The sequence below is a fragment of the Labeo rohita genome, unplaced genomic scaffold, assembly GCF_022985175.1.
Source record: "Labeo rohita strain BAU-BD-2019 unplaced genomic scaffold, IGBB_LRoh.1.0 scaffold_57, whole genome shotgun sequence".
NCBI classification, from domain to species: Eukaryota; Metazoa; Chordata; class Actinopteri; order Cypriniformes; family Cyprinidae; genus Labeo; species Labeo rohita.
The window spans coordinates 741,034-811,248 of NW_026129493.1; the positions used below are offsets into that span (position 1 = coordinate 741,034).

General features: G+C 40.6%; 2 protein-coding genes and 4 long non-coding RNA genes across 7 annotated transcripts in view; 1 reads left to right on the top strand and 5 right to left on the bottom strand.

The window, feature by feature from the left end:
• LOC127161171 (NACHT, LRR and PYD domains-containing protein 12) overlaps window positions 1-10,624 on the top strand; it is a 68,172-nt gene extending 57,548 nt beyond the window's left edge. For both annotated transcript variants that reach the window (XM_051103819.1, XM_051103818.1), the window contains 2 exons: window positions 6,733-6,779; window positions 6,858-10,624. In XM_051103819.1, coding sequence (XP_050959776.1) covers window positions 6,733-6,779; window positions 6,858-7,414 — 604 coding nt within the window. In that variant the 3' untranslated portion in view covers window positions 7,415-10,624. The remainder of the gene's footprint in view (window positions 1-6,732; window positions 6,780-6,857) is intronic.
• A 7,572-nt stretch (window positions 10,625-18,196) lies between these two features.
• LOC127161177 (uncharacterized) lies at window positions 18,197-18,728 on the bottom strand. Its single transcript, XR_007826978.1, has 3 exons — window positions 18,570-18,728; window positions 18,431-18,464; window positions 18,197-18,284 (listed from the first exon to the last, which is right to left on the bottom strand). It is a non-coding gene; the product is annotated as an uncharacterized LOC127161177 (long non-coding RNA).
• A 17,792-nt stretch (window positions 18,729-36,520) lies between these two features.
• Window positions 36,521-40,112, bottom strand: LOC127161179 (uncharacterized). The gene is made up of 3 exons (XR_007826979.1): window positions 39,798-40,112; window positions 38,785-38,911; window positions 36,521-37,583 (listed from the first exon to the last, which is right to left on the bottom strand). It is a non-coding gene; the product is annotated as an uncharacterized LOC127161179 (long non-coding RNA).
• Window positions 40,113-43,008: 2,896 nt separating this feature from the next.
• LOC127161175 (uncharacterized) lies at window positions 43,009-44,283 on the bottom strand. Its single transcript, XR_007826976.1, has 4 exons — window positions 44,181-44,283; window positions 44,051-44,113; window positions 43,867-43,969; window positions 43,009-43,786 (listed from the first exon to the last, which is right to left on the bottom strand). It is a non-coding gene; the product is annotated as an uncharacterized LOC127161175 (long non-coding RNA).
• Window positions 44,284-46,256: 1,973 nt separating this feature from the next.
• Window positions 46,257-48,302, bottom strand: LOC127161167 (retrovirus-related Pol polyprotein from transposon opus). Its single transcript, XM_051103813.1, has one exon. It carries the CDS (start codon window positions 48,273-48,275, stop codon window positions 46,257-46,259), a length of 2,019 nt encoding a protein of 672 aa, XP_050959770.1. The 5' UTR covers window positions 48,276-48,302.
• Window positions 48,303-49,836: 1,534 nt separating this feature from the next.
• LOC127161174 (uncharacterized) lies at window positions 49,837-51,114 on the bottom strand. Its single transcript, XR_007826975.1, has 4 exons — window positions 51,012-51,114; window positions 50,882-50,944; window positions 50,698-50,800; window positions 49,837-50,618 (listed from the first exon to the last, which is right to left on the bottom strand). It is a non-coding gene; the product is annotated as an uncharacterized LOC127161174 (long non-coding RNA).
• Window positions 51,115-70,215: the final 19,101 nt, after the last annotated feature.

Consider the following 70,215-nt stretch of genomic DNA (forward strand, 5'->3'; position numbering starts at 1 on the left):
TTGCAACTACATTTCACCTTTTTTTCATCAAACAAACAGACTAATGAGTAGCTCGACACAACCTGTACCGTGGCAGAGTCTAGAAACAGTTGTAGTTGCAACAAAGTGGTTGAAGAGCAACGCACAGATCTAAACAAAGGTGTATGTTCGTAATTTATGTAAGTGAAACAGATCAATTTAGCTCAAAGGGAATTTTTAAGATTTTATTGGGAATTTGAACAGAATCGGCCAGCAATTTATTAAACAAGCCAGATCGACAGTTTAAGACATTAACTTGTAACACAAAACACAAGATACTTTTCTTTTCAATACAAATAACTCATTGGCAGTGTTGGGCAAGTTACTTCCAAAATGTAACATATTATATATTACTAGTTACTGTCTTTTAAAAGTAATTAGTTACATTACAATATTGCTGAATTGAAATGCATTACACTACTTTTAAGTAACTTTTTAATTACTTTAAACAAAATATCCACAGAAGTATGACTAGGCATTATAAAATACCAAAATGTAGTTTATTGCTGCTCATCATACATCCAGTGGAGGGTAATGAGGTAGGCCAATATAACATAAAATTATAAAATCATATTTAGATAGGTTTTCTGAACAAAACAAGAATGAAATATATAAACAAGCCAAAATGAATTAGGCTAATTTAAAGCGTATCTGAAAGCAAACACAACCTACCTCTCTCATTTGGCATGAATCCAATTAAATGTGTCCATAATCACGATGTATTTGAATGTTAAACTATTACTTATTAGTAAACCAGGCTTTGTACTTAACGCATGTAAAAACATCCTCACATGAGCAAATAAGTATTTGGCCCAACCTTAGGCTGAACAGCACGGATTGTACTACGCAGTACACACTACTTTAATTAATCAGTGTATATGTTTGGTTGACTGTATTTTATTCTGATAATGAACAGACTGCAATGCTTGCAATGCTGTATGTGTGTGCGTGAGGCGCCGACGCGATCGAACAGTGGAAACAAACAACAAAAAATTTATGGTCATACAGATCATTTGAAACGTATTCAGTATTTTTACTTTTATTTTATGTCATCTAATTTTTCTTTTCGTGAACTTTCAAAGAGCGCCGCACCACACAAACATGAACCAAACTCAGCAGCATATCACCCTTTATTTTCTTTTCACTTGGTTAACCTGTTAATTAGGCTATTTAGGTTAAATATATTTTGCATATTCACTTGATATATGTAGACTATGATTTGATAAAAAAAGATTTTATTATTTTTAGTTTAACTTAATTTTTGTTGCTTGTCTATGCTTGTCCTCCACATTCTTTCTCTTCTCCGACCCGCAGCTCTTTCTCTCCGTTAGCTTAGTATTAGTGGCACCAGTTCAGGTGATTCCAGGATTTATTTGTGCTTTTTCCTTTTTGAGAGTTTGGTTTCACACATAGATTACACCTGATTATGCATTCTTATTCTTCTCTCTGATGAAATGAATAAAACAGGAGTGTGTCCATCTCACACATGTAGAATCCGTCTCGGCAGTCATCTTAACCATCCAATTCCAGCATTTTTTTCTCTGGTTCTGTTTTGCGGTGTTGGTAAATTCACTACTTAATTTTGAGTTAAAATATGTTGTTGTAACTTGCGTTACTCAGATTGTAACAAGTAATAATGTTACCCAAATTTGATTAGTAATGTGTAATATTACTGCGTTACAGCAAAAAGTAATATACTACTGTAATATTATTACTTTTTAATGCGTTACTCCCAACACTGTTTATTGGATAAAACTAAGACATATAAACTAATCTAACACAAACACACACACTCACACATTCACACAGGTTGAAGAAGAGAGTGAGGAAATAAGGAGTTTAGAAGAGTGAAAATATGAAATCCCAACTTTATAGCAATATATGCAATTGCTTCATCATCATCTATTTAACCCTTGCACCAAGTTTCTTAATGAGGCTATTAAACTTTATATTAAATGCACCAGTTCAGTTAGAATCTGGAGGTTTTACTTGTGTTGCCTTGTGTCCAAGGGATTCCCTTTGTTGTCATCGTAGCAGAAAGGGGGGGTTCCCAAGGTTGTTGATTGGTTGGAAGTTCTGTAATCTTTAATGTGCAGTCTTGGGCAGAGAGCGCTCAAAGAATGCAAAAAGCAGCAACAAAAATGATGCAAAAAGCATGGCAAGAAGTCTTCTCCAGATACATAAATCAACATGTTATCTTATTAGTAACATGGTCTGAATATTCCTGCTCTTGCAGAGTATAATTTGGACATGATTTCTATAACACATTTTACATAGAATTGATTGATAGAAACGTTTAAAGCACAAACTCATACATACCAAACACAAATATAAACCCTTAAGCTATTCAATAGTTATTAAAAAGACATACAGAATGATTAGAACATGATAGACAAATGTGTGGGTTACATACATAATACAGAGTTGTGCATAGAAATGATTAGATGCTCATAAGTCCTTTTAGCATAATTTAGGTGCATATATACATGAAAAGGCAGTTTTTGTGCCATTCTGTGAGCCCAAAGATCAAAAGATCTAGAAGGAGCCTGGTCTTTGTCCTGGGTGGGGAAAACCACCCTACAAAATCTCTACTAATTATTTTCTCAGGTGGCCATGATGTGTTACTTGCCCCAAAATTGACAATCTCCTTCCTGAGTTGGAATTATCAATATTGATAAGTGTCCTTTTGTTTTAATGCTGCAAGCTGTTCAAAGCTCCTAGTTAGTTAGTTAGTCTTGCTTCAGACTCATGGCACCAGGGTATCATGGACAGATTTATGACGTTGTCTGGTTATCCTGGGCCTCTTACTGGAATTTGGCTCTTTGGGTTGTTTCAACACTTCTAATCGAATCTTCAATTGTCTGATTCGCTCTGATATGCTACATTTACAGCAGTTTCGAACGCAGCTCAACCAATCAGAATCAAGGGCCAGATCTATCCGTTTTATAAAAGGATTTATATAGTCCACTAAATGTCAATATATGGTCTGTGTATTATCTGATCATTCATTTTTTTTTTAACACTAAATGTAAATCAGTTCTTCCTCAGTTTCGTGCAGCACAATAATAGTCCCCCCTCTGCTGCTGCAGTTGTACGGATTATAAATGCATTTATTGCAACTAGATTTCATCTTTTTTTCATCAAACAACAGACTAATGAATAGCTCAACACAACACGTACCATGGCAGTGTCTAGGCAGGGCTTTCTTCTGTGTAGATATAAATTCTATTCTTTGCATTAGCTGAGTATGGCAGGGTATGATCTGACAGCTGTCATAGCCTACCCTACTCACCCAGTAAGTCTGTTTGTTTGTTAAACTAATTAATTAATTTGTTTCAAAATAAATATTTTAAACACTAACACAAAAGGACAAGAATAATGCATTGACTTGGGTATGTATTAGGCCTATAACATTTACACAAAAACTGTCATTCTGACTGATAACCAGAGAACAACAGAGATATTAAATACTCTTTAGTTCTCACACAGGACTGCAACGCAAGATTTTCAAAAATGTAACAATAACTTGCCACTTTGTTTTGTTTCTCACCAAACTCTACTATAGTATACCTTCATACACTTAGGACATGTCACAAGTTGCATATTTTAGGACATATTTGCATGATTGTGTGAGCAGGGTATCTGTGTGTGGGTGTACCTGGTCTTTATCACATTATAGGGACCAAATATCCCCACAAGGTCAAAATTTACTGGTATTACTGTCCTTGTGGGGACATTTAGTCCCCATAACGTGATAAATTTGTGAGGTCCCCATGAGGAAACAGGCTTATAAATCATGCAGAATCATTTCAGAAAGTACAGGTGTGCAGTCTTCTGTGAGGGCTAGGTTTAGTTGTAGGGTAGGTGTAGGGTGATAGAAAATACAGTGTGTACAGTATGCTACCCTGTTGCACGAGGTTGAACAGGAGCTCAAATGTATGCAGTCCTTAGGGATAATTTCTGAAGTCACAGAACCAACTGAATGGTGTGCCCCAATGGTGCTTGTAGTGAAAAAGAATGGTTCGGTCAGGATTTGCGTAGAGCTGAAATGTTTGAATCAGGATGTAAAGCAAGAGCGTTATATTCTCCCAATATTGGAGGACATTGCCCCCAAACTCTTGCGTCTTTTCTACACTAGACGTGTCCTCAGGGTTTTGGGAAATTCCTTTGGACCCAAGCTGTGTGATGTTGACTACATTCATAACCCCATTAGGATGGTTCTGTTTTATTAGATTACCATTTGGGGCCACTTCAGCACCCAAAATTTTTCAAAAAGAAATGAGTAAACTTCTATTTGGGGACAAAGGCACTGTAGTTGTCATGGATGACATACTTGTGTATAGCAAGGACCAAAATGAGCATGACAAGAATCTCAAGGCTGTTCTAAAAAAATTAAAAGAGAGTCAGGTCTGAAATTGAACAGACTTGATAAACGATAAATACCACTTCAAAAAAATCTGAGCTGCAGTATTTCAGGCACACCATCAGTCAGGGTGGCATCAAGCCTGATGCAACCAAGGTAATGGCAACTGATATGCCTAGTCCCACTAATGTGACCGAGCTTAGGCAAGTTCTAGAAATTATCAATTATTTAGGCAAAGTGTGGGCCTGCGAGCGTTTTACCCGTTACCTTCAAGGGTTGGAGGAATTTTGCATGGAGACAGATAAAAAAAAATTAGTGCCACTCATCAGCTCATATGATTTTGATCGTGCTCCGTTAAGGTGTCAGCCTTTACTAATGGGCCTTACACAGGCGGTGATAAGCTTTCTCAGCAAGGTGGGGTATTCACAGGGAGCTTGTGTCTGACAATAGCCCTCAGTTTGCCTCAGCTGAAATTAGGCAGTTCTGTACAGACTATGATTTCCACCACACAACCTCAAGTCCTCATTTCCCCCAAGCCAATGGAGCTATGGAGAGAGCAGTTCAAACTGCAAAACGATTTCTCCATCAACCCGATCCTGCATCTAGCATTGATGTGCTATTGTGCAAAACCTGTCACTGCAACTGGACTGAGCAATGCACAACTAATGATTGGTTGGCAGATTAAAACCAATCTGCCTATGCTTGAGGAAAAATACCAACCTTGACCCAATGATCGCAGAGCAGTGGAGAGGAAGGATAAAGCTGCGAAGAAGTCTTACAAGTTCTTCTATGACTGGAGACACACTGCTTGTGCATTGCCTGAGTTACTTTCAGGCGAAAAGGTCCTTCTGAAGCTAGACAGTGAGAGACACTAGAAAACACCAGCGGTTGTGCTGAACAAAATATCAGAACCAAGACTGTACATATTGCTAACTCAAATAGAGCTGTTTTGCGCAGGAACAGGAAAAATTAGCAAGCAATGCCATTGCAACCAGATGGACAGTAACATTACATTATGTTGCACTTTAATTTGCTTATTCTGTTTTGAAGGAAACAAATGGAATGTTGTGTTATAACATTGTTAATTTGTTGTGTGTTAAAAGGGGAAACAAAATGTTCTTTTCAAAAGAAGGGAGATGTGGGGAACCAGCTTTATTATGGTGACCAATCAATAGGGGACTCCACCCCTATTGAGATGGAGAACCCGGTAATTGATTTATGTAGTTCACGTAAGCGTGCAGTTCATGCCGTCTGTTAAATAAATGCAACCTGTTGAACGATTATATCGTTTTCTCTCATGACAGTAATTACAATAAGTGTTAAATTTAAAAAGTAAGAACACTAGTAACAACATGCCACTAAGCTGCTCCTGTGCCAATTCTGGTGGCTCATCTCACCCCAGGGGTCTAATTGTAATTAAAACTTCTTTTATATTTTTTACACTGATGTGTTCACAGATCCCTCTTTAACACTCACAAAAACCTTTTCTCACTCACATAACCTTAATATTCTGCATAATAAAATATCATAGATTACTTATTTCCAGAGACACAAAATTGCATTATTTAATCTCAAAACTTTTTCCTTAATCTCACAAATTTTGATATTTAGATTAAATGCATATCCATTCATCAAAAGAGCTGAGCTGAGATTTTGTTGAACATATTAAACATTTACCTGCAATCGATGCAGGTACTTATTTCGTGGTCTGGTTTAAGACTCGAACACTTGTCTCACTGCTGGAATTTCTTTAAGCTCTTATGAAAAGTCCAGTAAGAAATTTTATTGTGCAGAATCTCTGAACTCTAGAACAGTTCAGACTCGGTGAAACAACTGAAAATAAAGTAAAAAGTAAAAAAGTAAAATGAACATGATTCATGAAGACATGTAATTCTTATATTTTATAATTTATTTAATGTGTGCAGAAATGAGCACCCCCTGCTGGCCTCACTAGCACCTCTTCCAGCAGCAACCTAGTTTTCTCAGGAGGTCTTCCATCCAAGTACTAACCAGGCTCAACCCTACTTAGCTTCAGTGGGTGACCAATCTTGAGCTACAGGGTGATATGGCTGCCAACTACAACAAATGCATGACAACAGCCTAGCAACCACTCCATGTACCATAGAAACACCCTAGAAACCACCCTGAATACACCAGCCACTGCTTTTAAATCTTTTAATATTACTAAAAGCGTAAAACATAAAGTTAAATTTGTTAAAACTACTACAGTTTTTTTGGTCTAGCTTCCTTCAACCAACATCAAAGTTTGATTTTATTCATTTAGTTTAAAAAAAAATTATTTAATTTGTGTCTGTTTGCTGATTGAATGTGACTGTGTGTGTGTTTTCTAGTGTGGATCATGGAGGAGAATCCAGAAAAACAGCAGGACTAAAGAAATGTACGTCTACACACACACACACACACACAGCTGTAGTGATTGTTGTTGTCTAATAAATGTGTCTGTTCTTGTGTTCAGATGCCTGTTTTCTCACACTGGACCCAAACACAACAAACACTCAGCTCATTCTGTCTGGGGAGAACAGAATAGTGACAAATATGGACAATAAACAGGAGTATCCTGATCATCCAGACAGATTTAATGTGCGTCCTCAGGTGTTGTGTAGAGAGAGTGTGTGTGGACGCTGTTACTGGGAGATTGACTGGAGTGGACAAGATGGTGTGTTTATATCAGTGTCATATAAGAGCATCCGGAGGAAGGGATGGGGTAATAAGTGTTTGTTTGGTTATAATGATCAGTCCTGGAGTTTGTACTGCTCTCCTGACAAATACTCATTCTGGCACAATAACATGGAGACTGATCTCCCTGTTCTGTCCAGTTGTAGAATAGGAGTGTATGTGGATGATAATAATATCTATAGAATAGGAGTGTATGTGGATCTGAGTGCAGGAACTCTGTCCTTCTACAGCATTTCTGATACAATAAGCCTCATCCACACAGTCCAGACCACATTCACTCAGCCGCTCTATCCTGGGTTTACTGTTTATCCCAGATCATTAGTGATACTGTGTTGATGAATTAGATTAAATTGTAAAGAGATTCTACCCACAATGCTTTGAGCTGCATGATGAATCAGTAACATCCTCATTTGTAAAACTGGTATAAAAATAACTTCCTGAGACCCTCCTGAGAATATTATATTTTAGAGTTTCTTTAAGACTGTACATGCCACAGTTTGTCCTGTACAGAGCACATTCAGAGCTTTTCAGAGATACAAAATTTTTGGATGTTTCACCCTGAGCACTCCCCTTCCTTTGGTCTTCAGAAATGTCTAATATTAATTCAGTGACACTCTTATGGAAATATGATAATATTTTGTAATTATCATTTAAATCTAACACATTTTTTAAACTGTGTGTCATAAATCAACATCTCAGGAAAATGTTATGGGGTTTAAAATCAAAATATGACTTTCTGTTACGAAACAGCACGTTGATTTCATACATGTCCTCATATAAAGACACCAGGTGTAACGGGGACTCAACAGACAGCATGGATAGATCCCATTGCAAGCTTTATTAGAACACAGCGTGGTAAACATGCAGGGTCGATCTCCAAACAAACAGCGATAACCAGGGCAAGACAGAAGCATAAATCCAAAAGCAGGCAAAAGGGTCAAAATACCAGTGGGCAGTCTAAAGTAACAAATGAAACAAAACAATGAAAATAACAAAGAAACAAGACAATGGCTATGGCAATGGCATGAAACAATGAAACAAGGCAATGAAAACAGGAAAAAACTCTTGGTAGAGTCCACATCGGCAAAACAATACTTCGCATAGGCCGTTGGCATGGCTGCCAAACAGGAAGTAACTATTGAAGCAGCAGAGGGAGCGGTAACAGAGAGTGCATTGGTGAGGGCTCCCTCTGCTGGCGTGGCATTACACCAGGACTAAAAGCTTGTTTATTACGCAGTTTGGGAGACACAACAAATGAATAGTGAAAGAAATTATATTTTAATATTCCTATAAAATATTATATATTATTATGAAAATCGTGTTATTATTTCTATTATTACACTTCTTCTTTAATTGCATGCTGCTCCAAAAACATTAATATGCAAATTAGATTTAGTTTATATATACATTGTATATAATGAGTAAAACCGTTTATGGCCATTTTATGCACATTATGCATAAAGAAAAATGGTATATAAAATCATTCTGTTATAACATACAAACAGGAAATTAGTTTGTTGACTAATCTTTATACAAAGTCCCAACGTCATCTTTTTTTTAAATTTTATTAATGCTCTAAACAATGTAATGACATGAAAATATACTAATTTTTAACTAAATGCTTTTCCCAGGTCTTAGGAGGATAAAGTAAACAAAGTTATTTTGGAAATTGTAAAAATGCAGAAAGTTTTCTGCGAGGGGTGGGATAGGGTTGGGGTAGATAAATTTATAACTATATGTATATAAAAACAATAAGTCTATGTAATGTCCCCATTTAGAAAGCTAAGTAAACGTGTGTATGTGTGTGTGTGTTTTTCCGCACCTCTCTTCTCTCTTTGGCTCTTTTCCCCATCTCACTCTTCACAGATCTCTTGGCCCTAATTGGACATGCAGGCTGCCTGCATGGTGATTGGAGCTGAGGAGACCAGGCATCTTTAACACTAGAACCGCCAGAGGTCGCTGTATACCTAAAACCGCCATGCGGGTAAATTTTACCCACGTGCAGACAAGTGTTTTGATATGGCTAAAGAAGATTTTATTTCACTGTATTATGCCACTGTCTTGATAAAGAAGTGTCTAGTGTCATAAAAAAATGATTGTCTAGTCATCAACTTATATTTTTGCCCTGTTGTTTTATGTTTATAGATTTTTATGCAGGCTACAGTCCGTTTTCATAACAGTCAATTTAACATAAACAAGACTGCGCTGACAAAGGGAATTAAAAAGAAGTAACTACATAATTGTGTGGTGTAATATTAGAATTCGTTGTCATTATTCAATAAATTAAGACAATTCATGTTATTTAAATTACGAAAATAGCCCATAGACAACAATGTGTAATAATAACTCGCGCACACTCCAATCAAATGATGATGCATCAAAATGATGATGCGATGTCAAATTCAAGTGCACAGCTTCACCTAATGAATGATCAATTTGTTTACTTATATCATTTATAATTTGAATAAAAGAACAACACAAATAAACTTAGGGTTATTAAAAAAAAAAAGGAAAAAAAAAAGGTTGTATTCATTACATAGATCTGATTTTTTTTCAGTAAACGGACAGACTAGAATAAATAGCAACACAGTAGCGAACAATAAACAATAGAAATTACAAAACAAAAAAATAATCCAAAGTTTTAACAATATGTGTAACGTTAGGCTAACACATCTAAATATGAGATCGCTGTCAGATGAGTCGTCAGATGCTGAGCCGACCCAGGACTCATAACAGACTCTCCAATAATCATGGTATTTAGTGCTTCAAATACCTCTTTGTCAAAAATCAACTGCCTTCTTTCACTCATATTGACTTTATTTATGAAACTGATAACCACTAATTTAGTGAGTAAAAGGCGCTGCCTAGCAATGTACAATGTAAAAACATAACCGGCAAGATAATGACAGTGCGAAAATACACGCATCATAGAGTGGGTAAATTTGACCTGCGATGGCGCTTTTAGGTATAAATGCTCAGTTTTTCGATCTAGTATTATCTAAACACTTTTTAACACCAGGGGATTTTAAATTTCACAATTTTAGTAAAAGTCAATGACTGGGAGAGTTGAGTGTTTTATTGAAAATCTGTTATGTACATTTGAATAACAGGTACGGGTAAAATTGACCCCGTGGCGGTTCTAGTGTTAAAAAAGAACTGAATTGATTTGTTGGAAGTGATTGAAAGAATGAATGCTTAGCGACTGTAAGCGGTTTTCGTTTCCTTGCTTTTTCATTTGCTTCAGCATGTGTTTGGCCCGTCTTGTGCTATCTGTTTTCTAAATGAAATTTTCCCTTGAGTTTGTTGAAGTTCAAGAGAAGTATCTGTTTTATTTCCATTATTTTTTGTTAGGTCATTTAGTTATTGTGGGCTGCATGGTCTACCCCTGAAATTAATTTAAAATGTTTATTTTAAGCCTATATTGTGATTACCTGTCCTCATATTAAAATGTAAAAACTCAAATAAAAAATTTACTGAACTGTATTGTTATTCATCATTAACTTTATCTTATGTTAACTCCTAAACTGGGGGTTGTAACGAACAGTATTAAAGATGGAAACCAATGAGTAATTGTGTATGACCATATATTTGGGTAGAAAATAAAGGCTTTTGAGACACTTTTAACAGTTTTAACTCAACTGTTGGGTTTGTCCATATTTTATACTATTTTGGGTTAAAACACACTTAGCATTTTTAGAGTGTAGCATTGAGCTCACAGCTGATTGATATTTTAAGATATGCACAATGGTGTCAGGGTGGGCGTAACCTGTTGCCACTTTTATAGTATTGTCAATATTCCAATAACCTTCACCTGTAATACACACAACTGACTCACCTGCTACAAATCTTATCAAAATTAGGTCATGGTTATAAAGGTGCCACAACTAGTGATTCAGTTTTATTGAGAACGTAAACTACTAAACAGTGGAATTTCTATAATCATGGCAAAAACAAAAAGGGGAAAGGGGGCTGCCCTAAGTTTTTTAAGACCGCTGTCACGCTGTAGGCAGGAACAGACAGACGAAGACGTATATAAACAAAGATATAAACAAAATACATTTAATAATCCACAACGGAGCCCAAGGCTCTGGCGACCAAGGTGGAAACGGAGATCCGGAGGTCCACAGCGGAGCCAGAGCGACAGAGGACCGAGGCTGTGCCCGCGGGAGGGAGGAGTTCCACAGAGCCGGTGGGACGGAGCGACGAGGTGCAGCCGGGGGAGTATAGTCCAGAGGTGAAGGTGGGGCGACGACTGACCAGGGCGGAGCCGGAGGGACGATGGAGCCCGGTGGAGCTGGTGGACCGATGGGCAACGGTGGAGACTAGGGAGCTGAGAGCCGGAGTGGAGCCGGAGGGTCGGAGGGCCGAGGCGGAGTCCAGGACTCTGAGGCTGGAGGCGACGATGAGGGATCCTCCAGCCATGACACCAATGGAGACTGGCAGACCTGCGGTGAACCCACCGCACAGATGGTGAGCTGAGGGTGAGCAACGGTGCTGACAGGAAGCAGAGGTGACTGAGGGAGGGAGGGTGGGTGGGTGGGAAAATCCAAACATGCTGACAGTTCAATATTCAAGTCCATAACATTATGACCCAGGTCCATATTAAGCTCACCCTCAGCGGCGGTGCAGTGGGTTGTGCTGTCCTCAGCATCCTCGTGCCCCACTGATACTCCTACCGTCGCAGGCATTGTGGCCAGCTCTCGCACCTGGTCAGACGTACATTCCTCTCGTTCAGCGGCGATCGCTTGCTCTGTCGCTCCAGTTGGCGATGGCTCCTTGGTCGCGCTGATAGCGTGAGATCCGTCTGCGGTGGGCTCGGGCTCGTGCTCCGCGTGTCGGGGTGGTGGCTGGCTGGGTTCTGGGTCCGGAGTGGCACTAGCGAGATTCTCCAGGGAGCAGGCGGAGAACGAGGGTTTGTTTCTCGCCAGTGTCCACTCCACAAACGCGGCGAAATTATCTCTGAAATACTGAAAATGTTTATAACACAGGACAATGACCAATTCTAACCACATTAGAACACATCTCACCCAAAAAACGCCAATTTTGCCAATTTCTTACTTACTCTCATGTCACTCCAAACCTATAAAAAACTTTTGTGCAGAATTCAAATAAAGATATTTTTAACAGATGTCTTGTGTGTGCAAAAAACAGCAACAACAACAAAATTACATCCTTATGCAATGTTTTTTGTGCATATAAACCATTCACATCACATCATAAAATTAAGGTTAAACAACTGGAGTCACATGGATTACTTTAATGCTGTCTTTACTATCTTTCTGAGATCTACATTTATGTTTCAAAGATAACCAAAAGTTTTACAGGTTTGGAAAGACATGAAGGTGAGGGCTGAAAAATTTTGGTTTAACCTAACACATTAGTTAAACGGTTTCCTCAGGGGCATCAGTAGATCTCTGCCTGATCTCTGGTCTTCTGGTCCTTCCACCATCCCAATCCTGGATTTTTGAGCCACAACAAAAGTTTCCACTTTAAATGCTTTAGCCTGGCAGCTTTTTCTCCAGCATCTAAAATGAGAAAGAAAACAAGAACCAAAATGTAAATGTAAAAAACAAACAAATAAACAAAAGAGTGGGAACTGACTTACAGCATGAGAACAATTTTCTAGAATTTTCAACACAGTTTAATGTCACTTCCTATATATGCATCACAAATATGGTACAAATAAAATTACTATGCAAGTACTAAAAGAATTCAGCTGCTGAAATGTTAAATGGATAGTACATAAGAACCGTACTGAAACAGTGATCCCTACAATGGTTATAAAAGCTGAAACATACATAAATACTGAGAATGTGTTTGACATTTAAAAACCTTACACAGCAAAAGATGCAGTGACCTGTGGCTGAATGGACTTTGGTTTTATTTAGCTGTGATTGACACAAAAGGGAATAGAAAATAATAAAATCACTGAATATAAGTCAAATATTACATATTTCTGTTCAAATGAAAGTGTACTCATTCTTCATGAGTGATTATTAACTAATTAGTGTGTCAGGGGTTCTTCTCAACTCTGGTCCTCAAGGTCCACTGCCATACAGAGATTGCGTCTCAATCACCTTAATAGTTTGCTAGGTTGTGAATTGATAAATTGTGTTTACAAATTCAGACATTGATAAGGACAGTGGCTCACTACACATTGATGACTATTTCCATCCTCACTGTACAGCATCACTACTGATATTTACACACAGCATTAAAATGAATATCTCTTGTAATGCTATTTACAGTACATTATGATAAATACTTTGTTACATGAATGTGCAAGATTTCAGCCATAAATAAATTGTAAATGTTTGCTAGATTAGACATTACCTGTCTAGTGATGTATGTTTATGCTCAAATATGATATTGGTTTGTGTTTTAAAATCGGTCACGTCATTTTGTAATGAATTATCTCTTAAGTTTTGAGCTTCAGAACTTCCTATAAGGGAATATAGTGAGCATCGGCGCTTCCTGGTTTTCACAGCACACATTTCAGTGCACAGTAAAAATTTTGTGATCAAGACATCCCTTAAAGGAGAAGTCCACTTCCAAAACAAAGATTCACAGATAATGTACTCACCCCCTTGTCATCCAAGATGTTCATATCTTTCTTTCTTCAGTCGTTATGTTTTTGAGGAAAACATTTCTGCATTTTTCTCCATATAATGGACTGATATTGTGCCCCGATTTTTAAATTCCATAATGCAGTTTAAATGCGGCTTCAAACGATCACAAATGTGGTTGTAAACGACCCCAGCCGAGGAAGAAGGGTCTTATCTAGCGAACCTATCAGTTTTTTTCATTAAAAGAATACAATTTAAAATACTTTTTAATCTTAAATGCTCGTCTTGTCTTTCTCTCCCTGAACTCTGTGTATTCTGACTCAAGACAGTTAGTGTATGTCGAAAAACTCCAATCGTATTTTCTCCCTCAACTTGAAAAATAATTTCGAAATCATCCTACATCACTGCAGAAGTACCGACACAGCAGTGGCGATTTCTTTAAGACTGCAAGGGAAGCTCAGCTTCCCCTATAATGTCACAAAATTAATGGTCAAATTATGTACTATTGTATTAACATTTTATTGACTAAAAATGCGTTAGAAAACGTTCATCTCAAAGACGAGTTCGTTCAGAATCAGTTAGATATAGCAGGTCGGCTGACTTGATTTTCTTCTCATACATTCCCGTAGCGTCACAGTGCATTTCCCCATTGAAGACCAGCGTCCATTGACTTCAATGCGGCTGCTTTGAACGTTTTTTTTTCAGTGCTTTGAAACTAGACGGTCATTGGATAAACGCTGCGATTATGTCCCGCCCACGGACGCTCAGCTTCTCTGGGGGTGAATGAGGAGCAAATGAGGAGTGGGCTGGCCTGGACTCCGAGCTTCTGCGTGATGATTGGAGGGTCTGTCGAAAGATTGCATCTCCTTTTGACTGACAGCGATTTTGTACTATAAGGAATCGCTGAAGCTATTCGCGCTCAGTCCCATCGCGGATTTCTCAAGTTCAGTCGAAATAAAAACTGCTGCAACCTATTTCTTTATATTTGCTTGGCGAAATTGCTTGATTTTCATCATACATTTCACACAATTATACACCACATTCCTTGTTTCACCTTTACAGAGTTTAATATTTTTTTTAGATCGTTCATTCATTCATTCATATAGTAGGCTAGGCTAGCGTCGTGGGTGAAACTGCACAGCAGAAACGCTCCTACTCGATGGAGTTTCACATCACGGATAGTGAGCACTGTGGCAAACAATTATGATGGCCTCCTGCAGACATTTGAGAACATCATTGCAGATACAACAATGGATGATGATACACTGGATTGTGCCAAAGGCTTTCTGAGGAAACTGGAGGATTTTGAGTTTGTGTTCATGTTGTACACATATGAACAAATCTTCTCTGAGACTGATGTGGTCTTTGATATTGTCCAGCAGAGGGCGATGGATGTTCTTTACTGCAAGAAAAGAATTGAATCTCTTCTTGCATTTGTCAAAGAGAAGAGGTCAGAGGGGGCTTTCCAAGCCGTTTATGCCAAAACAGCAGATCTCACATCAGACCCACGAGATGAGCCCATGAGAAAGCGCCGTCTGACCCAATTACAGGATCCCCAAGAGCGATACAGAAATCTGTACATGGCCATCCTTGATAACATCTTGGAGCAGATTCCTCAACGTTTTTCAAATTTGGAAAGCATGCTCTTCTTAGAATTAGCCAATCCAGAGAAATTTGATGACATTAGACAAGTATTTCCAGAGGAGGCCTTCCAAAGTGTCCTGAAAAGTTATGGCCATCACTTTGATTCAGGGAGACTGAGGTCAGAACTTCAAGTCCTGTATTCAGATCAGGACTTGCAGGGTAACAGGGGAAAGCTGTGTGATTACTTGGTGTTCCTTAAAGACATGGAGTTGGACAGTGCAATGCCTCAGCTTTACAAACTGTTCTCATTAGTGGTAACAATTGGAGCTACATCTGCAGGTGTAGAAAGGAGCTTCTCCTGTTTAAAGTGGCTCAAGTCCTACACCCGAAACACAATGGGCCAAGGCCGTTTAAGCAGCCTAGCTCTGCTGGCCATTGAGAGGACACTGGTCAAGTCACTGGAAAAGACGCCTAGTTGGTACGACAGGGTCACAGACCATTTTCTTGAAAAGGAACGTAGGGCAGAATTTACTTTTAAATAAATAGACAATTTTATGATGTAGGCCGAAAATGAGCTTCCCCTATTTGACAGACCAGTAGCCGCCACTGCGACACAGTCTTTGCAAAGTGAACATGTAAAGAATATGATACACCCTTAACAAAAAAGGTAAAACAGCGATATAGGATGATTTTGAAGTTGAGGGAGAACATGAGATGGGGAGTTTTTCCACATACACTAACTGACATGAACCAGAACAGAACAGAGGTCGGGATGAGCAAGATAAGATGAGCATTTGACATTAAAAAGTATTTAAATTGTATTATTTTTATTAAAATAACCAATTGTTACACTAGATAAGACCCTTCTTCCTCTGCTGGGATCGTTTACAACTGCATTTGTGATCGTTTGAAGCTGCATTTAAACTACATTTTGGAAGTTCAAAATCGGGGCACCATATCAGTCCATTACATGGAGAAAAATGCTGAAATGTTTTCCTCAAAAAACAATTTCTTTACAACTGAAGAAAGAAAGACATGGACATCTCTGATGACAAGGGGGTGAGTACATTATTTGTAAATTGTTGTTCTGGAAGTGTAGTTCTCCTTTAACCACTGACTAATGATCAAGGGACCTGACAGATACACACCCATAGTTTGGGTAAATTTATAGTTAAACTGAAGACCTTGATTAGTTTGTTTAGGTGCACTGGACTAGGTTGGAGCAAAACGCATGTAAGTGGACCTCGAGACAATGTTGAGATCTCCTGAAATATGCTCTAAACATGACAATTCAGAGAGGCAGGATGACTGCTAGATTGATACAACTCTGGTTTCCAGTCCTGGGTATTGAGGACTTATTGAGCACTGGGTACTGAAGTTCTGCAGAGTTTCTGGTGATCCTTGATCAGCTGCTCAGGTCTGCTTAATTGGTGTTGGAGCTATCACTCCACTGAAAAATAAGAAGCAATATGAAGTCACAGATGCATTTTTATTTATTCTTGTTAGTCTTACTATATTCTTAAAATAAGTTATCATTATCTTGTGTTTTATTGATGATTTTCAGTCTCTGAAATAGAAAAGTTCTATTAGTTAGGAATGGCATCATACCAGTTTTAACACCGTGAGCAAAATGCATACAACATACGACACAATACGATAGAACCTATTATAATCAGTGCTGCTGTCTACACTGGATGAGGCAAAGTGCAACACTACAAATCCCCGACAGCAAACTGATGCTGCGTTCTATTTACCATGTACTGACACAAAGTTCAAATGACTTTCAATGGTCACTCTGGTTTGCATCCAGCATAGACAGACAATCTATGCACTGTGCATTGCATTCTTGGTATACAATACAAAGGTAAAAAAAAAAAAAAAAAAAAAAAAAAAAAAAAAAAAAAAAAAAATCTGTTTACGTTAATATTTTTAAGAGCTTCTTGCACTTTATTAGAGTAAATGGACTAATATTTGTATCCCTTGTGTTATTAATATTTGTGGTCAGTTTTGTTTGTTTTTGAAATAAGTTTCTTATGTTCACCAAGAAAGCTGCATTTATTTGATCATAAACAAAAACAGTAATGTTTATTATTACAATTTAAAATTACAGTTTTCTATGCGAATACATTGTAAAATGTAATTCGTCATAAATAGAATGCAGTAGCAGTTTACTGTCGGGGATTTGTTGTGTCGCCCCTCGCCGCATCCAGTATAGACAGCATCAATGATTATAATGGGTTCTACTGTATTCTGTCGTGCCACTTGCGTCCAGTGTACACACGGTGTAAGCATAATGATGCTGCAAAATCAGGTTAGATCACTTTTTAAAACATAATGAAATAGAAAATAGTTAATTAAAAATTGTAATTTCACAATATTACAGTTTTACTGTATTTTAATCAAATTAATGCAGCAGTTGTTGCCATAAAAGACTTATTTCAAATACATGACAAATCTGACCCTTAAACTTTTGAATGGTAGTGTGTGTTTAAGGTATTACATACTAGTCATATGGTTCATAATGTCTAGAGATGTTCTTCGACAGGAGATACGCTCCAACTCTGGTGCACGGCCATTAGAATGGAAGATTCAAGGAAGGAACATAAACAATCTGGAACATAAACAATCTGTCAACAATATTTATTATACAATGACAGGTTTATTAGAAGTAAACTATAGCAAGGGTGAAATGCAGAAAAGAAAAATAAATAATATATAGAATATACAAAACAATACAGTTTAATAACAGAATTTACATTTTTAGGTTTACTTATTTAATGCTCATATACAATGTTATTTATGTTTGTACGTTAAAGCCCTTTTAAAATAACTAACAAGCAAACAAACATAAAAGTATATAGACATATATAATTTTGCAAAAGAAAATTACAGATGCGTGGCGATATAGGCTAAATATATTATGAAAGATACATATAAAGTAATTTAATAAGCTTTTTCAGATCACCTATGTTTTTTATATCTCTGTCAGCAGCTCCCTTCAGAAATTTTAAAATCAGGAACTTTTCCTGTGTCGTAGAAGTTTTTTTCTGAAACTGCTGAAGGACAAGTGGAATCAATATTTGTTTACCATGAAAGGTCAAAACATGCTTAAAGTACTTTCAGCTCATTTTCACACTCCATGTTAATTTTGTATCTGATTAACCGTATATTGCATACTTCTAGGTTAAATAAATTAACTTACTTCCTTTCATCCAATGACAAATTGCCTGCAAAACCTTTATTAAAAAAAAAGCAAAACAGCAAGTAACGTTAATTAAGATGACAATAAAAGCCCAAACTTTCATAAACAAGAGCTCAAGTCAATAGTTAACCTCACTTACCTCTTATAGTTAGCATTACAGTTCAGATGCTAACAGACTTTTTCTGAAGACAATAAACCATTTTTATAAAGTAAATATTCAACAGAAGTGTATCATTTACATGAAAGAACGTGTCAGGAACACATGCATGTAATATTTGTGTAATATTATTATTTAATATTTAAGACTAAACCTGAAATTTGTGAAAACAACAGTGGGAGACGTGTTTTGCTGCTCGACAGTTGAGTTTCTGCCCCATTTCTAAGGTAACTCCTTCCGCTCCAGACCTGAATGTTCAGTGTGCACACCCATTAAAGCAAGCAGATGTCACGCAGAATGTATAATGTCATCATAAAGTAATATTATCTTATAAAATACATAATGTAAATGAAGTAAAACACTTACTTAAATACATATTTTAAATGAGATAAAACACTTCTAGTGTTGCCCTGTTAACCCTCTGGGGTCTGAGGGTGTTTTGGGGCCCTGGAGAAGTTTTGACATGCCCTCACATTTGTGCTTTTTTCAGTATCTTAAATACATATTAATGGCTAAAGTCTGATTACATTGTAATCAGCACAAACAGGGCTACAATAATATGTAAGAAACATTAATGTACATGTTTTTGTTTTTGAGAAAACAATGTTTATGCGTGGTTAGTGAAAAACTTAAATCTTTAAGTCACTGAAATAAGACCATGAAACACATTCAGTACATTCGTGCCCAAGACTTTGGAGAACTGGATGTGGTAGGCTAGAGTTTTTTCTACAAAAAGATGTGAAAATCATCTCATTTACGCGTTTACAGAAAACAATATATTGATTTAAATTTTCTAAGACATGTTTTGTGACTGAAAGGGAATATGCGAGGGAGTGACAACGACCATGAATATTTAGTGATTCACACCTGAGAGACAAAAGGCCTTCCTCTAATGGCCCATCAATGAGACTGTGACTGTCAGGTAGAAACAATGAGAGATTCAGAGAATGGAGTTTTAGACTATTTGTATTTTATTTACAACACCGTATCATCAAAACATACATAATGAAGGTCAAAAGCACATTATTGACTAAACTGATCTAACCATAGAGACTTGAAGAGACTTTGTGTCATTCCTGAAAACTGTTTTCTGGATTCTGTTCAACAAGTGAAACAAGTAAATTATACCTGATATTTAAGTGACTGCTGGTTCTTTCCATGGATTTAAGAAACAAAACTCATCATCAGTAGTCCAGGAAATTGTTTTACAATAAAAAAAAAAAAATCAGTGTAGTTGAACATCTGATGTTGGTACAGCACTCTTCATGTAGCATTCATCTGTGGTGCAGGAATCAGATCACTAGAGAAAACAAAACAAAACAAAACAAAAAAAAAAACACCTGTAAGCATATTAATATCAGGAGCATCTGTAATATATACATATAGTATTATTTTGTAGTCATAGACTCAACATGCTTTATACTATCTTTAAAAAATAGCATTTTATATCTAAGAAACGAATTATTGTTTAGCACGTTAAACATCTATTCATTAACATAGTATTAATAATAAACTAATAGTATCCTATTGTTATAAGATAAATAAATAAATAAATAAATAAATATGATTTTATAGTCATAAACACAAGCATGCTTTGTATGTCTTATACAATACAAAGCCATTTTATGTCTGAGAAACTAATGTATTACTGTTAAGCACGTCATAAACATCTATGCGTGAACAGAGTCTATGACAGTAGTTTTGTCTAAACAATCTTAGACTTTATCATTCAGTGTTACAGTGTAAACACTATTACATTTATATCGCGTCATTTTTATTTTATAGAACATTAAAAACATCCTGGCGTCGTCAAACATTTCGACGCAATGAAATGAAACAAACTTCATAACGTTTCACTCGACTGCACGTGTAGTCACGAATATCACAATAACACAACAACTAACGTAAGTAATAAAAGAAAGACTTACTCTTTCGGTGGATCTCGCCGTGCGTCGCATCGCTCTTCCTCTGAGGGAAATATAAATCTTTCTCCTCACAGCGCGTCTTCTTCCAGTAACAAGATGAAGTAGCCCAGATAAACAATGAAGTGAAAGTCTCCCGCTTTGTTTACGTTGATGTGGGCGGTTCGCCACGCGCGCCTCCACGTGGCTGATTATAATAGCAAACCGAAAGCAGCTCGTGGGCGTGATCAAATTAAAAATAATTAGGTCTGACAAGAAAGACTGGACATGGGGTTGGTTTCATACAGATTACTTTAACACATGATATTTGTTTTCGATAAGACTTACTTCGTTTAAAAGTAGACATATCAGGCTTCCTACAGATATGTCTCTCATGTCTCTGTGCAGAGTATTTGCTGAGTTTTAGTTGACGCATTTCGTAATGACGATCACAGAAAACAACGCAGCAGATTACATACCTTGTTTGTTTGCTTTATTTCACAAAACCACAGAGTGTTGTTGTTATTATGAGTGTAGAAAAATAAAAGTGAATTCCTTACAGATTCCATTGATGTATTGTTCTTATCTGTACGATCAAAAATGACGGAGAAATTGAAGTCCTTTTTGGCATTATCAGAAAAACGGCCACAAACCGCGCCGGCGCGTTTTTCGACCCCAGAGGGTTAACAAAACAACTTCCTATTTTAATAAAAGGGGCGCAGGGACAGTACATACCTTGGGCTTCACAGGACTTGGAGGGCCTAGTCACTCGCTTACCGGACATGCACGAGGGGGCTGGGAAATGGATTAGGGTGTTTGAGGAAGAAACTATGGGCAAACTCCTGGCTGTAGAAGACATCAAAGCACTCTTGGCAAAAATTGTAGGGGGAGCAAAGATGGAAGAAATTCTTCAAGCATCTGGCTTAGAGAGAGCTGTGAACTCCCATTACATAGACGGGACTGTATTTGATGTATTTCGCCCAGCTGTGTGGCAAGCACTACGTGCTGAATACCCGACTAGAATCGACCCTAAAGCATTGAAGGGCGAACAGTTGGGGGAAACTGAGAACCCTGTCACATATGTGCAGAGACAATTGAAAAGATGTGTAGCATCTGCTTAGGATCATTGATGATCGTTTAGGATTTACATTGTAGAGAACCTTTTAGCCTTTTGACATTTGCATATAAATTACAGACCTGGCCTCACGTTCTACATTTATATGGGTGTTTAATGGTCTATGGTTCCCTCCTCACTATCACGAAGATGCTAAACAGATCAGCTCTTGTCTCCCCATTGGACTTCAAAGGCATTCCATGAGGGAGGCAATCACCAGCACCAAGCACCTCAGATCCTTGGTGGCTGGCAGACTGTTCCCAATACACATAACGCACACACATAGAAACCTTTTTCTTTATTTAGACTATATTTAACCAGTTATAAATGTACTTGGTGTATGCATGTTTTGCTTGTATGTTTCTATGTTATATTAGCCCAGTTAGCCCTCGTTATTGGTACTAGTTAGTCTCTAAATGCGTATTTTGAATGTATGAATGTATCTCTGGTTTAATACCTTCTAGATGTTTCATTCTTGGTATCAAAACGATCTGCACTTTATTTTCTGAACAATGGTGTACACCATGTGATTAGAAAATGCATCATACTGTTTGTACTATATTGTGGGTAAAACTGCACCAATTCCCCAGGCCAGCAATAAACATGCAAATGGGACATAAACGGAGACAAAGAGAAGTTCTCCCGCTCAAAAATCCAAACTTTGTATTGGCCAATTCACCCAAAGGTGGGTGTGGTAGGGAAACTATCAAAAGACCCTAACACCAACCCATCCATGCTCAAACCCTTCGAGACACTCTCCAAGACTCATCCCTTGAGTCAATCTTCTGGTAGTTTATCTTCAAGTAACTTTGCTTCTCTGATGATTCTCATGTGGTCGCTGGTTAACTGATGCTAAATACTGCCATTCTTGCCCTCTCTCTCTCTCTCTCTCTCTCTCTCTCTCTCTTCTCTTTTCTCACTTTCTTTCTCTATGTATATGTACACGTGTTTTGCTTAGTTAGTTGTATGTTACCTGCAGTTCCATTTATTAAATTGCATATATTCACAATTGATGGTCTCCGTGTGCTGCTCACAATTTGAAGTCACTGAATATTTGATCTTGCTACATGCTACATTTTGAGTTTACTACAAGTTAAGTTACTGCTAGTACTAACTGAAGTAGGAAATTTATTCTTTCTTGGCCAGAAAGTAACCTTTCCTAGAATTGATGAATGATTATACTGTCTATTCGGTGGACGAACAGATCAAATAATTGTAACGTTAATTCTGCTACAGTTAATTCTAAGATCTGATTAAATATTCATAATTAATTATAACCAGTTATAATTAATCATAAATATTTCCCTTTTGAGCTAATTTGCTACAGATGGAAGCAAGAGACTGAAGGGAATCCAGAAGGAGACCCTCTAATGGCTACACTGTTCAGAAATGCTATAGTAGAAGCCATGCCACAAACTGTTAAGAGTAAGCTAGAGGATGTAGTTGGTCTGAACTCCAAAACACACAAGGAGTTTTGCGATCATGTGTCTCATGCAGTGGAACTGTATAGGAAAAATGAACAAAAGCTCTTAAACCAAGAGAAAGAACTACAAAGAAAGCTTACTCAACTCCAGCTTGAAGAACTGACAGCCAAGCGCAAGAAAAAAGTTCAGGCAGTGGTAACAAAAGAAGAATCTAACCAAATGACTGTAATGCCTTCTGTAAATGCTTCTCATCCAGCTGTCCAGCCAACTCTGCCTGCAGCAACTCCTCCAAATGCAAACCAGGCCCCTTCCCCCATTGTCAATGTTTATGCTCAGCAGCAGGGGCCCCTCGAGTGGAGAAGGAAACCACAGCTCCGGGGACAGAGAGGAGGAGGTAGAATGATTAACTTTCCTCCAGGAGTCTGCTGTGGATGCGGGCAGCCAGGCCACTACCGGAGAAATTGTCCAACTAATCCATGGCCACAAGCACCTGGGGCTGGAAGGGGGGCGGGTTGGCAGGCAACTCTCCACGGCCCTGTGAACCACTGGGGGAGCCAAAATCAGGAATGTTAGGGATGCCCAGAGAATCCTAAGGGGCAGAGGCAGCTTCCAATTTTAACAACCAATACAACCGAAGAACCTGTATTAGATATTGAAATACAAGGAAAAACAATACCAGTAATGCTTGATACGGGAGCGATGTACACTTGTTTGAAATCAAATTATGCCTCACACCTCCCCATGTCTGGGAAATTTGTAAAAACAGTAGGATTCTCGGGACAAACACAGTTAATTCCCATGTCAGCTCCAATCTGCCTAAAAACAAAAAACAAAAGTGTGACCATGCCTATCCTGGTATCAAATCAGACTCCTATTAATTTGCTAGGAAGAGATACATTATGCAAATTAGGTTTAAAAATTTGGTGTTCTATAGATGGGGTGTATGTAGACATGATAGGAACTCAGCTGATGATCTCTGAGCCAAAAGCAAATGTGTACTGGATAGGGCAGATAGAGGATGACGTGAGGAAGACAATTGATAAGTGGGGTAGATTCATTGAAGCACAAATTCCTGAATCACAGATGCCCAAGTCAGAGTTTCACTGTACAATGAAATATGACCCCATAAGAAATGCAGATGTAGAAAAGAAATGGCTAGAAGGGACTAAAGAACAGAAAATTGAAATGATCTCCCAATACATCATAATAGGTAAACAAGGAGCAGGCCTGAAAATTGCTGAAAAAAGAATTCATAAACAAATGGTTTGATGTGGAACATTCCCCTTCGGGAACTCGAGCTGCGTCCGGAAACGCTTTGGGAACGCCCTTGGCGGAACCACGCTCTGAACACATGTGAAATCTGACCAATGAGAAAGCGGGACGTCACGGGCGGGTGACGTCATCGACCAGGAAGCATAAAAGCACGTGCGAAGCCGGCCGGCGTCAGCTTCTGTCTTTCAGCGGAGCGCTCTGTGTGTGAATTGTCTGTCTACATCGACCCTGTTTTTTCCGTGCCAGTTTGCACAACTTTATTTTGAGGGCGATGTCTCAGAAAGCGATCATGAGTGGTTTGAGTGAGAGTGGACCGCGTTACAGGCTGTGTGTTCCTCCCTGCAAAAGATACATCACTAGCGGGGATACACACAGCATGTGCGTGGTCTGCTTGGGAGCGGAGCATGCAGCGTCAGCCCTTGAGGGGGCTGATTGCCCGCATTGTGAAAGTCTTCCTTTGCGGACGCTCCGCTCCCGGATGGATCTCTTCGAGGAGGGATCCTTCATCAGCGTTCCTCAGGGTGCTGGCCCCCCTTCCGCCGAGGCGGAGCGGGTACTGCATTCCTGGGGTTCGCAGCTGGATCTGTTGGAGGGAGTGGAGACGGGTGACCCCCTATCTCCCACCTCACCAAGCAGATCCGCAGCCCGTTCCGTGGGATCGGAAGCCCGCTCTGCGGCTACTTCCACCCAGGGAGCGGGCTCTTCTCTCCTGCTGTCATCCTCTGGCGAGGGTGACTTGGAGAGTGTGTCCGAACCACTCCCCCAATCCCCACAGTATGAGGAGCTCTTGGAGGTGGTAACTCATGCGGTAGCCAAATTAAAGATCACTTGGCCCGCCGAGGAAAAATCAACTCCGCAGAGAAGTAAGCTAGATGAGCGTTTTCTGCGGAGTAAAAATCCACCTCCAAGAAGGAGCCTTCCCTTCTTCCCCGACCTCGAGCTATCTGTCCCCCGGTGAGGCATCGTCACTGAAGGCTCCTACCTTACCCTCGAAGCCGCTACGCACGACATCAGCGCTTCTGGGTAAGGGGTACACATCAGCAGGTCAGGCCGGAGCGTGTCTTCACACCATGTCACTGCTCCAAGCCTATCAGGCCGACCTGCTGAAAGAGCTAGCGGAAGGCGAAAAAGTAGATCTGGAGGAACTCAGAAAAACAGCTGACCTGGCTCTCCGCGCCACCAAGGAGACCGCCCGTGCAGTGGGGCGGTCTATGGCAGCCATGGTGGCGGCGGAGAGGCACCTGTGGTTGACCCTGTCTGATATGAAAGAGAAGGACAGGGTCTTCCTCCTGGACGCCCCGCTTGAGTCTTCTGGCCTGTTTGGCGATGCAGTAGATTCTGTCGTCAACAGGTACCAGGAGGCACGCAAGCAAGCGGCGGCGTTCCAGAGGTTCCTCCCTCGCCGTTCGCTAGCTCATGTGGCTGCTGGGCGTGAGCAGCCACAGCCGTGTACCAGCTCCTCGTACCGTGAGGTTCAAAAGCTGAGTGTCGCCTCTCGTGCTCCCCCTTCCAGCAAACGGGGCCGAGATTCGCGGCACTCTGGACCGGGGTCCTCTAAGGCTAGGCCCAACCTGAGGGTCGTGCTTCAGGCTAAGAGGGCACCCCGGCCCAAAAGCGGTCCTGACGCCATGTTAGGACCGCCGAGGGTAGCCCCTGCCGGGGGGGAGTGGGGTTTACCGCATTACACGGTACCCACCTCTCCTCGGTGCCCTCGGGGGGTCAGTCTGATGTTTCTGCCAGGGTTACAGAACACAGCGGCCTCCGACGAGCGCACGGCCTGGATCTTTCCTCCCGGTCCCGCAGCGGAGCCAGGACGCTTGTCACCCCCACGGGGGTCTCTAGAACAGTTAGTTCGGCAGCCTCCTGCCGGTCCTCCGTTACAGGTCTCCGAGCTAGCAGTTCAGTTAACACCAGAGGCCAGCCTCGAGCGGCTGGTTCCCTTAGTAGACTATTTGGCAGCGTGGAAGCTACTGCCAAACGTGTCTGCATGGGTCCTGCGTACAGTAGAGAAAGGCTACTCCATTCAGTTAGGCGCTCCGCCGCCGCCCTTCGACGGGGTGGTTCACACAGTGGTGGGCCCCGAGCAGGCTCTGGTTATGGAGCAAGAAGTAGTTATCCTTCTGAGGAAGGAGGCCATCGAGGTGGTCCCTCCTCACGTCAGGGAATCCGGGTTTTACAGCCGGTACTTCATTGTTCCAAAGAAGGATGGAGGGTTGCGTCCCATTTTAGACCTTCGTCGTCTCAATCGTTCAGTAATGAAACTGAAGTTCAGAATGCTTACAATCAAGCAAGTCATCTCACAAATCAGGTCCGAGGACTGGTTTGTGATGATAGACCTGAAAGATGCTTACTTTCATGTCTCCATCCTTCCTCAACATCGGAAGTTCCTGAGGTTTGCTTTCAGGGGCAAAGCTTATCAGTATTGGGTTCTTCCGTTCGGCCTAGCACTCTCCCCCCGCACTTTTACTAAATGCGTGGATGCTGCCCTGGTCCCTCTTCGGCTCCAGGACATTCGCATATTAAACTAGCGACGGATGCATCCCTCACCGGTTGTCTGTGGAGTGGACGCCATCTCAGTTGGCACATCAACTGCCTTGAGATGCTGGCCGTATTTCGAGCTCTGAAGTACTTTCTTCCAGACCTGAAAGATCGCCATGTGCTAGTACGCACCGACAGCACAGCCGTGGTCTACTACATCAACCACCAGGGAGGTCTGCGTTCGCGCCCCTTATACAAGCTGGCGCACCAGATCCTTGTGTGGTCCCAGGGCAAACTCCTCTCACTTCGAGCAGTTCATATTCCTGGGCATCTAAATGTGGGAGCAGACATCCTGTCGAGGCAGGGGCCGAGGCCCGGGGAATGGATGCTTCACCCCGAGGTGGTGAAGCAGATATGGAGAATCTTTGGTCCAGCCCAAGTAGATCTCTTCGCCACGAGGGAGAACTCACAATGTCCCCTCTGGTTCTCTCTAGTTCATCCAGCTCCCCTGGGGCTGGATGCTATGACACAGACGTTGCCGAGGCTACGTCTGTACGCTTTTCCCCCCGATTGCTCTGCTCCCAGGAGTTCTGGAGAGAGTGCGCCGGGACGGAGTCAGTCTACTGTTAGTAGCCCCGCACTGGCCGGGCCGAGTATGGTTCTCGGACCTGATATCTCTCCTCGACGGCTCTCCATGGGAGATTCCCGTCAGGAGGGATCTCCTCTCACGGGGGGGGGGGGTTACCATCTTGCACCCCCGCCCGGAGCTGTGGAAGCTGTGGGTGTGGCCTCTGAGGGGGCACAACTCATAGCTTCCGGTCTCTCAACCGAGGTTGTTGAGACCATCCTCCAATGCAGAGCTCCCTCTACGAGGAAACTGTACGCCCTGAAGTGGAAGCTTTTCACTTCATGGTGTGGAGAACGCCAGCAAGACCCAGCTAACTGCCCAGTTGGTACAGTACTGGAGTTCCTGCAGGCCCGTTTCTCCACAGGGTTAGCCCACTCCACCCTGAAGGTCTACGTGGCGGCAATTTCGGCCTACCACGCCCCTCTTGGTGGCATGTCAGTGGGTAGGAATCCCCTGGTTACACGTTTCCTCCGCGGTGCACTGAGGCTGAGGCCTCCGACACGACCACATATCCCTACTTGGGATCTGGCTGTGGTGCTTGAGGCTCTCTGTAGGCCTCCATTCGAGCCTATAGAAGAGATACCTGATCGCCTTCTCACTATTAAGACAGCTTTGTTGCTAGCTCTTACTTCCCTCAAGCGGGTAGGGGACCTGCAGGCCCTTTCGGTGGCCCCTTCTCATTTAGAGTTTGCTCCTGGTATGACCAAAGCTTTTTTGTACCCCAGACCGGGGTACGTCCCTAAGGTCCCCACCAACACACCTCAGCCGGTCGTGCTCCAGGCTTTTTGTCCTCCTCCCTTCCGGGAGCCCGACCAACAGAAGCAAAATTGTATCTGCCCAGTACGTGCCCTGGATGCCTATGTCCACAGAGCTGCCCTGTGGCGTAAGTCAGAACAACTGTTCGTCTGTTACGGCCCCCCTAAGAAGGGGCGGCCTGCTACCAAGCAAACTATCAGTAGATGGATCGTAGATGCCATTTCTACTTCTTATGAGTCTTCGGACCTTCCTTCTCCTATGGGCCTCAGAGCCCATTCTACTCGTGCTACGGCTGCTTCCAAAGCACTCATGCTAGGTGTCCCAATCCAGGACATCTGTAATGCTGCGGGGTGGTCCACGCCACTTACCTTTGTCAGGTTCTATACCTAGACACCAGAGCCACTCCTGGCTCTTCTGTCCTTGTGTCCTAGCAATTCACTAGGCAGGGACTTCGAAGTCTGGTGGCGTGGGCATCTCGTTCCCAAAGCGTTTCCGGACGCAGCTCGAGTTCCCGGACGCCCAGGTTACGTATGTAACCATGGTTCCCCGAGGGAACGGACGCTGCGTCTCGGTTCCATCCTTCTGGCATCCCCGAGGTTTCATTCTCCGAAGCTGACGCCGGCCGGCTTCGCATGTGCTTTTATGCTTCCTGGTCGATGACGTCACCCGCCTGTACCATGGTTCCCCGAGGGAACGAGACGCTGCGTCTCGGTTCCATCCTTCTGGCATCCCTGCCGAGCGCTCGCTTCATTCTCCGAAGCTGACGCCGGCCGGCTTCGCATGTGCTTTTATGCTTCCTGGTCGATGACGTCACCCGCCTGTGACGTCCCGCTTTCTCATTGGTCAGATTTCACATGTGTTCAGAGCGTGGTTCCGCCAAGGGCGTTTCCAAAGCGTTTCCGGACGCAGCGTCTCGTTCCCTCGGGGAACCATGGTTACATACGTAACCTGGGACGTTCTGTGCCACATATATCTTTATATGTAGGGAAAAGCAGGGAAGCAAAGGATCTAGGACCAATGATGAAAAAAGCTGCACAATGTGAATGGGAGACTACAATAAATCCGTTGATTTTCCATTCTGCTGACAAAAATTACATAAAAATCTTGTGTGGTACATTCTTGCTAGGTACGCCTCAGGAGATAATCGTTAATCAGAAACAGCAAGTACAAATGATGTCAGCACCTGAGCTAGAAAGTACCACTGATAAACATTTTACAGGAAGTTGAACATCAAGTACCAGCTGAACTATGGTCGCAGCATGAGACAGATGTAGGGCTAGTAAAATCAGCCTGCCCAGTGCAAGTACAACTTAAGCCAAATGCACGCCTTCCTAGGAAAGGACAATATCCCTTGAGCCAAGAAGCCGAATTAGGTATAAAGGATACAATTGAGGGACTTGTTAAAGCCGGAGTGTTAATAGAAACCAACAGTTATTGCAACACTCCTATCTATCCTATACTTAAAGCAAACAAAACTAAATGGCGTCTTGTACATGATTTAAGGGCAATCAATGACATAGTAGAGGATTGGCCAGCTAATGTTCCTAACCCACACACGCTGTTGACAAATGTTCCTCCTGATGCCAAATATTTTACGGTAATTGATCTTTGTTCTGCATTTTTCAGCATTCCAGTGGCAGAAGAAAGTAGGTACCTGTTTGCATTTACATATGCGGGCAAACAATATTCATATGCCCGCTTGCCCCAAGGGTATAAGCACTCACCCCATCATTTCAATCAGGTTCTCAAAGCTGATTTAGAAGATTTATTGCTAGATAGCACCTTATCACAATATATGGACGACCTTATTTTGTGCTCAACATCATGAGAACAATGTCATAGGGACTCCATCAAAGTGCTTACAAAATTAGCACAAGGGGGTCATAAAGTATCTAAAACCAAACTGCAATATTGTCTGCCACAGGTTGAATACTTAGGACGATTGATATCATATGGCACTAAGGCCATAGCCCCAGCTCATCTAGAGGGCATAAGTAAAGCACCATTGCCACAGACAGTAGGCCAGATGATGACCTTTTTAGGGATGACAGGCTTCAGTAGTGATTGGATAGAGGACTATGCTGTAAAAACAGCTCCATTGAGAGACATCATGAAGCAAGCAGGGCTGCAAAACATGAAAGCCCCATTAGCATGGCATACAGATGCCTTAATGGCATTTGAGTCCATTAAGAAAGAGTTACAAAAGGCACCTGCATTGAGTACACCTGAATATACCAAGCCCTTCCACCTGTATGTGGCAAATAGGGCTGACGGGTATGCATCAGCTGTATTAATGCAGGAAACCTGTAGTGGTAGGAAAAAACAGCCAATAGCCTACTATAGTACTAAACTAGACAATGTAGCGCAAGGATACCCACCCTGTTATCAACAAGGTCTTGCAGCTGTACATCAGGTATATGAAAAAGCAGCAAGAATAACTATGGGATACCCAGTTATCATTTACACGCATCATAAAACGGCAGAGTTAATTGAGCAAGGAAAGTTTGTTTTGACTCCAGCCTGTGCTCTAGCGTATGATTTGCTACTTACATATCCTGATATTACAATTAAGAGATGTAATACTGTTAATCCAGCCGAATTAATTCCATTGGAGAATGAAGGTAAACCACATGATTGTGTAGCGTCCTGACCTTGAATCTATCCCAATTCCTGAAGCAGAAATTTCTTACTTTGTAGATGGATCCAGTTTTAGAGATCATTTGGGAATTCATACGGGATATGCAATAGTAAGAAAAGAGGGAGATAATTTTGTGCCTGTAATATCTCAACACTGCGCACAGCCATGCTCTGCTCAGCTAGCAGAATTAAAAGCCCTTACAACTGCATGTCAATTAGCAGAAGGACAGACAGCGAACATCTTTACAGATTCTGCATATGCTCATGGCGTGTGTCATCTTTTTGGAGCAGTATGGAAACAGAGAGGTTTTAAAAAGAGTGATGGAACCCCCATACAGCATGCTGAGCAGATAAGTCAACTAATTTCTGCTATGATGTTACCAAAACGAATAGCAATCATCAAATGTCAAGCACACAAAAAAGGAAATGACTTTGTCATTAAAGGTAACAACATAGCAGACTCTGAAGCCAAAAAGGCCTCTGGGTGTCAGATAGCTATAATAGCTCCAGAAGTAATTATAGAACCACACCCAAGCTTAGATGACATTATACGAATTCAGCAGCAAGCAGGCCCATACGAGCAATCTATGTGGCATCAAAGAGGAGCAACAAAAGATTCTCAAAACATTTGGCGTTCACATGAAGGCCATATTGTGGCACCCACCTCACTTTTGAACATCCTTATCCCAGATGCTCATGGATTTGACCACTGTGCAAAGGGGGAGGTAGTAAGGAAAATTAAAAAACAAGGTTATTGGTCACCATACTTGTATGCAATGGTAGCAGAGTTTTTGTCCTCCTGTGATATTTGTGCCAAGAATAATGTCCGGAAAGGGATAACAGCACCAATAGGTCACATACCCGCGCCTGAAGGACCTTTCAAACATTTGCTGATGGATTATGTGGATATGATAAAACGGGTACAAGGCAAAAGATACATGCTTGTTGTTGTTGACAGATTTAGCCGTTGGGTAGAAGCAGTACCATCAGCAGATGAAGGAGCAGGAACGGTAATAAAATTTTTGACAAGAGAAGTGTTTCCCAGATTTGGGATCCCATCAGTAATAAGTTCAGATAATGGATCATCGTTTATCCAAAAGACTTTGAAACAAGTGTTGCAACACTTAAAAATAAAACAAAGACTAGGTTGTGTCTACAGACCGCAGGCTCAAGGCACGGCGGAGAAAGTTAATGGGATTCTCAAGTCCAAAATCAACAAAATATGTGCCAGTACTAAACTTAATTGGGTCGATGCTTTGCCTCTCGCACTAATGAGCTACCGCATGCAAACTAACAGAATTACACACCTAACACCGCATGAAATGCTTACTGGTCGACCAATGCCTGTACCATGCAGCAGAGGCCCGTACAAAGGACCCCCCTTAGAACAATTACAAATGGAATTAAGATTGTACATGAAAAAACTAACTGCTATCCATAAAGCTATTTGTGTGCAGGAAAAGAAAAGAGAGCCGTGTGAGGAGACAGAGACGACACGTCCAGTCGTTCCAGGTGACCAAGTCTATCTAAGGGTATTCCGAAGAAAATGGAATCAACCAAGAAGGGAAGGACCCTATAAAGTGACAGCCGCAACTTCAACAGCAATCCAGGTAGAAGGAAGCAACACCTGGTACCATCTGAACCACTGCACAAGAGTTCCTAAACCTAAGGTCAGAGAAAGCAGACACGAAACAACTGAGCAAGAGAATCTGCAGGTGAAAAACAAAGAAGGGCAAAATGGGGGCAAAGGAAATTGAACAAACTAATGAGAATAATGACTCTGACAACATGTCTGATCATCCTATGCTCGTCACAACTTCAAACCACAATCAACACCACTACTCCAAACCCCACAACTCAGACTCTCAACCACACTTCCCTTCCATCAACTTTTCAACCCTCCACGAGACCTAGTAACAACTCGATTTCAATTACAGGAGAACCAGGACTGTGTGGAAAACAACGAAGAAACAGCGAAGAAACTTACAGCATGTATGAGAATGATGATAAACTGGATGTGTTATGGGAAACTGCTCAAAGTAATCAGTGGTATGAGTGGGCAACTTTTACAACAATGGAACTGAAGAAAAAAGATTGCCTATTCTGTTCTAAATCACCAATGAGCCAAGTGATAGTAGTCCCTAATCCATTCACTTATGAACGTTGTGCTATATTCAACAGAAACTTTTGTCATTTAGGAAGAGACTTCAGGCCTCATTGTCCAGCTGAGTGTCTAGGCTTCCTAAGCAATGCTAAACAAAAACCATTTCTCAAGCATATACCTCGATTGAGAGCTAAATGTAAAAGCTTAGATATAACTGAAGATTTGAAAATACAAGTTAATCAATTAGAGATTCCACTATGGTATACCGTAGACTACAGCAAAGAATATGAGTGCTTTGTTAAACCCACAGGAGTTGTAAATGTGGGACAATTCAAAGGAAAATGTAGTGTCGTTTGGAATTTAGATACAATAATATTTCGAAATGTTGATAATTCTAAAGACTTTCCACCCCTTCGGGCATCAGGAATGAGGAAAGGAGAACAAATATGGCCAGCTAGAACCTGTAGAAACCAAACTATATCATTACCTAATGCAGACCTATATACGGACCAAAGTATAGCATTAGCCAATTTCTTTTGGATTTGTGGAAAAAGGAAACTTTTATCTACCCTACCATTAGGATGGAAGGGTAAATGCACGAGAGCACGATTAGTACAAGAACTCCATATAATAGAATGGGATTCGAAATCCTCATTGGAGAAAAATGAAACAATTAATCACAGAGTTAAGAGAAATTATACGCCAGATCCTAAAGTATATATAGATTCAATAGGTCAACCCAGAGGTATACCGAATCAATTCAAGGCACGAGATGAAGTCACATCAGGACTTGAATCAATATTCATTTGGATTTCACAAAATAAAAATACAGAATGGATAAATTACATATACTACAATCAACAAAGATTCATTAATTATACCAACGAAGCATTAGTTGCTCTAGGAGAACAATTAGATGCAACCAGTAAAATGACATGGCAAAATAGATTAGCCCTTAATTGGATGCTAGCTGACAAAGGAGGGGTATGTGTCTTATTCGGCGACCAATGCTGTACCTATATCCCCAACAATACAGCACCTGAAGGAACATTTACAAAAGCCATGGCTAAACTTAAAGAATTACAAATAGAGATGGCAACCAGAGGTGGGTAGAGTACCCAAAATTTGTACTCAAGTAAAAGTAAAAGTACTTATGGAAATATTTACTCAAGTAAGAGTAAAAGTAACAATCCCAATAGTTACTTGAGTAAGAGTAAAAAAGTATCCGATGGAAAAACTACTCAAGTAGCTAGTTACTAGTGATATTTGTCATTGCTTGCACAAGCGCGCATATGAGGAAAAACATTCGGACAGTGTGTGAAATATGGTACTATAAGGTCAAAGTGCCCATAGTTACCAAATTACCATTAATAGGGTTCAAATAGGCATCATCATATTAGCCGCTTTTCCACTATCGTGATAAAATGTGTGTGCTAAGCGAAAGCGCGCTGTATGATCAAACAGCCAAGTAAACAGCTGTTACGCTGCGTTCATAGCTCATGCATTAATACTGTCAATAAATGTGTTAGTTTTTAGAAAGGTTTTAGCTTCTGTGTCCGTCTCCATTGGCATGCATATCCCCTCAGCATTTGTTGGTAACGTTCTACCTGTCGTCGCCTTCTGTTTATTTTATTTTTTGCGTTGTTTATAGTTGTGTCCTTTTTTCTGTTATTTAACAAAGTCCCAAAAACAGAAATATCTGATCATATCTGTTTATATTACAATTGCGTTACCAAGGCAACGACTAACGCATTTGTATTTACATTCCAAAGAGTTCCGTTATCAGCACCACAGTGGAAAATGAAACCGTATCCGTGCTGACTGGCCCGGATCGGCACGGAACGGAACGGTTAAGCGAAAGAATGCATCGCATTATTAAACTGTTCTTTCTCACATCTTGAAGTGAAAAAATAGAGTTGATTTGAGGCCACGGGTGATCTGCCCCCGATAGCTCACACACGTCATCCTCTGCTTCAGCCATCATCTTTCTAAACGCGCGCTGAACTTACGCAGAGATGCGTAGCAGACTCTCGCGAAGCAGCCTCTCCAACCTCTAATATTTATTACAATTTTGTCAGTAACGGAGGAACGCCATCAAATGTAGCGAAGTAAAAGTAAAGTTTTTTCACTAAAAATGTACTTGAGTAAAAGTAAAAGTACCTATCTTTAAATATACTCTAAAAGTACTAGTTACCCCAAAAAATTACTCAAGTAAATGTAACGAAGTAAATGTAATTCGTTACTACCCACCTCTGATGGCAACTAATGCTGGAAGAGACGAAAAAACATGGGATTGGTTTAATTTAAAATTAGGATCATGGGGAGCATGGCTAGCAAAATTAGGAATACTCCTAGGAGTGACAATCGGCGTAGGAGGATTACTATTTTGTTGTATACTACCATTATTAAAATCCCTAATTGTCAAAGCCACAGTTAAACAAATGGGCATGTCAAAGTATCAAGATGATGAAAAAAAGAATCTGACTCAACATGAAGGTTATCAGGACTTGCTTTACAAAACTGCTTTGCAATTACATCTGGCAGAGGAGATTGCAACTTCTTCCGACGATGAATAAGACAAATCTATTTGTAATCTACATTTTATTATATGTGTTTTACTTCAGTATCAGATGATATGTATCTTATTTTGATTTCTTTTTGTTTAGTATTACTCCTATGTACTTTTATTTTCATTGTTCTATATATAATCTACATAACTGTGATAACCACAGGCAAGGCGAACCAACCGCACGCACATGCTTCAACAAACTATGTTAATGGAAAGATATGTTAAGGTGTCAGGGTCTTTTACTCCCTTCTAGCCAAATGAAAAGAGGGGAGAGGTTTGGCCCTGACATCTTCCGGAATGCCGTGGCATGATTTAGCTAATTGATAATGAAACATAGTGACTTTATTTGTCACTGAGTAGTAATTACTGAGAGGCTGGATCTTGACGCAGCACTCTGGAGAAGGTGAGACGTAAACATCTCAAAGGGGGTATGTCTCAAAGGGGGAATGTGAGGAAGATTTTATTAACTAAAATATAGAGGAATTGTGTCCAAATTAATTTACCATTATAATCCTACCTATGTTTGCTGGGCCAGCACATTCTGTGTTATTATAGAGGCCATAAGTATGACAAGCCCATATGGTTATTTTTTAGGACCCCACCAAAGCTATATCTCATGTTATTTTAGGGGCCACTAAGAGGCCTTAAGGAAAACCATGCGTTTCCCATAAAAGTGTTTACCTTAAGCCCCCCGCCCTAGTGATTTAGGTTGACATGCGTGCGTGACTAGAACAGTATAAAACCTCTCCTTAACCAAGTGAAGATTAGTTCTCTATAGACAACTCAGCTTGATTGTCCTCGGCTTGATTGTCCTCGGCAATAAAGTCTATCTTTTGGCATCGAAACCCAAGACTTAAGAATGATTCTTTGACGGGGAAAGAGGGGAAACCACAACAGAAGTAAGTCTTTACTTCACAGGAAATATTAATGGTAATTAATGACTTTCAATGGATAACCCAATTACATGAAGTTTGAAGTAGAGAAATCCTGTCAGACTATTCCAAAAAAAAAAAAAAAAAAAAAAAAAAAAAAAAATCCCTGACAGGAACACTCATTTTCTGAGGTAAATCTTGAATTCACAATAAATATTTAAAATTGTAACTGGTACTGTATAAATATACATACTTTGTATATTCTTAAGTATTTTGTGCATTTTTCTCTTACCCTCAGGATGGCAACTCCAAGTCCATACACACGGCCAGCACCTATTCGCTGCAAGTGTGTGGCAAACAGGACCACTAAGAAAGCCGTCTCTTACCATTATAAAGGGGACAAAATAAAAATAGAATCATTTCACTTGAAAACGGTTACTGCCCTATCCGATGGCACAAACGTCTACACAACAAGTAGTCAGGGAACATTTAGTGCCATGTATGGCCGCCAAAATATATATTTTGGTCGGACATCGACCAAATTCAGGGCAGCACCACTTGCCTTATCGGATGCAGCTGAAAAGGCTGCAAAAGACATCCTTTGTCCACCATCCCATCCCATCACTGGAGAAGAGGAGGACATCTTTTCCAGGGGGGACTACTTGACCATCCATGGCCAAGTTGAAAAAGTGAGTTATTTTAATGCTGTTATTCTGTATTACTCTGTTGCTTAAATTAAGATGGAAGAAAAAAATAAAACAAAAAAAACACACAACAACAACAACAACAACACTTAATTACTCACCCATATTAACTCTTAACAAACAGCTCAACATTAAGCAGTTTTATTTAGTCTGCTCTGCTGTTTGCCATCCAACACTTCCCAGTCAAACAGTTCCATTACAGTTATTTTCATTTATGCAACTGGTTTAACAACAGTTATCAAGTCTTTGTGTGAAGAGCTGAAGAATCTGAAGCCACCAGAATGAGTAATAGAATTTTAAATTAGTAAAAAGAAACAGTGACTGTAACATTCTGAATGAGTATGATTTACCTGTTGGCCTCTTATTCTGCAGGTACAAGAAGCGAGAATGACAAAGGTCCAGGAGGCCTATGTCCCCATCTTGGACCTGCACCTTAGATGTGGCCAGAATGTCCTGGAAGTTTCACTTTGGCGCGACGAGGCCCTGAGTGACCTCTACATCGGAGACGATGTGGAGCTCACACACCTCAAGGCATTTCTGAAGGAAAATGGAAAGGGGAAACTAAATTCCTCTACATATACAACCATCAAGGTACACAAATAACACAACACACATTAGTCGTTTATGTAGAACTAGGGATGCAAAATATTGGACTTCAGGGCTGTCACTAACGATTATTTTGGTAATCATGATTATTAATTATTTTAACAATTAATCAAGTAATCAGATCTTTTTTTTTTTTTTTTTTTTTTTTAAACAGACCTAAATGAATGACAGCCTTAAAAAATGACTTATAGCAATGAGGCAATAGTTTAGTTTTAAAGGATGACTCCACTTTTAGAATAAAAATTAGCTGATAATCTACTTACCCTCATGTCATCCAAGATATTAATGTCTCTCTTTCTTCAGTCGCAAAGAAATTAAGTTTGAGGAAAACATTTCCAGATTTTTCTCCATATAGTGGACTTCAGTGGTGCTCAACAGATTGAATGTTGAAAATGCAGTTTCAACGCAGCTTCAGATGGCTCTAAATGATCCCAGCCAAGGAATAAGTGTCTTATTTAGCAAAACGTTTTCTACAATTATTTTTTTTTTACAATTTATATACTTTAACCTTAAATGCTCATCTTGTCTAGCTCTGCAATGCAGATGCGTTCTCTGTGCACTCCGGGTCAATACAGTTAGGGCATGTCTAAAAACTCCCATCTCATTTTCTCCTCCAACTTCAAAATCGTCCTACATCGCTGCCGAAGTACCAACACAGCGTTTACAAAGTAAACATGCAAACAAGGTCAAACACCATTTACAAAAAAAGTAAAACAGCGATGCAGGACAATTTTGAAGTTGGAGGAGAAAATTAAATGGGATTTTTTTCCCTGACATACCCTAACTTTATTGAACCAGAGTGCACAAAGTATGCATCTGCGTCCCACAGCTAGACAAATTGTACATTTTAATAACCGATCGTTTACACTAGATAAGACCCTTATTCCTCAATCAGAGCTCTTTGAAGCTGCATTTTTAACCTTCAATCAATTGAGCACCATTGAAGTCCACTATATGTTGAAAAAAGTTTTCCTCTTTAAAAAAAAAAAAAAAAAAAAAAATTCTCTTTGCAACTGAAGACAGACATTAATATCTTGCAAAAACAGTAATCGGTGTTGTACAGTGTGACAAATACAGTTTAAATTGTATTTTTGTTGAAATCTAGATTTCCCAGTGGAAAGTGGATACTGACGTGGTGGAGATTGTGGGTGTCTCTGATGGCACGGACAGCCTCACTCTGCTGAGCGGCAACTTCGAGGAGTTTTCGGTGCCAGCCAGTCTCTACCATGGCAGCGTAGAGGAACTAATTGAAAGTCTGCCTGTAAAATTGGAAATAAAACACATAAATAAACGGGTTCTCGACATTGCCTTTGTTCACTCTTAAATAATTAAGTTTAGTAGATTAGTTTAAATTTAGGGAAAAGGTTTAGTTGTTTAGTTCATTTTAGTTGCAGGCATTAGTTCATTTACTTTATGTAGTAGCTGTTTACATTTGATAGTAGTTAGTAGTTAGTAGTTAATAGTAATTAATTTAGTTCAGTTTGCTTGAATATAGTATGTATATAGAAATATTTATTTTCTGTTCATTTGAAGGTTTGGGTGTATTTAATTAGTAATTAAAATGTTTAGTCATTCATGCTTTTAATTAATAAATACATTTTCTATTCAAAAAGTTGTTTGTCTGATATCTTAACCCACAAATACATTTAAGTTACCTCAACAGTCAGTATGTTTAACGAATATGTCTAACTGTGGAGCACATGCTAGCATTTGCATTAACATTCTTAGCCTTTCACAAAAAAGGAAACCGTTTGTTTACCATTTTGTACATTTTTCATAATTAAGGCATCATCATTGGCATTCTGTGTATTTTCCCTTTGCGTTTTACTCATAGAATGGCAACAGAACATTGTGTAAACATACAAACAAATTTGTATAATTTGTCTAGCTGTGCGACGCAGATGCATACTCTGTGCACTCTGTTTCAGTACAGTTAGCGTGTGTCAGGGGAGAAGAAAAAAAAAAAAAAAAAAAATCCCATGCAATTTTCTCCTCCAACTTCAAAATCATCCTGCGTCGCTGTTTTACTTTTTTCTAAATGGTCTTGACTTTGTTTGCATGTTCACTTTGTAAACACTGTGTTGGTACTTTGGCAACAAAGTAGGATGATTTTGACACTGTATAAACAAACTGTAGCGTACTTACCTGTACTCTTCCAGATCTTCTCTAGGAAGTGAGGATAACAGGCAACCAGGTTTGCACTCTGGACCTGTCTGAGACATGCAAGTAAGTTTCTCTGCAGAACTCTAGAGCAGTGGTTTTCAATCCTGGGCCTGCTGACCCACTGTTCTGCACATTGTGTATGTCTCTCTTGTCTGACACACTCAGTTCATTAAAAGGATCTCTCTCCTAACAAGCTGATGATCTGAATTAGGTGTTTTAAATAAGGAAGACACACGAAATGTGCAAAGCAGTGGGTCCCCAGAACCAGGAATGAAAACCACTGCCTTCAAGCAATGGTTCTCAATTTCAGTACTGGGGGACCCCTGCTTTGCATATTTTGTGTCTCTCCCTAATTTAACACCCCTAATTGAGATCATCAGCTCGTTAGTTCAGCTCATGGATCTTTCTCCTAATGAGCTGATGATCTCAATCAGGGGTGTTAAATTAGGGAGAGACACAAAATGTGCAAAGCAGGGAGCCCCCAGGACCAGGATTGAGAACCACTGCTCTAGAGGTTGTTCTCCAATCATCTGGGCATTGGTAAACCACTTTACCTGACTTTGTTACTCAATGAGGAGGAACTTGGTGATCAGATTTATCATGCAGCCCTAGTGATCAGCTAAAATTCCAGCTTAAAACAGCTTGGGAGACCAGCTAAAACCAGCCTAAGCCAGAACCTTGTGGATGCTTCGCTTTGGAGGGATGGAGCTTTGATTGAGCTGTATCTGCACATCAAGGTCATCCTCTGCAGGAGAAACAAAAAGTTAACATCTTACAGCATCCCTACTGTGTAAGATACACTAATAACGCAAACCATATTAGCTACGATACATCTTATATTGGCTCATACATTCATCATGCATTCAACAGGACAGTGTGCGATTTTCGTATTAATCTAAACGTTTCTGAATGAAAAGCAATGACTGACTTGAGATTATCGAAGAATCTGAGCCATATCTCACCGCTTCCAAAACCTGAATGCTGGCTATACACTTCTGAAAGACGCTTTGTCGGGACGACATGTTGTTATTTGTTGTGTTTTATTAAGAGCTCCCACTGTACGTTTTTGTTGTTGTTGTTAAGATGTAAGCAAAGGGCTGTTAAAATTTACTATGGTTTTGTGACTTCCAGAGTCACGGGCGGCTAGGGCCGTGTGCTACCACGTGTGCTAGCTGTAGCACCTTTAGCATTTAACCAAAGGAGTACTCGAAAGCCTTCGTTTACTTTCCATTGTAACATAATATGCAAATATGAATATATATGAAATAACTTGCTAACTTAATGAAAGGAACTGACATTTTAAACATACCTAACAATTATAAGCCTCCTTCAACATACAGCAAGGAGTCAACGTTCGACCTGTCCTTGTCGTCGTCGTCTTCTTCTTCCTTGTTTTATGGCGGTTAGCAAACCAGCTTATGGCGCATTTCCACCACCCACTGAAATGGAGTGTGGAGCTTTGACAGCAAGGAAAACTAAATAATATATATATAAAAAAAATAAATAAATAAATAAAAACTAGATCCTGTTTATCAGCTCCGAGACTTTTAGATATTAAAACAGTATGGTAATCATTCTTAAAGTTGTATTTGTTTTTAATACATTTTGCAGTGAAAGCTGTTGCATTGGGCAAGTTTTGCAAGGTCATTCGCATTGTTTTATGGGATACGTAGTCCACTCCCTAATAAATTACATTTACCTATTATTTGTAAAATATATTATTAAATGTGTAGTATTGTAAATTGTAAGTTTCTTTTCCGACTGTATGTGATCGTATTATTATCTTCACATTCATGCCGTTAATCCCAAATGTATTGTGTGACAATAGGACATTTAAAATATAGCTAAAACATTAATAAAAATGTACAAATGGCTCAGTTTTAACAGTGTCAATTTCACTATGTGCAAATAGCTTGCATGGCAGAGACTGTTTACAGTAACCCTGCCCACTAATGCCTGGTTGGTCTAGACCAGGGGTCACCAGTCTTGTTCCTGAAAGGCCCGGTGTCCTGCAGAGTTTACCTCCAACTTTCCTCAACACACCTGCATAGAGGGTATGCATTGATGTCACTTTCCCGCTGGGACACGCCCTGTCAGCCGGACTGAGTGGCAAAAGAGGGGGGAAAAAAATAGGGAAGATGCGAAAACGCGAATAAAACTAACAATGGTCAGTTTACACTAAAGGTTGCTGAACTTGATATAATGTTCCAAACAACTTAACAAATATCCAGTGGTCCATGGATATGAATTCAGTCAGGAATCATGTTTTCTAACACATGTGTCTGATTTTGATGTCAGGGAAAATAAATAAAGCAAATTTGCCTGTGAACTCATTTTGTAAATACAAAATGGGTTGGTCTAAACCCCGTTGATCACTTATATCAAAGTAATATATATCGTCATATCATCCAGCTGAAAAACTTATATAGTTTTTGTCAGTGTTTATTTCAAAACATCCAGTTATACAGAATTTAAGATGGTAAATATTTAGTTGATTAGCTGTCAATACAATATACTACAATACAATATATAGGATGATTTTACGGCACAGTTCAACACATTACCATGAAATGATAACTGCAAATCCGTGTTTCGCTGCCTGGAGACCATTTGTTTCTATGAATTGCAGCAATTAATTTCCTTCTCTTTTCAGTAGCTTTCAGCAGTTTGTTAAAATATACCTCAGGTTTCTTGTCAAATCTATTTGTACAGTCAATCGCAAAGCTCGTTTTAGGTGTGTTTTGTGTTCTGTCGCAGCATTCGCGTTGAAACCAATTCTGCCACTCCAGCTGACAGTGACATCACATGCAAACCCTCTATACATAGTAAGACCTCGATTAGCTGGTTCAGGTGTGTTTGATTAGGGTTGGAGCTAAACTCTACAGGGACACCGGCCCTCCAGGACCGGGTCTGGTGACCCTGGTCTACACCAGGGGTGGCAAACATCAGTCCTAGAGAGGTGCAGCCCTGCAGAATTTTGCTTCAACCCTAATCAAACACACCTGAACAAGCTAATCTAGGTCTGAAGTGTTACTAGTGTGGCATAAAGCAAATCCCAAAGGGCAGGGAGTTGCAAATTAATTTGATCCGACTACGCCACCCTGGTGGGGCGCCAGGGAACTGCTCCCAATAAAGACACACAGGTAAGTTTTACCAGTTGAAAGCAAGAATAGAAATCAAAATGAGACGTGGGTGCAAATACAAAATATATATATATTTTATTATTAAAAGGTCAACAATAAAATACTATTTTCCAACGAACACAAAAACAATAAACAACAATTATTTTGTAGATATACTCTTCTGGGGTCAGAGACTAGCAGGAACAAGGCAGGCCGGCTGCAGTTCAGGGAATCTTCAAAAACCCACCCAAATTCATATCATCAAACACTATTCACCCACTGCAAAGAAATTGTGTTGACACACCTGCACTCGGTGAAACACACCCCCAAACAAATGCAGCTGGCCTCCCCGTTCTGCACTGTGCCTGGCTCCTGCAAAAAAATAAAACACAACAACAAACACACACACAAAAATAAACAAGGTTTACACAATCCACACTAAACAATAATCGAAAAAAAAAAATTAAAAGAATTTTACAGGGTCAATAGTTGATGGACTAAGACACTCAAGTCTTCTCACAGCCCTGTATACAACTGATACCGGTGCCTAAACGCACCAAATTATCACAGCCAGAAAAGAAATAACTCAAATACTTGCAACATCACCACATAATGCACAAGCCAAACCAAAAACAGTCTACAAATAATGACAATTCAATACAAACAAAACTTGAAAGCAATCAAAAATAAAAATAATAAACCATTGATCAGCACACGGACGGCCCACCAGGCAGCCGAGTCGCAAGCAAAGGATCCTCAATACCAATAAGCAAAACAGCAACGGCGTCACATGTACTGTTGTCAACTAGGAATAAGGCTTAGGAATTAGAATAATATTCCGCCTCACTCCTAATACAAAAAGAATAAAAAAAACATTAGAACTCAATCTATTGACCAGAATGAAAAAGAGAGGGGAAAAAAATACTTACTCGGATTAAACAAACACCACGCGTAAAGCTGTATGGTTACTCACAGCAGATGCTGCAGCTCAATCTACCGACCGGTATTCTCACCCGTCTCACAGCGCCGTAACTACAAACAATACACTAAATATACTTGCCGCATACAAGATTGAGACATTGATTGAGAAATTTATTGTGAATACCGGCATACCTGAAAGCGCACTCCGCCACGAATATTCCACCCGCCTATGCCGCCAACGCTACTATAATTAAACTATAAATAGTGCATATTAACCTTAAGCTATTCACATCGTTACGCCGTCAACAGAATCCAACCATACCTGAAGCAAACAGGAACCGGGAACAGAAAGGGACACGCCAGGGTGAGGGGGACCCAGAAACCACAAGACACGTCACCACCCATCAAAATAAGGGTCCTTAAATAGACTGCGTTCCCCTCATTAATCTAATAACCACACCCTAACCGAATCAACAACAAAAAAATAACCCTTACCCTGCCACATTCTATCCCCCAACTGTTTTAATCGGCGTCCCGACGATGACCAAATGACACATACCCTTGGACTACTCCTTGTCCATGTCCCATGGCCTAAACCAAACAGAAATCCTATTTGAGACAGGGCTTGGTGTTAAGGCGGCCCTCGTACCTTCAGCCACAGCACGTGGTAAACGGTGCAGATTTGAGTGGTGGCCCGCAGTAATCCGCCCTGTTCTTCGCAAGGAAGTATTCTGACCACCTAACTCACTTTCTGACAAATGCGCCGGCCCCGGTGATACACTTAAGACAGAATTAGGAGCCTCAGGGCCCCCAATAGTTGGTGTTCCCTCATTAGCGTTTACAGACCTACTTTGTGACCTAAAAGTATCCGGAGAAACCTGTACCTGGGGGACTTGCACTGGAGGAATTTCTGGCACCACCATAAGCAGATCAACTTCTTCCACTAAAACTTCTGCTGTCGGCACCTCTTTCTCCAAAGTGGGGGAAAGGGTAACGGCTGGAACCGGACAATCCTTTCGGATCCGGGCCTTCAAGGCAGAACGATGGACACATCTAACCTTCCCCAAATCATCTGCTGGTGCAATGGTATATACTGCCCCACCCTCCTTAGGGGCCTTTACCACCTGATACACCACTGGGCTCCACAGATCCTGAATCTTATGACGACCTCTGGCGCCATACTCACGTAAATAAACTAACTGACCCTCCCCCAATGGTGCATCATGGGCGTGGGCATCATGTTGTGCCTTACGGCGACCAGCAGCAGCTTCCAGACGTCCCCGCGCTCCCTCAAATGCCACCTGAAGTCTAGCCTGATACTCCCTCATCCACTCATGCACACTACCAACGCCAACCTCCTGGACTCTACCCAAAAGGAAGTCCACAGGGAGTCTTGGTTCTTGCCCGAACATTAAAAAAAATGGGGATTCGCCAGTCGTCTGATGGGGGGTAGTGTTATAACAGAACAGCACCTGTGGCAGGCATGAGGCCCAGTCCAGTTTTCTAGACACAGGCAGGGCACGCAAAAGATTGTGCAACGTCCTATTAAAACGCTCGCACTGCCCATTCCCTGCCGGATGGTAAGGGGTAGTGCGAGATTTTTCCACCTTATACAGTGCGCAAAGCTGCTGTACCAAAGAGGACTCAAAATTACGGCCCTGATCCGAATGGATCCGACTAGGGACACCAAACTTGTAAAACCACTCCCCCACCAAAACCTGGGCTACTGTCTCTGCCCGTTGATCTCTTGTAGGTACTGCCAAGGTATACTTTGTAAAAACATCCGTTATAACCAGCACGTTTTCCAGTCCCGACCGAGTTGGTTCTAGCACAGTAAAGTCAAGGGCCAATATCTCATTTGGCCTCGAGGCCAAAAGGTGGCCCATAAAGCTATTAGGGAGATGTTCTGTATCCTTTGAAGCCTGGCACCTTTCACACTCTCGACACCATTGTGCCACATCGGATGTCAAGCCGGGCCAAAAACAACGCTGTCGCACCAACTCAGTGGTGCGTTCCACCCCCTGGTGTCCGTGCTCCTGGTGTAGCTGCGTCAGTACTTCACGATGCAATAGTGATGGTAGCACCACTTGCAACACCTCTTCTCCCCCATCCGAGCGAAACACTCGGCGATACAATACTCCGTCCCGCTCACACAGTCGGCCCCATTGGCGCAAGAGAGTCACCACAGCCTTAGGCAACTGTCGACGTTCCTCTGAATTAGGGGGGACTCCCCGCCTCCAAAACCTTAACACCTCACCTATAACAGGGTCCTCATCCTGCAATGACTGCATATCCACAGCCAGACCAGGCAGCACGGTAACTGCTGCTTGAGAACCCATTCCCCTCTCTCCAGCCTGCCTTACAATGGTTGGAAGCGCTGTACCAGGTAATACCTCCTTCAACTCACCCTGACAGTCATGGCCCACTTGAGCGCCAAAAACTCCAACTTCATGGAGCTATAGTTAGCCATGTTGCGCTCAGTGGGCCTAAGACTGCGGCTGGCATACGCAATAGGTCTTACTCTCCCATTCTGCTCCTGAGAGAGGACTGCTCCCAAACCACCATAACTAGCGTCCACCTCCAGGATAAAAGGTAGGGAGAAATCTGCGTAGGCCAACACCGGTGCCGTTGTAAGCCTCACCTTTAATTCGTCGAAGCTCTGTTGGCACTGTTCCGACCAGGCATCAGCAAAGCTCTTACCTGCCCGTACCCGGGGCCTGCCAGCAGTACACTCAGCCACCACACGGTGCAGGGGGGCTGCCAGTTTCGCGAAGCCCTGGACGAAACGACGGTAATAACTGGCAAACCCCAAGAATGAGCGCAGTTCTGATGCCCCGGTAGGACACCGCCACTGTGACACCGCCTCTATCTTGCTGGGATCTGTGGATACGCCCTGAGCCGAAATCACGTGACCAAGATACTTGACCTCTTTCTGGAAGAACGCGCATTTTGTCAATTTGGCCTTTAAACCCTCACGCTCCAAGCGACCCAGCACAACCTCTAAACGCTCCAGATGTTGCGAAACAGAAGAGGAGAATACTACAATATCGTCTAGGTACAACAGTAACGAGCTACCCTGTTGGTCTCCAAACATCCGTTCCATCAAACGTTGAAAGGTGCTTGGAGCATTACAGAGCCCAAAGGGCATACGGTTAAATTCAAATAGGCCAAATGGTGTACAAAATGCGGTCTTCGGTCTATCTTTTTCATTGACGGGGACCTGGTTATAGCCACTAGCCAAATCCATGGTGGAAAACCATCCAGCCCCCGTCAAGAAATCTAGCGACTCCTCAATGCGCGGGAGGGGAAAAGCATCCTTTCTTGTTTTCGCATTTAGCTGACGGTAGTCAACGCACATGCGTAAACTACCGTCCTTTTTCCTAACCAGCACAATGGGTGACGCATACGGGCTACAGCTTTCTCGGATCACGTTGGTTTCTAATAGCTGGTTAATATGAGATTTCACGACCTCATATTCTGATGGCGGAATCCGCCTATACCTCTGACGAACGGGCACAGTATCCAGCAGTGGTATCTCATGCGAAATCAAATCTGTGCAACCCAGATCACCGTCATGAGCTGAGAACACAGATTGATATCGCTTCAGCAATGCCCTGACCTCACCCTGCTCTCCCTGAGACAGGACTGAAAGATCAACTGCATCAATCTGTTCTTGAACTGGTGCAACTGTCTCCGCAATCTGAGAATGCATTAAGACCCTCATTGGCTCTACCTCAGTTATCCCAGCTGGCAGACTTACCACTTGAACACTATTAAGTGTTCCCAACGTCGCACCTGCGTACAACATTACATCTGCGGTCCCCACATTAACCATGGGCAAATAAACTGTACCCCGGACCACTCTAACCAGCGCAGGTGAGGCTAGCAGGCCAGCTGGCAATCCAGACACTGGAGGCTCAAACAACACTGTTCCATCCGCATATTGTTCAGAACATGTGGCAGGCACTAGCTTCAGCATGCCACCTGGAATGCGACACGACTTGCGACCCCGCAATTTAGCCCTACCAGTACGCACCACAGAAGACTGGTCTCCCACTAGATGGCAATGTTGTAACGCCTGTAAGACAAATTTTGGGGCCTCCACGGAAGAGGGAGAATCAAATAAGCCAGGGCCATACTGTCCAAAGAGCTCCTGGTAGCATCGACTAAGGACATTCATTCCCAGTACTCCAGGAACTTGAGTACAGATGCCCCCAGGAGGATCCTTGACCACCAAGACCCCGCACTTAGAAATCAAACGGTTACACATCTCAATATCCAATTCCATGTAGCCGATATAGGGAATTGACAAGCCATTGGCTGCACGAAGTTGGAGCCAATGGCACGACTTTAAACGGTCTACGCCCCATGATTGGAAATGAGTTTGGAAACAGCTTTCAGTAATGGTAGATACCATTGATCCTGTGTCCACTAAGCAGGGCACTGGAACACTACCCATATGAACAAGAAGATGTGGGCATGACGACATCAAATGGGATAAAACAGTACTTGAGCCATTTTCTTCCCCAACCACGCCTTGGCTCTGCAACGCGGTGGGAACTAGTTTCCCGACGACATAGTTGAGTCAGGCTGTCCACTAACCATTTGTGATGAAGCACTTGAAGGGAAACGGGTAAGTACGCGTTCTCCATCACACTCCCTAGCAAAGTGGCCCGGTTTCTGACATCTACGGCACACAATCTGATTACGACGAGGGGATTGACTACGGGGTTGAGGGGCCTGTAACCGGGCGATACTTTGAGTCAGCTTACTAATTTGTTCTTGCTGCAACCTCAACATTTCTTTAACTTCCCCCAATTCGGACTCCTGAGAAGACCTCACGGTGTTCTCACGAGGCTCACCCCGCACCCCATACTGGATGCCATATGCAGAAGGGAGCGAATGACTACGACCCCTTGAAACCCCTGGCATACCCTCCCGTTCCCACCGAAGTGCCTCACAACGAACGTCTAAAAGAGTCAGAGTAGGTTGACCTCGTACCAACTGTTTAAGCTCTCGCCGAAGAGAATTGTCATTCACGTGCTCGATAAACTGATCACGCAACAAAACTTGAAAATTTGGCATGGCATAAGGCGACTTTTGCTTCACTCGCTCCAGGAGGCCATCAGAGCGAGGGAAAACTCCAACAAAGACTCCCCCTCCTGCTGCCTCCTAGAGAAGAAAGCCTCCTGCAAAGAAACATATGACTGTGAGCAACCATACAACTCTCTAAACACCGAAATAATTTTTACTGGATCATTACGTTCATCAACGGAGCGGTAGCGAATCTCTTCTCTTGCTTCTCCTTCCAAATGGTCAAAGAGAAAGAATGCCTTATCAGCTTTGGACAAATAACGAGCTCGCATACATGCTTCGGCCTCTTCTACCCACTCCTCAATGCCTATGCCTGATTTGCCACTAAATTTTGTACACCGCCTGTCTCGAGGCACAAAAACAAATCGTTCCGGTACGACTAAATCAGGCTCCACTGGCTGGGGTGGGCCATGTGCGGTGACAGTGGCAACAGGAACAGTATTGGACCCAGAAGACTCACGCTCACGACGCAAACGGTCATTGTCCGTCCTCAACTGTGCCACCAATTCTCGCAACTCCTGCATCTCATCCTCCATATTTGCCCACAAAATCCAAACGCACGCTGCTGTTTTGCTTATGAAAGAAAGTTTCACCAAAAACTCAGTCCTACAAAAAAAAAAGGAGAGAAAAACAAGCAAACAAACAAAATCACCACAAATATAAATATACCCACGTCTCAAAAAGAAATTCCTTGCCTTACCAGGTAAATCCTGCCGACTACGCCAAAATGTGGCATAAAGCAAATCCCAAAGGGCAGGGAGTTGCAAATTAATTTGATCCGACTACGCCACCCTGGTGGGGCGCCAGGGAACTGCTCCCAATAAAGACACACAGGTAAGTTTTACCAATTGAAAGCAAGAATAGAAATCAAAATGAGACGTGGGTGCAAATACAAAATATATATATATTTTATTATTAAAAGGTCAACAATAAAATACTATTTTCCAACGAACACAAAAACAATAAACAACAATTATTTTGTAGATATACTCTTCTGGGGTCAGAGACTAGCAGGAACAAGGCAGGCCGGCTGCAGTTCAGGGAATCTTCAAAAACCCACCCAAATTCATATCAAATCAAACACTATTCACCCACTGCAAAGAAATTGTGTTGACACACCTGCACTCGGTGAAACACACCCCCAAACAAATGCAGCTGGCCTCCCCCGTTCTGCACTGTGCCTGGCTCCTGCAAAAAAATAAAACACAACAACAAACACACACACAAAAATAAACAAGGTTTACACAATCCACACTAAACAATAATCGAAAAAAAATAAATTAAAAGAATTTTACAGGGTCAATAGTTGATGGACTAAGACACTCAAGTCTTCTCACAGCCCTGTATACAACTGATACCGGTGCCTAAACGCACCAAATTATCACAGCCAGAAAAGAAATAACTCAAATACTTGCAACATCACCACATAATGCACAAGCCAAACCAAAAACAGTCTACAAATAATGACAATTCAATACAAACAAAACTTGAAAGCAATCAAAAATAAAAATAATAAACCATTGATCAGCACACGGACGGCCCACCAGGCAGCCGAGTCGCAAGCAAAGGATCCTCAATACCAATAAGCAAAACAGCAACGGCGTCACATGTACTGTTGTCAACTAGGAATAAGGCTTAGGAATTAGAATAATATTCCGCCTCACTCCTAATACAAAAAGAATAAAAAAAACATTAGAACTCAATCTATTGACCAGAATGAAAAAGAGAGGGGAAAAAATACTTACTCGGATTAAACAAACACCACGCGTAAAGCTGTATGGTTACTCACAGCAGATGCTGCAGCTCAATCTACCGACCGGTATTCTCACCCGTCTCACAGCGCCGTAACTACAAACAATACACTAAATATACTTGCCGCATACAAGATTGAGACATTGATTGAGAAATTTATTGTGAATACCGGCATACCTGAAAGCGCACTCCGCCACGAATATTCCACCCGCCTATGCCGCCAACGCTACTATAATTAAACTATAAATAGTGCATATTAACCTTAAGCTATTCACATCGTTACGCCGTCAACAGAATCCAACCATACCTGAAGCAAACAGGAACCGGGAACAGAAAGGGACACGCCAGGGTGAGGGGGACCCAGAAACCACAAGACACGTCACCACCCATCAAAATAAGGGTCCTTAAATAGACTGCGTTCCCCTCATTAATCTAATAACCTCACCCTAACCGAATCAACAACAAAAAAATAACCCTTACCCTGCCACACTAGGAAGCTATAGGCAGGTGCATTTTATGGAAAAGCAGTTATTTTAATAAACATTAGGAAAAGTGGAAATAAACAGCCTAATAGGTATTTAATAATAAAGAATTTATTAGGTAGAGTTAGTAGTAGGTAGAGAGAGTATATTGTCCCAATAACGTGGCAGGCATTTAATAATGTAAATAAGCTTTCCGTTGATGTATGGTTTGTTAAGAAAAGGACAATATTTGGCTGAGTGTAACGTGAACACTGAGGTGGTGTAGAATCCAATTGCAGAAGTTTATTATAAACAACAGCAAACATACACGATGAAACAGGCAAAGGGTCAATAACCGGAGAAGCAGTCCAAAACGTAAACGTAATCCAAACAGCAGAGAGTTTAAACAGGCAGTGGGTCAAATACCAAGCAGACAGTCCATGAAAGCAACCGTAACAATAGGGAAATCCAGGGAGCGATAGTCAAAGGGCAGAAAAGGGTCAAACCTTGAAAACAGTCCAAACGTGCAAACAATCCAACAGGGGTAATCCGTGAAATCAAGAGTCCATAAACAAAGCAAGGTCGCAACAGGTAATCCAACAGAGTAATAATAAACGCTTGGTAAGGCAGGTGAAACTGGCAATACTTCGCAAGTCAGTGAGCACATGGTGAGTCTTTAAATAGTGACAAACAGGAAGTAACAATAGAAGCAGCAGAGGGAGTGTGCAGGCAGTTCTAGGGTGAGGGCTCCCTCTGCTGGCTTGGCGTTACAGAATCCCCCCCCCCTAGGAGCGACTCCTGGCGCTCAAAACAACAACAGTCCAGGTGGGTGGGGGAACAGAGGCTAAACTGGGGGTGGGGTGGAGGGCCAGGTCCATGTAGAGCAGGTGGGCCTGGATCGTGGAGCAGGGACAGACAGTGAAACACTGGAGGACCTGGGTCATGGAGCAGTGGCAGACAGTGAAGCACTGGAGGACCTGGACTGGGGAGCTGTGGCAGACAATGTAACCTTGGAGGACCAGGGCCGTGGAGCTGTGGCAGACAGTGGAACCCTGGAGGACCTGGGCCGTGGTGCAGTAGCAGACCGTGAAACACTGGAGGGCCTGGGCCGTGGAGCAATGGCAGAGTAGGAAGCCATGGTGAGGCAGGCAGAGCAAGGAGCCATGGCGAGGCAGGCAGAGCAGGCATAACAGGCATAACAGGCATAACAGGGAGCCATTGCAGGGTAGGCAGAGCAGGCAGAGCAGACAGGAGCAGAGATATCCACAGTGGGACTAATGACATGCAAAGCAGAGCGGTGTGTACATGAATGCTTTCCTTGGTCTTCTTGATTGCGACATGGCAGACAGAGAGTTCATCCTGGGACGCCGCCCCCATAGGAGGATCTACAGCTTGCGCTGACACCTCTGGGGGCATGGGCGCAGATGCTTGGGCAGGTGTGGCAGGGCAATTATAAATGGCCTTCATGGCCGTGACTGGACAGGCAGAGAGTCCGTGGGGAAACGCCGCCCCTTGAGGAGATTCTGCAGCCGGAGCTGCCACTTCTGGGGGCATTGGCGCAGAGTCCTTAACAGAGGAGGCCTCTGACGTAGACTCGTGGACAGACGAGGCCTCTGGCGCAGACTTGTGGACAGGTGAGGCCTCTAGAGCAGACTCGTGGATAGACGAAGCTTCTGAAGCGGTCTCGTAGACAGACGAAGCTTCTGGAGCGGTTTCGTAGACAGGCGAGGCCTCCGGGGCAGACTCGTGGACCGGTGAGGCCTCGGGAGCAGACTTTTGGACAGAAGAGGCCTCTGGAGCACAGTATGCTGCCCACATACTGAGGATGGCTACGGCCATTACAGGCAGCACAGCAGCTAGTGGGGTGTCTGTTGACCTTGTGGGTGCTGATGTTATGGGCTTGTGGCTTGTGAATGTGGGCTCTGCGTGGCTTGGGAGCGTGGGCTCTGCGTGGCTTGGGAGCGTGGGCTCTGCGTGGCTTGGGAGCGTGGGCTCTGCGTGGCTTGGGAGCGTGGGCTCTGCGTGGCTTGGGAGCGTGGGCTCTGCGTGGCTTGGGTTAGAAATGTTATAGGGGACCAGATGAGGATTTGGTAGGATAATAGCTTTTTGCCTTGAGTTAGGGAGGCCTGCCGTGGCCGGACTTGACTCAGGGAGGCCTGCCGTGGCCGGACTTGACTTGGGAAGAACAGCGGTGACTTGACCTGGCTCGTGCAGTCCAGCTGTGACTTGACTTGGCTTGTGAAGGTCAACTGTGACTTGACTTAGCTCAGGGACAATAGCAGCAACTTGACTTGGCTCATGAAGAACAACCGTGGCGTGGCTTAGCTCAGGGAAGACAGCAGCAATTTGACTTGGCTTGTGAAGATCTGCTGTAACCTGGCTTGACTCAGGAACAACATGGCTTGACTCAGGAACAACATGGCTTGACTCAGGAACAACATGGCTTGACTCAGGAACAACATGGCTTGACTCAGGAACAACATGGCTTGACTCAGGAACAACATGGCTTGACTCGTGGGGAACAGCTGTGACTTGGCTTGACTCGTGGGGAACAGCTGTGACTTGGCTTGACTCGTGGGGAACAGCTGTGACTTGGCTTGACTCGTGGGGAACAGCTGTGACTTGGCTTGACTCGTGGGGAACAACAGCTGTGACTTGGCTTGATTCATGGAGAACAGTAGCTTTGGCTTGACTTGACTCTGTTGCTTGACTTGACTCTGTTGCTTGACTTGACTCTGTTGCTTGACCGGACTCTGAAGCTTGACCGGACTCTGAAGCTTGACCGGACTCTGAAGCTTGACCGGACTCTGAAGCTTGACCGGACTCTGAAGCTTGGCCGGACGCTGTAGCTTGGCCGGACGCTGTAGCTTGGCCGGACGCTGTAGCTTGGCCGGACGCTGTAGCTTGGCCGGACGCTGTAGCTTGACTTGACCCTGTAGCTTGACTTGACTTGGGAGCCTGACTGGACTTGGAAACTTGACTTGACCCTGGAACTCGACTTGACTTGGAAGCCTGACTGGACTTGGAAACTTGACTTGACCCTGGAACTCGACTGGACTTGGAAGCTTTTGACCCTTGATCAGCAGCTGTAGCTTGACTTAACACAGGAGCTTGACTTGACCTTGGAGCTTGACTTGACCTTGGAGCTTGACTTGACCTTGGAGCTTGACTTGACCCTGGAGCTGCAACTGTAGCTTGATTTGGTTCTGTAGCTTGGCTTGGTTCTGTAGCTTGACTTGGCACAGGAACAGTAGCTGCCATTTTAGCTGCCCATACAGCCAATAGGGGTGAGTCCAGTACATGGGCCATCATGAGGCATGGCTTGGAAACAGCGATTATTTTGTGGAGTGGCTCTGGAATGGTGGCCATCTTGTGAACAGGTTTGGGGATGGCGGCCTTTTTGTGGACTGGCTCTGGGATGGCGGCCATTTTGTGGACTGGCTCTGGAATGGCAGCCATCTTGTGAACAGGTTTGGGGATGGCGGCCATCTTGCGTGCAGACTCTGGTGTGGCGGCGGCCATCTTGCGTGCAGACTCTGGCGTGGCAGCGGCAATCTTGCGTGCAGACTCTGGCGTGGCGGCGGCCATCTTGCGTGCAGACTCTGGCGTGGCGGCGGCCATCTTGCGTGCAGACTCTGGCGTGGCGGCGGCCATCTTGCGTGCAGACTCTGGCGTGGCGTGAGCAGGTCCTGGAGCGGCAGGCATGGCGTGAGCAGGCCCTGGAGCGGCAGGCATGGCGTGAGCAGGCCCTGGAGCGGCAGGCATGGCGTGAGCAGGCTTTGGCTTGGTGGATGTGGTGGTTACTGCGGGATTGCGGGGTCCCTCGTCCACAATCCCAACAGTGTATGGTGATCCGCTTAGGAGCAGAGCATGATCGATATATTCCTCCAGTGACCAACAAATTTTTCCCCCTGGCAGACGTGAACTAATGGGCTCGTTCAAACCAAAACGAAAAAAGTCCTTAAGTGCCACATCATTAAAATCTACTTGATAACACAGTCCACAAAAATCCTCGACATACTCCTCTATGGACCGGTCGCCTTGACGAAGGCAGATGAGACGGGATACTGCTGGGTTCATGATTCTGGTTGTGTGTGCGCTGTAACTTCTGCTGGCTTCAGGGGAGGCGAAGTATTCTGTAACGTGAACACTGAGGTGGTGTAGAATCCAATTGCAGAAGTTTATTATAAACAACAGCAAACATACACGATGAAACAGGCAAAGGGTCAATAACCGGAGAAGCAGTCCAAAACGTAAACGTAATCCAAACAGCAGAGAGTTTAAACAGGCAGTGGGTCAAATACCAAGCAGACAGTCCATGAAAGCAACCGTAACAATAGGGAAATCCAGGGAGCGATAGTCAAAGGGCAGAAAAGGGTCAAACCTTGAAAACAGTCCAAACGTGCAAACAATCCAACAGGGGTAATCCCACATTACTAATCCAAAAATAAGTTTTGATATATTTAAGGTGAGCAATTTACAAATTGTCTTCATAGAACATGATCTTTACTAAATATCCTAATGATTTTTGGCATAAATTATTTACATTATAATATACATTATTTATATTATAATACATTGTATTTTAATACATTGTATTTTTAGCTATTGCTAGAAATATACCTGTGCAACATAAGACTGGTTTTGTGGTCCAGAGTCACATATAATACTACAACTACACATCATCTAACTACACTTATTACAAACAAAATACAGCTATTTTTACATAGTGTAAATAGAACCAATTTCTATTTGAACTCTTGCTAATTCACTAAAAAATATCTATCTGTCTGTCTGTCTGTCTGTCTGTCTGTCTATCTATCTATCTATCTATCTATCTGACAGACTGCCTTCAAATTTTAAAACTTCAAAATACTTCAGACTGAAAACCATCCAAACTTAAAACTTTTTAAATTCTTTAAACTTTTTAAAATTTTCAAACATTTTCAAGCTTTCTGGTCCGGCTTTCTCAAGCCAACTTAAAGTTTGTCTTGACGAACTTTTTTTATCTAGTTATTACTATTATACTATTTATTTATTTTCTTATATTAAGGAAAAATACAATTAAATGCTATAAGCTATAATAAAGAAAATACTGAATATGATGGATGTTTTTTATTTATTATTATTTATTATTGTTGTTGTTAATTTTATTTTATTATCAAAAGATAACAAATTATGTTGGAATTGCAATATGAGTGTGACCACCCCACATATAGTTTGGGTCACAAATTAAATTATTTGTATAGATTCCATTTTTTTCCTGTTTATTTCTATTTATATGTGTATATATGGTTTATTTAAATTACTTAAATGTATTGTAATGAGCTTACACTAAAGAGTTTAGCTGCATTTTCTGAATTCGGAATGGCAGTTGAGAGAGAGTTGAGTTACCGTGACGACTGCAGTGCATCCTCAGACAACAAAGAGGACCGTGAAAGCAACAACTAACTCTTGTCTCTCTCATTTACTACTAAGGTTAGTTAAACTAATTAAATGTCATATCAAACTGTATGAACAAATAATTTGTTTGAAATGATTATTTATAAATTTTAAGATACTTATGTCATCTAAAAGATTCATTTTTCATATATCATATTCATATATCCACCTGAGTATTTGATTGAGTATTATTTGCTTGAACTACTTATCTGTGTTGTTTAACTTATCTGAGACACTAGCTCAGTCAGTTTTGTATAAGCATTTCTATACATATGGTTAAGGTTTCATATCGTTATTTCTTTGATTTGATGTGATTTGATTTAAGTCTCTATACAGTGTGTATTATTTGTTTTCCAACATGTTCATGAACCATTTTGTGATTCTAAGTGTTTTACTGACTCTGAAATACAAATGTATATGTGTAATAAAAGACAACAAAGAGGACCGTGAAAGCAACAACTAACTCTTGTCTCTTTCATTTACTACTAAATTGATTACTGCTTACAGTCTTCCCAACTGCCTGGGACCTGTAACATGTACATTAATATCAACTATTATTATTATAATTATTATTCATTGTAATTGTTATAATATTAAGCAAAAATACAAATAAATATATTTAGCATTATTATTATTATTGTTATTATTATTTTATTATTAAATAAAATATAATTTTATTAAATGTATAATTTTATTATTGTTATAGATAACATTATTTTGTAATTGCAATTTGTACATCACCATCAAATATTATTATCATTATTATTATTATTATTGTTGTAATTATTATTGCAATTTATAGTAATACTATATAAAATATTATTTTTACTTCATTGTAAATATACCAATTATGCAAATAAATAATAAATAATAATAATAATAATAACAAAAATAATAATAACTAAACATTTTTTTTATTTTAATCAATTTAACAAATGAGAAAGAAAATACAATTGCACTAATCCAGCTGTTCTGTAAAATAAAAAGGGAGTATTTAATAATGTAATAATAATATCTAAAATAGTATTTTAAAACAGTTTTTTCTTTAATATAACAATTAGAACAAATCAACAGAAAATATTTTAAAATATATTCTGACAGCTTCTTTCACTTATTAAAAAAAATCTTAATCATTTAATACTGTAACGTTGAGTGAAAGGTGAGAGGCGAGCGGATCCAATAGCGAGCTTTTATTAAAGGGACGAGGCAAAGACGTGGTCGTACAGGCAGGGTCAAAGCAACAGCAAACAGGTATGTAACAGGCAAGACGTAGAGAATAATCCAATAAAACAAGAACGAGTCAAGTAGGCAGGCGGCGAACAGTCAAAACGGGGAAGCCAGGCGAGGAAACTAAGCACGGGAAACTGGAAACTAGGAAACGCTAACAACAATAATAACACCAACAATACTCCGTGGCTTGCATGGGGAAAGTCCGGGGCTTTTATAGAGCTGCTGATTGGTCACAGGAGCTGACGTAATCAGCGCGATGGATACTGGGAGATGTAGTCCGGGGTGTGGTGTAACAGTCAGAGTGTGAGGAAAAGGTGAGCGCGACATCTGGTGGTGAGCGGTCCGCAGAACACCGACCAGATTAGTAACAAATACAGTTTTACTGTAGTTACAATAATATATTTTATTAAATGTTGTGATTAATGTCATATTTTATAATGTCAGAAACTCATTTCAGAATCGATTATATTCATGATACAAACATCAATTAAAATCTCAAGTTGATTTTCATTGTTTTATTATTTCTGTACCAAAAATAGAGAAATTAATTACATGTTGTTCATCAATCATGATTGTCACATTTTTACATTTTGATAGTAAAAAACATGATTGATGCGACAATAATAAAAACACAAATACACACACTGATGTTTCTGTCTATATGGTGATTTCTGACACACATTTATTCTGTTATTTAACAGAAGTTGAGCTGCAGTATTAATGACATGAAGAGACTCAATAACATCTCACTCTTACTGATTCATCATCATCTCAAAGCATTATGGGTAGAATCTCTCATCAGTCTATTCTGATTCATCAACACAGTTTCACTGATGATTTATAACCAACATGAAACCCAGGATAGAGCGGCTGAGTGAATGTGGTCTGTTCTGTGTGGATGAGACTCATTGTGTTTCTGGAGACGCTGTAGAAGAACAGAGTTCCTGTACTCACATCCACATACACTCCTATTCTACGACTGATGGACTTCACAGGGAGATCAGTCTGTATCTTATTGTGTCTGAATGAGTATCTGTCATGAGAGTAGATCAAACTCCAGGACTGATCATTACGTCCAAACACACACTCAACACCCCGTCCCTTCCTGCTGATGCTCTTATATGACACTGATATAAACACATTACCATAATTTCCACTCCACTCAATCTCCCAGTAACAGCGTCCACACACACTCTCTCTACACAACACCTGAAACACATCATCAAATCTGTCTGGATGATCAGGATACGACTGATAACCAAATGTCACCTTTCTGTTCTCCTCAGACAGACCGAGTCGAGTGTTTGCTGTGTTTGGATCCAGTGTGAGAAAACAGGCATCTGAACACAAGAACAGACACATTTATAACACAACAACAATCACTACAGCTGTGTGTGTGTGTGTGTGTGTGTGTGTGTGTGTGTGTGTGTTTGTAGACGTACATTTCTTCAGTCCTGCTGTAATCCTGGATTCTCCTCCATGATCCACACTAGAAAACACACACACATTCAGACAGTCAACAAACTGTTGCTATGCAGTTGCCAATGTACTCAGGGTGGTTGCTAGGGAGTTGCCATGTAGTTGTCAAGGTACTTGGTTGGTTGCTATGCAGTTGCTGAGACACTCAATGTGGTTTCTGGGGTGTTACTATGTAGTGTCTGGGATGTTCTGGGTGGTTTCTAGAGTGTTTCTATGTAGTTGCTAAGGTGCTTGCTAAGCTGTTGCTATATGGTTGCTAAGTTACTTGCTGTGTGGTTGATAATACATTCTGGGTAGTTGCTAGGGTGTTGCTATATGGTTGCTAGGGTAATTGGAGTGGTGGCTAGACTGTTACTATGTGGTTGCCAAGGTACACAAGGTGGTTGCTAGGGTACATGGTGTGGTTGCTAGTAGGGCTGTGTATCTGGATACGGGACTGCAGTGAATTTCAGCAGAATTGAGTGAAACAGCTGTTTATTACACACTGAATACTGTAGATCATTAATAACTACAGACAGTTGAGCTCATATATTAATCTTCACAAAATCATCTTCACATTGCTGGTAGGTGATCACTGCACAAATAATAACACAGTCTCTACATTAATAAAATAAAAATGAGAAGTGTCGTAAACTAATGCACTTCACTGTAGTTCACACACAGAAACTTCAGCGCTGACCTGCAAATTTTACCAGTAAAATATTTTAACTGCTGAAGAGCTGCATGATCTTCCTCTGCAAGGAGTTTATAACATCACTGTTATTTGAATCAATTAAAGTCACAGCTGCACTGTGATAAATAAATGATACATAAATGATAAACACAGCAAAATAGAAATAATTCATACATACACAGTCTCTCTCTCATAAATGAACACTAGATCAATGACACTTTTCTGAGAATAAAATAAGTGTTGATCACTAAACTGAGTTTATGGTGTTTTTTAGAAAGCAGAGCTTTTATCTAAAGTGGAGAGAGAACACGTTCACATGGTTTCCAGGTTGACAAAAATCGGTAACACATTTAGCAGATATTTCAATATTACAGATGTGAATCTGTTTCAGTGATTACGTCTCTTTATATCAGACAACATCAGTTGTGTTCCTCTGTGGCCAGATTCAAATTTATAGTAGAATATAATATACTCTATTCACTGTTTTTCTGTTTTATTTAAATTAAGTGCAGTTCACTGCTGATACAGGAACAGCTGCATCAATACCCTTATCAAGTAGTACTTTGTTATATGTATTGAACACAGTCCTAGTTTCTAGGGTCCTGCTATGCTGTTGTAAAAAAGAAATAGATATAATTAAATAAATTGTTGTGAAATATTATTACAATTTAAAATAACTCAGAATGATTTAAAAAAAAAAACAAATCAGAATTATTTCTAAAGGATCATGTGACTGTGAAGACAATGAAGACTGAAGTAATTGCTGATAAAAAAAAACAACTTTCAGAGGATTAATTTTATTTTTAAACTATTTTAAAATAGAAACTTATTTTTTATTGCAATTATACTTCATTATATTACTGTTTTATCTTTATTTCTGATCAAGTGACACCACTGAGATATATATATATATATATATATTAGGGGTGCAACGGTTCTCGGTAAAAAGCCGAACCGTTCCGTTCTCCTCCCACGGTTCAGTGCGCACCAGGACCGCGGTTCAACTTTAATCTGACAACGCACCAGTAATATGTTTTATATAACAACACGTAAAACTTGTGCACAGTGAGAAGTAAGGAGATCAGTGTGTGCGCTCATCGGAAGCGCGCAAATCCGCGCCTCAGAACACGCGCACATACTAAGCTCTTTTATTGTGTTTGAATGGACAAATTCACACAAATATTTGTCAAAATTCCCGTTTTGGCAAGTATCCTAGCAGACATAGCCGGCTAAACGTTAAGTATCAGTGCACTGGAGCAGTGCATTCTCTTAAATTTCTTAATAATTACTAAAGGGCAACAACAAGGAAATCACTCACTGCTCTTGATTGAATAGCTTTTGTAACTTTAATAAAGATTAAGCTTCAATTTATACTGTAAAATATGCAATCCTTTTTTACATTTGATCATTTTATTCAGTTTCTATACCTAAAAACTAATGTTAAACAAAAAAAAAAAAGTTTATTTTATTTGTAGCTTTACTCTATTATTATTTGTGCTGTTGCTTGTAGTTAGATTATTCTTATTTCTTTACTTTTTAATTTTTTAAAAAATGTAAAAAAAATTTCCCATAAACATAGCACATACCGAACTGTACCGAAACCGTGACTCTAAAACCGTGATACAAACCGAACCGTGAGTAAGTTGAACCGTAGCACCCCTAATATATATATATATATATATATATATATATATATTAGTGGTGTCAATTGATTAAAAAAAGTCACTTTTTTTCTGAAATGTATTGCAATTAATCCAACCCAAAATTAAAGTTTCTAAATATACTTTCATATTGCAATAATTTTGTATTCAATCTTCAAATGGACGTACAAACAGTATATACAGTATCTTTTGTCCTATTTGTTTAATGGCATCCTTTTCTGTTTGTTTGCTTTTAGCTTTCACCTCCGGCTAAGCGTACACTGGCGTGTTTGTTTGTCTGTGTGTTCACACCACCGCCGGCGAGAGCGTCAAAGTGGCCGGAAATCATTCATTTTTAATGTGAGCCGGCGGCAAGCTCCAGTAAGAAACGGCGCGGCGTGTTTTGGACGGTGTGGGCATCGAGAAGAGTTGAAGTCAGGTCAACTTTATGGTAATGAGCTATGACACAGTTCGGCAGCAACCAATCAGAATGTAGAAGTTCACCACTTGAGAGGATTCCAGAGAACGCAGTCCTGTAAAACTTTGGTTCCGACCACATTAGTTCCCAAGCAAAATGATGGATGGACCAAGGTGTCTGAGATTGTTGATGTTCCTGGTGAGTTGCTGATGTGCATTAACGTTATATATTTTCTGTAAATAAGCGGTAATTGCATATGCTAAGCTTGCGTATACACATGTGTATAACTAATGCGTATACACTTCTCCAGGCACCACTACACCACTGCATGTAACTACAATTAAATTCAATTTCTTTCTTTCACTTTTTAAAAAAATCATGAGGTTAACTTACACCCTACTTGTTGTCAGTCTGCACAAGATCAACATGCTTGTTTGCTTTGCGGCCGCTTTAAATACAAGACCAAGCGTTCAATCGTCAGAGCGTCAACGAATCTTTCTATAGCGAATTTTGACGCTCTCACTGGCGGCGTTATGAACGCACAGTGTCGCTGCTCTCCGGTAACCTACGTTGTTGTTGTCTGCTGTGTTTCTGTGGGACTTTCTCTGCATGACTACTTGGATTTTGTTGGATTATATCGGTGCGTTGGCTGCTGTCTGTTGTATTTTCTGGGTCTTCTGTAGATCTACTACTGCACTATTACACCGCGGTCAACGGAACCGCAATCTGCGAACACCCGATCGAGCCAGCCGCCATCTGGATTTCGCTGCACGTCTATTAGTGGAATTACGGTACGGAGACACGAAGCGGCCAAAAAACTGATGAACATCAATATTTCAAAGGTTAAAAATTAAATGTGCCCGAAAACAGGGGAAAAGTATTATAATATACAAATATACAAAATGTATTTATATTGTACATTATAGAAGATACACTTATATTACATTCAAATACATTATACTGTGGAGTTTTCTGAAAAAAATAAAGTCTGTTAAAATACATTGTAACACTGGAGAAATTTTAATAATGCATGTAGAAAAAAGGAGCAAATATTCAGAGTTAACATGAACATTTCAATAAATTCATTTTCTGAACAACCATCTCTATCTGTGTTCATGTGGTTTTAGTGTAGAATTTGACAGAAAATGAATAGCAGCCTGTCACAATGCATTATATAGCACTAATCAATTCTTCACATTTATACATGCATTATTCAAACTTCTTCAGAGTTTACAGAAGTGTTCAAATCCCGACCCGACCCCTTTCTTAATAATAATAATAATAATAATAATAATAATAATAATAATAATAATAATAATAATAATATTAGACAAAATGCCCTCCCCCCAAAAAAAAATTCTTCTGAGTTAACTGGATTCTATTCATTTTCTATTCATACTTCTTCAGAATAGTCCCCATCGTCAGAGCCATAAACTTCATCAAGGTAAGTGACAGTGAGACCAAACTGTTATATTATTAAATTAATTTCTCATTGATTATGTCGCACACTCTTTAAACTAAAAAAGTTTGGAAATTCGGTAAGATACTGAATTGTAATTTTAGCCAGTTCTTATGTTATCAAAGGGCATGCTAACACAAAACAAACAATCCACGGGTCTGTAATTATATGTAACTGACTCATTTGAACTGCTTCTATTAAATTTACTGTCGAAGTTTAACGTGTGGTCATTTTAGTGATGGGTTAACGTTAATGTTAATGTTAATGCTTAAGCTATACGCCCTCCTGCAGATCCTTACTTCAAAATATATTTATAAAATATGATATGTGTGCGATTTGATGATTTTTAATCGTGGACGTTAAAAATGTCTCCACGATCTGCTTTTCAGAAATATCGTAGTATCGTGCTTTTCTATTAGCCGCAGTTCTGCCACTTCAGGTGTACGTGCAATGGAAAAGCCCTCATCAGAACAGCAGGCATTTGAAATGTTTAACCGGCAAGACTTTAAAGCAAAAAATTTACTTTTGTGATTGTGAATTGTGTGCAGTGTCCTGTGAGTGTAACTCTACTGCTGAATTGACACTCATGTAAGTGCATGGCATTGTACTGTAATCCCACATAGCAATTGACATCTGGCCCAGTTCTGGGCCAAAATTTATAACATATATCTAGCTCTGAACTGGGTCACAACAAGTTTTAATAGCGCTACCCCCAAGCAACCATTGAATCAATGCTAAAAGTAGTTGAATTGTCAATGTTAATGATGTTGAATTCATATAACTATTTCTCCTGCTATTAATGTTGAAACATTTTTGAAATTTCAACAAACCACCATTGTTGTGATCAGAGTTTTCTTTAGTTGGGCTCTTGACTCTTTGTACTTTAATGTTAGATTTTCCTTGTCTTGTCTTTCATAACATTGTGCTAAAATGCATTGTTTGAGACAAACGTGATATTCATTTAATGCCATTAACATTGACAAATCAGCTGTTTTTAACATTGATTCAATGGTTTTCACCTGCTCTCTTGCTATCTGGACCCAATCTCAGCCTTCAGTAAAACACATAGAGTCCAGTCTTTAACCAGAACCCCCAAAACTGTACAATTGCTATACTGTACAATGCCACATACATTCACATGAGTGTTAATTCACTGCACTTATTCACAATCACAAAAGTACATTTTTTGCTTTAAAGTCTTGCCGGTTAAACATTTCAAATGCGCGCTGTTCTGATGTTGTTTTTTTCCATTGCGTGTACACCTGAAGCGCGTACACTAAAAGCCTGTCAAATAGCGCCTAATTACTGAACTTATGCATGTCAAAACACACAAATGTTTACATATAAACACAGCTGCTTATGTCTAATGTGAAAGTAAACAATTGAGAGAAAAGTAGAATGTGTGCCTGTATATTAGGTGCAGCTCTTAAAGCCACAGTACTAAACATGCTGCAGCTTGTCAGTAAAGGGATAGTTTACCCAAAAATTTTAATTCTGTCATTATATACTCACTTACATGTTGCCCCAAACCTGTATTAATTTCTTTTTTGTGCTAAACACAAAATAAGATATTATGAAGAATGTGGGTAGCTGGTCCCCATTGAATTTAGTAATAGAAATGATCAAATAAATGACGAAAAAAAAGAAACTCATTAAAACAACCTGAGAGTGAGTAAATGATGGTATAAACATGCTCTTGACTGAAGAACTTTAACAAAGTTGCTTTAATAAGAATCAATGTAGGCTACAATTGATGTTTGTAGTGTTTAAGTAAATAGTGTTTTACTTTGTATATTTCTTGAATGCTATTGCTAAATATGCCTACTGTACCTGAAAAACAAAGTACTTTTTGTTTTATTTGTATTATGTTTATTTATAATGTGTATCTTTATTCTCATTTTTTAATAACAAAGATAAAATGATGACAAAGATTTTTATCTTCTCCCACTTTGGCCTAAATATATAATTTTTTACACACATATACATATATATATATATATATATATATATATATATTAGTTTGTTACCTTGAAAGGGTTTGTTTTAATAAAGAAAAATTAGTTTAGCTGTACTGCTCAGACAACTTGCAAAATAGTAAAACCAACAAGACACAGAATCATGATAAAATTATAAATTGTGATATTTCTGAAAAAAATCGTGATATGATATTTTTGCCATCTCGCCCACCCCTATTTCATATCTTCGTCAAAAATTTTAAAACTCAACAATATTAAATCACAGGGGATGGAGTCCAGGGAGTGAATTTTAAGGGGGGACGGCGTTCTACTTCCAAATAGTTAGATTTTTTTTTTAAAATGAAAGGGATCTCTATATTTTATCCATTCAGTAGCCTACGAAAGCAATCAGAGTTACACACATAAATGTAGGATATAATCTGCAGACTGCAACCAGTGGAAGTGCTCATTGCACTTCCTGCTTCTCACAGAACAGGTAGTAATAGCAGAAGTGCTTTGATAAATTATGTAAAATGAACTGTTATTTTTACTGAAAATCTGAACATCTTACTTTAAAACAGTGGTTCTCAAACTTTTATACCAAGTACCACCTCAATGTATGAAAATACATTCTCTATCAAAATATTTCTCTCCAAGTAACGTTACCACCGTAATGAACAACATTAAAATACAGTTGCGTAGTATGCCTAACTATTCAGCTACAGCTCTTCACAGTTAAAAAATGAGGCAGTTTTATTCCTAATAAGAATATTTTTTGTTGCCAGCCACTTTAACAGATTGAATATTAACACTGCACTGTGCTTACAAACAAATAAATAAAAATAAAACTTAAATAATGATTAAATTAAAATGTGTTTAACTAAAAGTTACATAAAAACGTAAATATTAATATTCAATATTAAATAAAAATAAAATACTGTACTTAAATGTACAACAATAAATAAATAAAAACTTGACTCAAATAAAGATTATACTAAAATGTATTTCACCAGTTTTACAGACAAGGCCTAAGCCTATTCCCAGACTAAAATGCAAGTCTTAGCCGTTTCAACTGAAAAAAACTGCAATGATTGATCCTGAAATACTGTACATTAGTGGCCTTGTTTCATCTCAAGATGCACACCAGTAATATCTTTTATAAGGTACATTTATACAAATTACTTTAATGTCCTAATTGAACGATGGTCTAATCCTGGCTTAATCTAAGCCCTGTCTGTGAAACCAGCCCATTGTGTTTTAACATTAATTTTTATTTAATTTAGTGAAGAACCACTGCTTTAAAAGATATGATAATGTGATAACAGATCATTTGATGTGGATGAAGCCGTGTTAATTTTGAGGTTTGTGAAATTACAATTAACTGAGATGATTGACTTATGCATTCAGAGTGAAATTCAGCATGGTTGGCTAGACAGTATACAACGACTTAATTGAGAAATTGTCCACCAACACCCTATAACAATGTGTCTCCACTTCAGATTTTGTTTTTAAAATTTAGTTGAGTAATTCAAACTATTTGAATGCCGCTTTGTATAATTAAATATTGATAATAATGAGCGTCTGATAAAATTACAGCTAGTGTTGGTCAAAACATGCTGTTTGTTAGGGCTGATTATGGGTTGCAGCTTTTCTGGAGAAATGCTCATTAAAGGGGTCATCGAATGCTAAGTTCACTTTTTCATGTTGTTTGAACATTAATGTGTGTTGGCAGTGTATGTACAAATCTACCCTATATTGATAAAAGTCCATGCAGTAGTTTTTAATTAATCTGTAAAAAATAATATCCCCTTTTTCAAATCGAGCTGTTCTCAGATTCCTGTCGGTGTGCCGTCACACCCACAGAGGCCGCTCCCACAATAGTTGATTGACATGAGCTCGTACCTTAGACCAGCTGTCACAGTCCAGTAACTTTCCATGTTTTCATGCCAGAGCAGGGATGTAAGTTAGACAAAATATCTCTAATTGAGCTCCACCTGGGGAACATCCGCGTACCCCCTAGCTGCCCCATCCTCAAGGGTAGTGAGGAGGGAAGAACCCGGACATGTTTGGGCGCTGTAAAGCGCTTTCCACGTCTTAGTGAGCTCTTCATGGACCTCCAGGAAGAAATGAACTGGGGCTGGATGCGGCTGATTTGAGTCGCGTCGGGACCCCAAGAACCAATCAGATTCCCGTCAGGTTACCCTTCTTCCTCACCAGCGTCGCTGCCGAGCTCGTAGAGCCCAACGCACCCGGACGTGAAGGAACCGAAGGGAGCCTCTTCAAACACGAGAGGTGCAACCTTAATGCCACGAACGCCATCTCAGCTGTTCATGGCCCAGACACATGAGACAGCAATCGTGTCCATCAGAGGGAGTCAGGAAACTGAAGTACACTGAACTGAAGTGCACCCAGAAGTACACGGTTGGAAAGACACATCGAATGATACGGCTTAACACGACCGCGTAAGCTGAGAAATTTGCTCTTTTAGCTGGTTGCCCAGGGAAGAACCGTGGCACAACCGTGCACTCAAGGCTGGTACCTCGCTGGAGAGGCAAAGAGAAGATGATGACGGCGATGATCTTCTCCCGCAGCGAAAAGAGCAACAGCTTCTATCTTCTTCTTTTTCTTCACTCAGGAACAGTGAGGCTCCGAAGCAGAAATCTGAGTGAGTGGATGCACGCCGCCATCTTATATACCCGGGGGTGTGGTGTGGCATGCAAATTCCACTCACCAATTCTCATTGGCCTTTTCTTATAAAGATCGGAGGTGATAGGCTCCCAAGGAAGACCCCAAATATGTCAGTATTGACGTAACGTCATAGAGAACGACTGAAAGGGAACCAGAGTTACCCTCAGAAACACATTCATATGAACCCCCACACCAATATTTAGATTTTTCTTCTTATATTTAGAGAATCCTGAACAATGAATTTGCTGTGCCCATACAGTATTTTTTGTTATTGAATCTATTCTGTCCTCTCTGTGACCGTTTTTGCCACATACATACTGCAGCTAAATTCAGTTGTCAGTTCACCTTTTACACCTTAATAGCATTCTGTACGCACACAATTAAGTAAAACACGGAGGTGACAACCACATTCGCCAACCGCATTATCTTCCGAAAAATACAGGTAACGTTAGTGACTGACAACCGCCTTTACAGAAATGCTATGCAGTGAAAAGCCCTTCATTTCAGCCCGGGCCCGACGGGCCCCAACTTTTTTACGAACCTAGGGTCAATGTCGCAAAGATCCTGATTCACAATTTCCTCTTTGGACGTGCCTTTAGAAAGAAATGCATCTTTGTGGAGTACATAATGAAAAAGTTTTTGTTTTCAATTTGTTTTATTTTATTAAGCAATAATTTACAGCTTTTTATTTATATATAGTATATATTTATAATGTCTGTGAGGCATGTACTCGCTGAGTTTTGGTTCATTTTTGTGTAGCGCTCCTGTTCAAGAACAAGATGGCAGAAAGCGTTATTTTATAAAAGCACTATTTGTAAAGTTTTGTTAATATTGTAAGCGTACACAAATAAAAGTGGACCATTTACAGTTCCGAATGATGTATTACTCTTACCTTTGTGAGAAAAATGTTAAATTGTTTTTAAATTGTTTCCACTGAGGAAAAACAAAACAAAAAAAAACAAGTGTTCCTCCTCCATGTCAAAGCATGCTTCAGCTTCCACTCTCCGCACAAACATTTGGATATGCGCCTAATAGCACACATTTATCTAGGTTTAACATTTAAACTAGTATTGTTATATACTTGAAGTGATTTTACATCTCTTGAAGTGATTTTACATCGTGATGATTTGAGAAGGCAAACTGATAAACTGTCTTCTGCTGGCCACTGTTCGTTACTTTTAAAACAAAACCAAATATTTAAACATGCTTAATATTTAAACAACTTAATAAAAAAAAAAAAAAAATTAAACAAAATATTATCACTTTGCCATTACATACAAAACGGAAAAGCTGTTTTGGTAGAAGGGGGGAAAAGCTTGGGTCAGACTCTGGCTGTAATGCAGTGTGTGTGAAACTGAACTTAACAATTAGTTGTTAATGAGGTTTTTAACCTGCGTAGATGTGTCTCTCTTCTGTAGTATGTGTGGTGAATCCATGGGTGAATTACAGGGAAAGCAGTACCAGAGCAACAGGAGCTTGTGTTACAAGATCTTGGTAGAAACCCCCCAAAAAAAGAAGTGAATCCAAATGCTTTATGCTAAAAATAAGACCAAAATATAATGACTCGTGTCTGCTAAGTTTGAAAGCTACATAAACCTGATTGCTTTTCCATCCGAGCTTAAACAACAAGCCCAAAAAGTGCTTGTAATGAGTGATCATGGCAACACAGACAGCATGTACTCTGTAAAGCAGCATGAACAAACATGACGGTTATTTAATAATCGCGACAGGCCTAGTTGTGAGTGGTGTGTCTAACCCTATCCCTGCCCATGCATTAATTGTGTTAAATATTTTTAATACGTTAAACTGAAAAAATGAATCGCTATATACAGGTGCTGGTCATATAATTAGAATATCTTCAAAAAGTTGATTTATTTCACTAATTCCATTCAAGAAGTGAAACTTGTATAATGTATACATTCATTCCACACAGACTGATATATTTCAAGTGTTTATTTCATTTAATTTTGATGATTATAACTGACAAGTAATGAAAACCCCAAATTCAGTATCTCAGAAAATTACAATATTACTTAAGACCAATACAAAGAAAGGATTTTTAGAAA

Excerpts from the sequence above, each read along its gene's own strand:
- LOC127161167 (XM_051103813.1), bottom strand. The coding sequence starts at position 48,275 with ATGGTATCTACCATTACTGAAAGCTGTTTCCAAACTCATTTCCAATCA.